Here is a 72,089-nt window from a genome sequence, read left to right as displayed (position 1 = left end):
AAGCATAGGAATTACCCTCACCGACAACCTCTTGCGTTCTCGTCTTAGTCTAGGGCAATTAAGGTATCTTAGGCACTTTGGGGTTGTTCCAACCAGTAAGGAACCACCTGATATCAATAAGTTCCTTAGAAAATGGAGAAACTCCATAAGACAGCTTCCAGACACGGGGCCGTGTCCAGGTCAGCACGCCCCCGTGCCCACCTAAAAGATTCTCTGCTGATTTTGTCAGAATACGGACAAAATGTGTCAGGATTTTAACTGCACACGGGGCCATGTCCAACCAACACGGGGTCGTGTCCAACGCGCTGTCGTTTTCTTTAAATGCAGCCTGATTCCTGCTCATTTTTTACCACTTCAAAAGACAGAGATTCCTGGGATCTTCACTCATACTATCCTAGGTAAGTTCTAAAAGAAGGTTCCAAAGAACCCTCTTGTCTTTTCCACTTTTATTCATTGCCTTCTCTTTCAATTTTTCATAACATCTCCTCCACTAAAGCTTGGAAGCTCCATGATTCCAACCTTTGGTGTGAAGTTTGTAAGGTTATTATCCAAGGGATCTTACTCAAAGTAAGTTGTATAACTTTGTTTTAAATTATCTGTGCTTAAAACTCGAATAAAAACCATAAAAATAATTTAAAACTCCAAGATTCCTTGATCTCAAAACCTGCAGACAACTGGGCACGGGGCCGTGCTCATCGAGCACGGGGCCGTGTCCGAGGTACTGTTTCGTAAGAATTGAGCCCTTTTCGGTCTATTTCCTCAGAAATGGCGAGCAGGACAAGTGGAACATCTTCATCAAGAAATAACCGACACGGGAGGAGATCATCAACGGCGGAAGACTCTCTTGTAAACTATGTTTACGCCCTAAAAGAGGCTATTGATGAAATGACGGGGGTGGAAGAAGCATTGGTCGACCGTATCAACCATCTAACGGTGGGACTGGAGGGATGTCTCCGAGAGGTAAACCTCTTGCACCAGAGGTTAAACCTCCTCGCCTCTCCTCCTTTGGTACCTATAATAACCCAAAGAGCATGGAACGTGGTCCCCGAAGTCATCATACCCGCCGAATGGTACACCATACACCCGGAGCCTCCGCAGGGGATAGTACAAGGAGTCCCGGTGGTTGTTCCCCCTCCTCCGCAAGATGTTGAGGAAAATGAAGTGTAACGCCCGGCTCTTTTGTACTTTCCATTTATAGAAAGTTTGTTCGTATTTCTATTTTTGGAAACTTTGTATTCTTGTAATCATTCCTTTCTTTGTAATCATTATCAAACCGAGACTTGGATCATTAATGAAGCTTGTATTATGTTACGTTTATGTTATACGCATTCTATGTATGCTCGTATGTTCGATTTGGTGAATCAATCGATGTTTAATCGTTATTCTTGGAAACTATGTGCGAGACTTGTAATTAATCTAAACTTATGCATTGAACGTGTTTTGAACGAGAACGATACTTGGTTATGACATTTATGCGCTTAATTATACTTTGGTTTTGATTATCATGCTTAACTACACCTTATACTATGCTTTTGTATCAAAACAAGTCCCTAAACTCTCAACTTTGCACCTAAAGGAACCAAATATAAACTTCAGGGGCCTAAGTGTAATAAAACGAAAGTCAGACGACCCCTACCCGCCGCGTGACGCGAGGGTCCTAGACGTCACGCGACGCCCTTGTTTCGGCAGAAGGTGTGTTTCTTGAGCTGTTGTGCACGAAATCCAACTCTCCAACCTCACCCAATCACCTTTAATCCACCTCTAATCACCTCCAATCATCTTCTAACTCCTCCATTATAAATACCCACCTTCTCCAACCCATTTGACACTTTCACAACTCTCTAATCTTCACAAATTCACTCTCAATCTGCAGTAAATCTGAGTTTTGGACAGATTCTTGTAACTTCACTAAAGTGAGTGTAACTTGCTTATTTGTTAACCAAATCACTTGGTTCTTCTTCCTATTGCTTTGTTATGTCCTTGGGTTTGAATCTTTGGTTTTTCCTTGGAAGAATCATGCTTGGATTTGCCCTAAAATGGACTAAAACTTTCTGTTTTGTTTATTATTAATCAACAACTTGTTAGTTCTTATCCAACTTGTGTCTAACACATCTCACACCAATGTCCTAATGCTTACAACCTCTCCTATGGTTGGGTAAGCTTAAAAACATGGTTGAGACACTTAAATCAGAGGTTAAAACCTCACAAACTTTCTGTTTTAATTAGGGTTTTACCCACAAGTAGTGTTCAAGTGTGAACCTTGATGTATGTGTGATGGTTGGTTTAGCCTAGGCTATCCTTCATAAGAATCCACTCATTACTTGATGTTTTTCTATAGATTAGTTGTTGTTATTACCTTAATACTTGTATGTTCATGACCCTCCTTGTTGTTTATAACAACAAGTGTAGTGGTGAACAATAGAGGTGCCTAAATGGAAGCTTGTTCTTCCTACCTCATGTATGAACTCTATGTCACAAAGAGGTACCTAAATGGAGACATTAATCTCCTACCTCATGCTTGAATCTTAAGACTTGTAACCTATACTATCTAAGTTAACCTATATGTATATGCCTAAGTAACTAAACTTGATGATAACTTAATAGTTACTTGTTAAGAATATGTTACATCATCTATGACCATGCCCTTGTTACGACTCTAATGGATCCTTGAATCCATGAAATCATACCAACTCTTTTGAGTTTAATAGTGTCAAGAACAAGAGTTATGTGTGCAAGATGATTATTTTCTCTTATGTTATTTTTATACCTATTAAACTCCGAATCTATAATCTTCCGATTTCCCCCAAACTCACACACCTTTGCTTTCCCGTGTAGAAGGACAAGGTGCTCCAAACTAATCCATCCACCAACTTGCTCTCGGAACTTCAAGTCACGACTTGTAAACCGTGAGTATACTCGCATTTTTCCCCTTTTTACTTTTACCACTTTTGGGGTGTAACATGTTTACCTATTGAAACTTACACATGAACTTTTGTCTAAACACATGAACATTCCTATAACATGCTTGTATATGTGATGGCTTGAGACTTTAAATTTGGGTGATTCTTATGTGTTGAACTTATCATTAACTTCGTACGAGCCAAACCGTGACATATGTAGCGCTATAGGATTAACGACCCGCCTCTACTGAAACTTTGGTTATGTCATGAGCAAGTTGCGTTTTCTTGGTTTGATATGTTAGACACATGCCATATTTAATGTTTATTCTTGAATCGCATGCTTGCTATGAGGAATTGTTCACACTTTTATCTTATGCTATGTATGTACCAAACTTGTATACTCGCCTTTGCTTTTGCATTGAATTGTATTTTAAACATGTTACAGGTTGATGATGATGAAATGAAAGAGGTAGCACGATGCCTAGATACACACTTTAGACGTTAGGTTTAATATGTTGTATCGAGTTTTGGTTATGTTGGTTTGTTATTTTGATTAAACTTGTTGTTATTTGGGATCTTGTATTGACGACTACTTGAAGTTTGGAAATGAAATTTGGATTATTAAATTATTGTCACCAATAGCGTTATGATGTCTCGAGCAATCTTCACACTTCGTCTCATCCCGATGTTTCCGCCATTGGTTGGGGTGTGACATGAAGCCACCTTCTTCCTTCCAAGGGAGATAGAAGAAATGGCTTTAACAACATCTAGGAAGAAAACCATCGGCCAAGAGTCCTACTACATCGGGAACCTATTCCCGAAATTTTCTTAACAAAAAGTAGAACTCTTTATGATAACTTTGTGTACCTCCTGACCTAATTAGTTAAGATTTTTCTTTATATTTCTTTTTACTTTTTCTTTAGGAACGTTATGTAAGATCTCTCTATGATTTTTAATAGAATGATGGTTTTAAAGTTTGAATGGTGTTATATGAAATAAAACACACTTGGGATGGTCAAGGATAACAAGGGAAACGAGAAACATAGCCCCATGCACGAAAACAGGGCCATCCGACAACAGTTTCTCCATTACAGTAAGCTCAGCACGGGCCGTGCCTAGCCAACACGGCCCCGTGCTGAACATCCTGCAGAAAATCGCCCAGTTCAGGTAACTGGACACAGGCCGTGTTCACCGAACACGCCCCCGTGTCCAGGCTTCTGTTTCTTTTCTTTAATTATTGTTACTGGCACTTGAACACGGGGCCGTGCCCGGTCACCACGGGGCCGTGTCCAGACTGCCAGTAACATAAAATTTTGCTTTTAACACCATTTTACACATTCAATCAACCTAAAAATTTATTTTTGGGACACATTGAGGACATTGTGTAATTTAAGTGTGGGGGGATGCTAAAACCTTGAATTTTGCAAGTCCTAATAACAAGCCTTACACAAAACTCTATTGGAACCGCTAATCACCCCAAATTTCTTCAAAAATTTTCATTTTTTTTTACTTGTCTAAGTTTAAGTTGGGAATTCTAAGTCTAACAAGGTTATATTTTTATAAGTTTACAACCGATATAGCGTCGTGATAAAAAGAACCAACATAAGAAAATTATGAAACGGCATGACAAGCTTAGTTAAAATTTGATTATATATACTTGATCACATAAAAACCCATTCCCACAAAAGTGAGTTTTGAGCCTTTATTGAGCATACAAATATACATCTTCACGTTAAATGCTCATTTTTCGTTTCTTGTGTGAATAGCCGTTTGGTTCTTACGACTCTAGAACTTGCCACGACAATACATTCCCGGTCCTTACCAACTTAAACCCAAGTAAGTAAATGATGGAGGCATTAGGACTAACCCTTTTTCTTTCAACACCGTTATTTTTAATTTTCTTTTTACCTACCCAAAATTCCCCCTAGTTAAGCCCTTTGAGCCTAAACCTTTTAATTTCTTAACCCAAAACCCTTTTTACCCACCAAAAACCCTTTTTATTTTCACCTTTTATTTTAGTAACAAGCTCGGTTTTCGTGTGACTAAAAAAAATATATATTTTACAATGAAGTTGGAAATAAACAAACAAAGCTCCTCAAACAAAAGCTTGTTTGAATAAATACTTCATTAAAAATAGAGAGTCACAAAAACAAAATATTTTACGAAAACCGACGCTTTTTACGTCTTTCGCCCTTTTCTACTAACCACTAACCCAACTACACACCTTTAGCCCAAGCCTAACCCTTCACCCAAAAAGTCCTCTTGATATTTACAAAGGTATAAAGTTAAAAAGAAGAAGGATTGATTGCTTGGCAAGCTTATGGTAGGAATAAGTTCCATGCCGCTCTCGAGTGATTCACTAAAAATACACCTTCGGCCGAGTGTGAGTGATTTCCCCCGTAAGGTATGTGAACTTGTATATAAATGAAATTTTAAAAAGGTATGTTATGCCTTAATAAATAATTTATCTTATGAAAAGTTTTTAATAAATCATGACGAATAGGATTGTAAATAAATAAAAATAAAACCTAAACAATCTTGGAAAATCCCGACACTCTATGACAAGCCCAAAACCTTCTCTTCTACCCATTCCATTTGGGAGTGTAAGCCACATATTAAAGAGCTTTGCTTGAGGACAAGCAAAGATTCAAGTGTGGGGATATTTGATGTGTGTAAAATGCAACATATAAATTACATCAAATGAGGCATAAAACTAACCCTTTTTAAGTACTAATGTTGGAAAAGTGTATTTTTGTCTTCCTTTTGTATTTTCAGGATTAAATGAGCTTAAATTAACAAAAGAAGTAAAAAGACAGCTAAATCTAACATAAATACAAGAAAAGGAACAAAAGTGGATTGCCCGACCCCTCGACAGCATCCTCCCAAGCAAAACAGAGAAGACAGAAGACTGAACACGCCCCGTGCTCAGCAAGCACGGGGCCGTGCCCAAGAAGCAGCAGAAAAGACAAACCTGTAGAAGCTTCTATTGTTCACCACGGGGTCGTGCCCAGTGAACACGGGGGCGTGCCCAAAGTACTGCAGGCGCATTAATTGTAATTGCGAATTACAATTAATGAGGAGAGATAGTGTCAGACGGGCACGGGGCCGTGCCCAGCGGACACGGGGCCGTGCCCAGCCTTCTGTTCAGCCTATAAATAGGAGTGCTTGGATCCATTGCAACTCATCCCTTGGCACACCACCTCTCTCACACTTCATCCACCACCCACCACCATCACAACACCATCATCCACCACCATCATCCATTGTCCATCATAGAGTGTGTGAGTCGTCTTGGGATCCAAGATTGATCGTAAGAGTTCTTGACAATCACGGCCATGTTTGCCTAAGTCTCTTACATCACTTGGTGAAGACAAGTGTTTAGTATAATACTTTTTATTTTTAACCTTTTGCACTTCTTAATTGGTTTTGTATTAATGACTTTAATAACCAGTTTTTTATGTTGAAGGTGATTCTTCCTTATCGTTTGTCCGTGGTGTCTTGGCATTATTTTACTGTCTATATAAAATAAAAGATTTTCACCATTCATATCTCCACGGTCTATATGGAGGTATGTTGGCTACCTGGTCGGGGGTTAAGGGAACGGTTTGGTAAGGGTCTTGCCCTTGTTCAGCGTTTAGAGGTCCTGCAAGGGACCTGGTCAAATTTAGTAGGACCTCCTTCAATACCCAAAGGTATTGGATGGCGGGGGTCCAAACTCTTTGATCCCCTCATAAGTTAACTACTATTAATATTATAACCCGGCTATTTAGGACTGTATCCCTGCTGACTCAGACTACTTAGTCGAGGGTAACGTCACCTCCAAAAGAGGGGCCTACCATAATTTGCATTAATAACTTAATTAATTATCTTTCAATAATCCGACCCTTTAGGATTGTATCCTTGCTGACTCAAACTACTGGGTTGAGGGTAACGTCGCCTTCAAAAGAGGGGCCTACTACAATAACTAAGATAATCTCTTAAACAAGTGCAAAAGTGCGAAAATAATCAAAGGTTATACTAACACACGAGTCGGATCGAAGTGATTCATCTTGTCTATCTGTTTTTATTTTTATTTTATTTTTCAGCATTTAGTTAGTTTTATTTTCTTAGTTTAAAAATCTTTTTCTAACATTTTGATTTGATTAGACGTTGAGGATAAACCGGTACTAAAGCTCTTGTGTCCTTGGACGACCTCGGTATCTTACCAACACTATACTACGTCCACGATGGGTGCACTTGCCCATATGTGTGTTTAGTGTTAGTAAATATCGTGTTTTATAAATTTAAAACTTGGCTAAAGTGTAAAAAGGGCTTAAAATATATACCTAAAAAAATATATACACTAACACGCATCAAGTTTTTGGCGCCGTTGCCGGGGACACAAGGATTTTAAGAAAGTTAGGAATCAACGGCCTAATCATTTGAGTGTTGAATACATCAAGTTCACGATCGCATAAAAGATGAAATTCACTATTATCGTCATCCTCATCAACTAGAGAATAACTATTTTCATTTCATACAATATTAAATAAGAACTTTTAGTTACGAATAATCATAATATATAAAAATTACGTAAGATAAGCAACATATATAATAAAAATAAGTAACAACCCAAACTAAAATAACCCTGGGCCGGCACCGGTATTACGTTTTAAACCGGTATAACGGATTTTACCGCCGGTACGAACCTTATGTCGTTTCACTTATTTACCGGGGTGTTTCATACCGGATTTACATCTGGTAACGGTAATACCGGTATAACCGGTCGGTATTTACCGGTTTTTAAACATTGCTTATAACGTAGTCTACGGGTTTACATAAAATAAATAAATAAATAAATAAATAATAGTTTGTTGACAACTAATTTAGCGCCAAAGGAATCAATCGTCGGCTCCGGAGAATCGTTACAAATTTCAAGTGACGACAAACGTTAGGAACAAGAAAAGAATGTTTGGACATGAGTTTTGCAGTGATCGCAAATCGAATTACATTCATTCTTTCTTGATCCTTACACCATCTGCCGACTTCAACACAACAACATTCTTTTTTTTATTATTTCTCTTAACCTCGGATTTATCAACACATGGATGCTACAATATGTCTTGTTCAATTATCACCACATTGTCGTTGCTTTCTCTCTCTCGATTACTCCAGAACACACACACACAAAAATCTCTCGATTACTCCTGAACACAAAAGAAAATAATTAAAGACTCTTAGCGGATGAACAATTGGGGAGTGTTGAATTCAGATAACGAAAAAGTTGAAAGAAAGAAAGAAGAATGCATCGTCGCGCACTTGAAGGTAAATGTTTTCGACTTATTTGTAAACGAGTGGAACCCGAGCCAAGTCAGGTTGGGATCCATGGGGTTTGGCTTTGGCTCGTAACGAGCTTAAATTTTGAGCTCAAACTCGGCTTGTAAAAAGCTAGAGCCACCTCATGGCTCATTAAGCAATTCGTTTATTTTTAAAATATTTAAAACTTTAGAGTTAAATGCCATTTTAGTTTCTGTGGTTTGAGCCATTTTTCCAGTTTAGTACAAAGGTTTGAAACGTTGCCATTTTAGTCCAAATAGTTTCAAGCATTGCCATTTTAGTCCACTGGGTTAACTCCGTCCATTTTTTATGTTAGCTAGAAGGGTAATTCGATCATTTTATATGATCGAATTGCCCTTCTAGTTAACAAAATTACATATAAAATGACCGAAATACCCTTCTAGTTAACAGAATAAAAGGATGGAGTTAACCCAGTGGATTAACGTTTAAAACTATTTGGACTAAAATAGCAACGTTTCAAATCTTTGGACTAAACTGGTAAAATAGCCCAAACTACAGGGACTAAAATAGCATTTAACTCTAAAACTTTTATATTTTTTACATGGTTATATAGATAAAAAAAAAATAACAATTTTAGCTTCCAAATTTGTAAGCTACATAATTATATATTTATATGTATCTGGAGCGCATAACGCGTCCATCATGTGATGCGATAATGAGATCGCATTGAACGATGTGATTGATTCAAGTGGTCTCTTATGGCGCCCACCATTATTTGAACATACCGGACGGTCAATTGCAATGGGTCTTAGCTTTTCGAATCTGTTTCCGAACAAATTAGACCATCGATTGAATAAATCGGACCAAATAAAATGAGAATATGTGTTTAAAAGTTAATAAGTTTATATATTATCTATAATTATTTTTTTAGTAGTTTGTTTTAATAACAAACGCCTCGCATACGTGGCACAACACAGTTTGTGTATCATACCACACGGTTTGAAAGCGAAGCTTATCGTCTGAAAAGATGTATCGTTGCTATTTATTAAGTGATTTTGTGAACTTAAACAATCATCCTGCTTGCCAAATTAGGGAGTTTCAAGGAAAATAACATTGTATATTAGGAACATCAATGAAAAAATATACATTTTTTATGTTTTTTTAATACTAATAATAATATTATAACTTTGTGAATGCAGCTGCTGCAACACCAGCACCATTGGTACTCAATCAAGAAAGCTCAAAGGATCATCACTCTACATCTTTCTTGTTGATCTTCCTGGTGGGGTTGATTGTGGTTCTGATTTTGTTGATTCTTGTATTTGTTTTTCTCAAGTTTGTCAAACTGGCACAATTGAAGAAGGCGGGAAAGCCTAAAAAGAGCGGAAAAGGTTATCATTTTTTGAGTATTTTGAATTTACTTATGAACGGGTCCATTCAGGTTAGGTTTTATCTCTAACGCGTCAAACATGTAAAGTAAAAAATATTTGGTAATGTTTGACTGGGTCAAAGTTCAAACGGGTCGAAGGTCACTCTCAAAGTGTACTTTTAATGCAAATCTCCTAAGTTATTAAATTTTTTGTACTCATTTTAGGTGCAATAATTATTTATAAATATTATTAGTTTAGACACAAAATGTTTCCGGCCAACCCAACTTGACCCGCACAAAATTATTTGATCTTATTATTTCCAATGTTAAATTGATGAAATCTTCATATTGTGTTGCAGACACGAAAGATTATTTTAGCGGGAATCTTCGAACAACAAACTATTATAGTTTTCAAGCACTAAAGAAGGCAACTAAAAATTTCAGTGAGACTAATCTTCTTGGTAAAGGTGGATTCGGGCCGGTCTATCTGGTATGTGTCCCACGAAACCTTCTTCTGTAAAATCCAAAATTTGTGTGCTAGATGATGTTTCCATAAGGTTGAAAGTTGTCCAAAGTGTATATTTTAATACATAAAACCTCCTAAGCCATAACGTTTAAAAAAAATATAATATTGTTATTGTGATAATAGAGTTTTTGCGATCATATGTAACACATTAATTATTTATAAAAGGTGGACTTGAACTTGTTTTGACCCGTTATCCAACCTGCCTAACGTGAACATTTTGCCACCTGTATTAAGATTTATAACTGCTAAGTGGTTACAATAGGGTAAATTAGATGATGGGCAGCTTGTTGCTGTAAAGAAATTGGCCCTTGAAAAGTCACAACAAGGAGAAGCCGAGTTTCTTTCGGAGGTGAAGATGATCACGAGCATACAACACAAGAATCTTGTCCGACTTCTCGGTTGCTGTTCCGAAGGGCCCCAGAGGCTACTTGTTTATGAGTACATGAAGAACAGAAGTTTGGACCTCATTATTTACGGTATGTAGCTCTACTTCCGTGGTTGATTTGGGATATGTTATTTCTCTAACGGGCTAAATGGGTAAAATAAAGAAATTTAGCTAAAAAGGAAATGTCAAAATGGGTTGGGTTGTAAGTCACCTTCATTGTTTATGCATGGCCTAAATATTTGATACTATTATAATACATATTTTGCAACCATGTTGGACCAAATATTATCTATAAAAAATGTTTGAAGGATTGGACAAAAAGTAGTTCGACTCAACCCGACCTGACTCATTCGAGCAGGTCGGGCTGGTTGGGTAACAAGTCAAAACATGTAGGTAGCTTTTTGTCTGGTTGAAACGGTTTCGAGGTTGACCCAAAACACTTTTTTGTCCAAAACTTTTAATAAATAGTTAGTATCGGGTATGATTACAAAAATAATATATTTTCAATAGTAATTTTTTTAAAAATGATTTACGAGATTGTGTACATTAAAAGTACACTTTGGGTGACTCATGACCCTATCGACACATTTCCGTTTGCTACTTAGTTATTACCCGTTTGACCCGTTAGAGATAAACATAACACAAATCAAAATTACCACCTCTATTCATTACTCTTTACCCTCCTTTGTGAACAGGCAAAACCGATCAGTATCTCGATTGGAACACTCGTTTCCAAATAATCTTGGGGATTGCTCGAGGGCTGCAGTACTTACATGAGGATTCACACATTCGGATTGTTCACAGAGATATAAAAGCTAGTAATATTCTTCTTGATGACAAGTTTCAACCAAGAATTGGAGACTTCGGGCTGGCCCGGTTCTTCCCAGAAGACCAAGCTTATCTTAGCACAACATTTGCTGGAACACTGTAAGTCTTCGTCCAATTAAAGGTGTCCACGTGGCAAAATGAGTGGGCCCGGTGGTTGGGTAATTGATGATATTAATATTCACTTAAATTGTTGAGATAATATTGTTTTATCGATATGGGTTTTTGTAGGGGGTGTCAATCGTGTTAGGTTGATGGGTTTCGGGTTAGCAGGTTGAATTGTTTAACCCGAACATGACCCACATATTTATTCATGTCAAAACATCCACCTTAACGCTACACACACGTATAATCGTACCTGAACACGACTTCTTTAACCTATCTATCTAAATGTGTCAACTGTCAAATGGGTTGACCGGTGGTTATCAAGTTGTAAATAATAGGTTAGCGGTTCGATCCATTTAATCAAATAGGTTGGCGGGTTGACCTTTTTAATTAAACGGGTTAAACAGGTCAACTGTGAAACACCCGTTTAATGAGCGAGTTAGACATGACAACCCAAAACCAGATATTGTTTGTGTTGTGTCAGAAACTCACCCCTAGGTTTTTGTAATCATATTAAATGCTATAATTATGCATAAAATTTAATAAAGTTGGAAACAAAAAATTACGTATGTTGGTTGATACACAATTATATATACAAAATTTCTTATGATACAATCTCGAATGTAATGTTTCATCATCATACTCAGTAAATCCCACCAATAGCAAAGCTAAGGTAGGGTATGAGGAGGGTAAGATGTAGACAGCCTTACCTCTTCCCCGTAGGAATAGAGAGGCTGCTTCCAGTGAGACCCCCGGCTCGATAGTAGTTTTGCAACAAGTCTTGGACATAAGACACATAACACTCAACAATTGAGACAACTGCCGATTAGTGCATGTACCCCTTGTCTTTCGGCTATCAACGCCACCACATGATTAACCATACCCCTCGTTTGACGTTATTTTCACGAAATTAGTAAAATAACGTTAAAATTAGTGCACTTTCACTTTTGCCCCCCGAGCGCCCACACATATACATTATATGCGCATACCGCAAGCGGGGCGTTCTCGAATGTAATGTTTGTTAACCTTTTTGTTGTTTTGTAGAGGCTATACGGCTCCTGAATACGCGATAAGAGGACAGTTATCGGAAAAGGCAGACATTTATAGTTTTGGAGTGCTTGTGCTGGAAATCATTAGCTGCAGGAAAAATACCAATCTTAATTTGCCACTAGAAATGCAGTACCTCCCTGAATATGTAAGTCATTTGCTCATCTACATCTTATTGCCAATATTCATATGTAAATGGGTCAAATATCCGTTACCTTGATGATTACCGAGTTTGTTAATTTTCGTGTTTATAGGCTTGGAAGCTATACGAGAGGTCAAAACTGATCGAACTTGTTGATCCAAGAATGCGAAACGCAGGTTTCATAGAAAAAGATGTTATGCAAACAATTCATGTGGCGTTATTGTGCCTTCAAGCTAAAGCAAACATAAGGCCACCCATGTCAGAAATTGTTGCAATGCTGACTTGGAAGGTCGAAATGGTCAAGTCGCCATCAAAACCGACCTTCTTGGATCGAAAAAACCGATGGAAAAATGAGAAACATTCTTGGGAGACTGTTTCTGCTGATTTTCCTTCAAATCTTGAAAGTGAATCACCTTGTTTAACACCACCTCCAAACTCGAGAGATTTTACTGCCAGCCAAAGCTTCTCAGGAACAATGGTGAATGTTTAGTACAAATATATGTTGTTTTTATATATATAGATATAATTTTTTTTGTTGGTCCTTTGTTTTTTTCTTTACTATAGAAGAATATGTGAAGTTACTTGTGTATAATAATTTTGGTCATGTCATAAAATAAGGGGAAAAGAGGAAACTCTGTATCCATAGATTGTTTCAACTCTTCTCCATGAGAATAAAGAACTGATCTTTCTAATATTGTTGGCCTTTATATAATATATAATATTCTTATTTCAATCACTCTATTATTCATCTCAACATGCAGCTTACAATTTATTAGACTTTTGTCATTTAAATAGTTAAAAGATCATTGTTGTGACTACTATATAGAAGACATCTTTTTTTTTGTTTGTGGTGAGAGTGTAGTAAGTTTTGTTTTTATAGAACAACTAACTCACACAGCCAGTATCCTACTCCTAGATATACACATTTTGTATACCACGAGACTTGAATCCTCAATCTCATGGAGAGTGTAGTAAGTTGATATGGATTTTTGATCAAAGCAAATAAATGCTAGATAAGACGATAACAACTTCGTGATTAATTAGGCTATGCGTTAAGACTAAAAGGGCGGAAAAGGAAAAAACACTTGTGAAGGGGTAAGGTCCCAAAGGCCTCGTAATAAATACTTGGGATCATACCACAACCTTATCTTTCAGACCTTGTGCGGCCGCGCACTGGTCCTACAAAGAAGGCTTAAGAAGCAGATAAGCAGACAAGCACTTGCGCGCCGGAAGGAAATCATAAATCCTTGCGCTTCCACCCATAAACAAGGGATGAAAATCCTAAGTTAAGCACTTCCGCTTAATAATACCCAGACTCGGGCATTATTTACTCGAGTGTCTGGACACGTGTCCTCATCTCAGGCCTCCCTGAAATCACAAAGATGGCATGGAATTGGAGGAAAACCTACACTTGTCCACTTTCCACGTGGCAATTCCCTAGCCGAAGATCAAAAGAGCGATCCGTGTGCATTCACGTCGGATCGAGAAGATTAACGGAAGGAAATGTAACCGCTCACGGGGTTAGCATCTTCCGTTAATATTTCATCAACGGGTTTTCCCGCCCAAACTCTCGGCTATAAATACGAGAACAATTCAGGTATGAAATTTAAGCTACACACACTTCGTCAATACCTCTTCTTCTTCATAAACACATATTTATTCTCACGCCGGAGTCGGGTCAAGGAGAGAACCCCTCTTCTCCCCTTGATGAGGCTAACAGTGTCTTGTTTTGCAGAGTTCACGGGAGAAGAAGACCCGTTGCAATCGAATCAAACAAGAGAGAACAACCCCCCTTTATGCAGATCCAAACCCCCTAGATAATTTGATTTCGGTCATTTATCTAGCGTTTCTTCATTGGCGCCCACCGTTTTTTCTCTGTTTCATCCATTTTCTCTCGTTTTTCGATTCACCCTGTTGATTCCATTTGCATATGGAAAAAACTTCGTCTCATCGGCAAATCGACCCTTGGCCAAATGTCGGTAACAACTTTCAGATTGAAGGAATTCCAGAGGATGCCTCGGATGACAACGAGGTGCAATCCAATCGTGTAAATGAACCTATCACCCCAGGGATACAACCAGAGATCTATGTTCACTCAATTCTGCCTCCAGGAGAAACTCCAATCTCCTGGTACGTCAGGTCTCAAGGGGCACTAAATGCAGTATACACACAGCTGTGTGCACAGACTGCTCCCCAAACTCAGTTGCGAAAGCCAGGCTCCCGTGCTCATGCTTCTCAATGTGAGGGCCCGTCTCACATCGAAGACACAGAGGTATACTCCAGATCTCCGTCGAGATATGAGCATACCTAATCTGAGAGCCGTCGACGAGAGCATCGAGACGAGTCACACTCCCACCGGAGAGCATCATTTCACACTAGGTTGGGTTCTCACCGAAACACCTACACCAGTGAAGACGATCCAACCTACCGTATAGGTGACAACGTCAGCGTGTTTAGTCGGTTGAACTATAACAAGTGTAAACCTCGTGCGGTTTACAATCTCGAGGCTGAACACAACTACGATTTGATTTACCCTCCTGCGGAACCAGCGAAAAATTCAAAGTTTATCATGGAAATAGCTCTGGCTCCACTAGAAAAAGCCAAGCTACCATCCAACGTGGGTAAATTCAACGGGCTGACAGACCCTGACGACCACTTGAGGGTTTTTACAAGCGCAGGATTAGTAGGTGGCTGGACCCTACCATTATGGTGCCATCTTTTCGTACAAACCCTTACCGGCGCTGCAAGAATCTGGTTCGATAATATGCCCATCGGGAAAATCACATCATGGAAAGATCTGCGCGAGAAATTTCTGACTCATTTCAGCCAGCAACCACGATCTATCCGAGACACATCAGATGTGATGAACATTTGGCGTCATGATGACGAAAGTCTGGAGGACTTTATCACCCGATATAACAAGGAAGTACTGGAGATCGGAGGAGTCCATGAGCAGCTGATTCGCGCGTAGTTCAAATATGCGGTCAGATGCGATGATATGATAAAGGTCCTGTCTGGGACAGAAGGCCTCCCAAAGAGCTGGGAGAAGGTGATGGCTGCGGCTAAGGTTTACGCCCAAACAGAAAAGAACCTTACCACTAATAGGCCGCCACCACCACATAACCGACCCTCCGACTTAGGCTCGAGTGGCGGAAGGAAATTCAAGAAAGGATGGCGTGACTCTGGCTCAGAAAACCATTCATCCGAAGATGCTTGGGCAACGATCAATAAACTTACCGCGCAAAGGGAAACCAAGCAAGAGAACAGGGAGAGACAATGGACTCCCTTAACTAAAACCCCCGCGGAAGTTTTAAGCACTGAAGATTATCAGTTCAAGCCGTCGATCCCCATGAAAAACAAACGTGGACAAGACCCAGCCCAGTATTGTGAATACCACAAGGACAGTGGTCATACCACCAACAATTGCATTTCCTTGCGCACGGAGATTGAAAAGGCCCTTAAAAGCGGCGAACTCACATATCTACTACAAAATGTGCGCAAGGAAATAAAACAGATAACTCAAGGCGAGGAAGGCCCGAGCAAGAGGGCGAAAAATTAAAGAGTAACTTTGTGGTCTCCGCGCAGAAAGACACGATTTATCAAGATAAAGCGGGAGAATAGAGTAAGTTAAGTCTCGTATATTTATTAAAAAACTTTGTAATGGCCTCTGTGCCCTATCCCGAAATAAACAGCAAAGTTTCTATTATTTTTGTGTTTTTCTTACAAAGTGCATGCAATTTCTTTTAGTAAGCGCAAAAACATTATGGTAAATATAAAATAAAGCCTCATGAACGGTCAGTGATTACGTCACAAACGAGCATACGTTCACACATGAGCTTTATACCAACTTCACTCGCCTTACTCAATCAAAGTAATTGTACTCATGCAAAATATTGTAAACTAAAAAAACACGACATACTATTCTCGGCGTACAAATACGTCTTAAAAACTATCAAACACGGCAGTGTTTTAGTTACTTACACAACAGCACATTAACAAAGAAAGGGATACACATCCCAAATATTACAGAAAATTGTTCAATACAATTTCAAAAGAAACCTACACTAAATCTTCACCTTCATCCGGAAAGATTTCCTTTAGCTGTGCTACGTAATCGTCAGATTGCAACGCAACATTTATAAGATCCATAACGGGAAGCTGCAAGTTGTTGAATTCTGTCTTCAAAGCTGTAAGCTCAGCACCAGTGAACGCCATAAGTCGCGGACCTGCTAGTATCCCAATCAACCTTCAAAGCGCTATTCACATGCTGAAAACACTCAGTGTAGCCTTGGATATACCCGTCATTTCGCGCGGCAATCACCAAGCGCGCAACCGTCTTATCAAGCTCTTCAGAATTCAACACTGATTCAGCAACCTATAGGAGAAGAAGGCAATATGAACGAACAGAAAGTGCGCAAAGCATTTTCACAAAAAAAAAATAAGAGGAGAAAAGAAGAAAGAAACTTACACAGGCAATTCCACGATCTTTCAGCCACGCCATGTCACTCTTTAAAGGTTCAAGCTCGCTTTCCATTGTGGCCTACGCCGTTTCAGAATATTCCAGTTTCTCTTTGGTTTCAGTCAAATGGCGGGAGGTTCCAGCCCTTTCGGAATGCGCAAGCTCCAGATCCTTTTTAAGTTGTTCCTGGTCAGAAAGCAAAGCAGTAAATTCTTCTAACTCTTTATCTCTAAAAGCAAGAGTGGCGCAAGCTTGTACCTCTCGTTGCTCGCTGCGCTCCCTATGAGAACGCGCCTCTTCTAGCGCAGCTTCCACATCAGCCTTCCCCTTTTTCAACTTTTCAACCTCCGCATCTTGTTTCTTCAATTTTTCAATCTCAGCCTTGAGATTATTGATAACATTGCGGAGATTCACCTTCTCAGCATTATCTTTTTCACAAATTTTCTTCCAGTTTTTACGTTCTTTGGAAAGGAGGGCAGCTTCGGCTTCCGCTTTCCTCTTCCAACCCGCAACAGACCACTCCTCGGTTTTCCGATCAGCCTCAAACCTGGCTTGATCAGCTTCCAACTTAGCTCTTAATTGAGCCAAGCAGTTTTCATCATCAGCAACCTTCTTCTTTGACACCCGGAAAGCCTCCCACTCTTTATGCATACTATGCCACTCACGCACTATGCGATGAGTGGTAGAAACGTGAGAAGCAGTCTCCTCTAGATAAGCATGATAAGTTTGATCATGAAGACGGCTTTCTTGAAACTTGATCTCGGCGGAAATATCCCCGGCAACCAATCCCGGCACACGCGCCAATCCGAGAAAGTATCACCCTTCTTCAGATTCCAAACAGGGGCATGAAGCTCGGAAGCATCTTTCTCGGAATAAGTTCTGTAATAGTAATCCCCCTGGGTTTCCTCTGGGCGGATTGGAGAATTCTTGTCAGTACCAGAAAATGAACCTTGCTCCTCAACAGTAACCTTCTCAACACGCTCAGGCATAACATCAGAAGGTTTCGGAGAAAAAGTTGAAGCAGGAATCTCCTCAGCGGTTTTCTCTTTCTCTAAGTCATGAGCAACAGCTTCAGGAGTTCGTGGATTACCAGCACCATCCGCAACCCCTGGACTAACAACCTTTTCGACTTCTGCAGTAACATCAACAGGCTTGTCAACCTCAACAATCTTCTCCACACCACCCTCAGGACCCTCAGTAGTCTTTAACTGATCAGCAATGGAAGCACGCGGAGGAGAGGGTGGGAGTTCTTCAGTAACCACAGGCGTCGACTCCATGGGAACAGGAGAAACAGAGACTTCTAAAAAAAACCACAAAGTCTGTAAATATCTATTGCGCATAAAGAAAAGAAGTAAAGATAACACTTACTAGGAGCAGACTTCGAAATAAACGCGTCCAGATTGCCTTTCCTAGTAATTTTCTTCCTCTGGATCTTCTTTGAGAGCTGACCTTCAGCTTCAGCATCAGTCTGTTTCCTTTTACCCGCTTTCTTTCGCAACAAGTGCTCAGGACTGGATTCCAAGTCAATAGGATCATCTGGGTTGGATGGAGGGATATCAGCAGTATCCCTCGGTTCAGGTTTCGGCCTCCTAACAGTAACTGCAGGCGCAAGACCCTCCAAAGAGTCAGAAACCACCACATAATCACACCACAAGTCAGAGGAACGGCGCGTACCTTTCTTCTCTCCCTCAACATTTTTGACCTTGGAGGAATGAGTTTTTTCAGCGTCACTCTTTTTAGGTGCAACATTACTGGTTGTCGCGTGTTTCTTCTTCTCAGGGCCTATGCCCAAATTTGACAACTCACCTACGAAAGCGCAAAGTACAATTTACTCAGACACACAACAGAAAGCAGACAACAAACAATATGCGCAAGCTTACCAGCACCAGCAGCAGGTTGTGCAGACAGATCTGCATCCTGCGAAAGAACAAAATTCTTCACAATTCGATGGTACCAAAGCTGTTCATCAGGCTTCTTCTGAATGGTGCCCATTTTTCCGCCTTCTCTCTTAAATGCAACAACATACAGCGACACAACTACAAGGGAATAAGAGCAAGTAAAAAAAAGAGAGAGAGAGAGAGAGAGAGAGAGAGAGAGAGAGAGAGAGAGAGAGAGAGAGAGAGAGAGAAAGAAAGGGGGAGAAGGAAGAGGGGGTAAAACCCCAATCTTACCTTTACCATCTTCCGTATACACCGGCTTGTCTTCCCGGTCCATCCTCCAAATCGAACTCATACTCGCACCAACAAGGGCTTTCTCCGGCAAGACAATGTTAGGAACGTCCTTCAGATCCTGATACCAATTCTCGTCAACAGGGGTTTGAATCGTTTCAATGGGGACATCTTCTTTCCCCCTTAGAACCATCCTCATCGGAATCACACCTGCCTTGATAAAAAAAAATTGTTTCCAATCGTGGAAAGATTTTGGAGGATGCTGCAAAATCTTCTTTGCAGACACTCTCTGGACAAACGAATAAAACCCTTGGGTACAATGCATTTGATGAAAAACCCCTAAATCGAGGAACTGTCGGTTCAATATGCATTGTCCGACACACAAACTCGAAATGCCGAACCCTAACCATGCCAATAGGGTGCAGTTGGGAAATATGAAGCTTATAATACCCAAGAATTTCAAGAAAAAATTTTGTTACGGACAAACGAAAGTTGCCTTCACAAAAGAAATCCCAAAAAAGAGTGATATACCCAGCCGGAGCATCTGCTGCTGTCTGACCCTCTTCTGGATACAGGGCACCCCAGCTCTCCGGAAATCTAAAGTTTTGAATCAAGTCATCGAAAGTTGCCCTAGGCCACTTTAACGGTGGAAGTTCAGCAGACATCTCTTCAGATAAGTCTTCGTGATGTTCGCCGGTTGACATAAGAGGAAGAACTAGTAAATTCGTTCTTAACGGAAAACGAAGATAGGAAGAGGAAAGATTTTCAACAACGTAATGATTAACACAAATAGGCAACCCAAACAAACTTATATACTCACCGCCATTAATAGCATTGGTAACTGCCACAACACCTTTTTCGGCTAACACAGTTACCCAAGCGACAGAGGCAAGTGAAAATCAACTCAAACGCGAGCTCACGTGCGCGTGTAAAGCACGATCAGTAAGGTACACCTGACAATGACAGCCTCTATAAATTGACCATGGTATTGACTCTTTGTCTGATATCACAATTTTTTAAACGCAAATAACTTTTATATAATTCATTATTTTTCAATAAAGATTCCATCATAAAACCGAGCTTTTTATCCTCTATAAATTGACCATGGTATTAATGTATGCTATTAAGATAAAAATAAATTTTGATATATTGTGTATATAATGTACATAATTGTATCTAAAACTATGCTTTATTATATCACCCCGACACTATTAATGGTGAGAACATGCAAACTATTAATGGTAAGGCCTTTGACCCCGTAAGACGATCGGGTCGGCCTCCGGTTCAGTTTTGAAAACATTGCTTACCAAGAAGTTGTATGATATAAATAACCCATTAGAAGGGGTCCTAGGCCGTAGCCTCGTGATCACCCTTCAACGTTTATGTCAATATTTAGTATAGTATAGATAAGCATATAACAGATTAACAGATAACAAGTATGTGTATGCAAACTTGATCAATATATAAGTATATAGAGTGTAGTAGAGTCTAGAAAGTGAGAAATCTTTGAAAAACCAAATGAAACCCCAAAGACAATAGACAATCTCATTAAGGCCTAAGCCCAAATATGAGGCATAATAAAGCTAGAGTTAATAGAAGAAATAAAATAAAAAGTCGGGTCCCCTTTTCATATTAGAGCTTGAATAGCTCAAAAGTATCTATGTAAGCTTGCTTTAGTTTATGACCAATAAAACTTAGTGGTGCTCATTATTCCGTTTCAAATCGAATAAATCGAAAACCAAACAAAATGTTAAATTGAATAACCTGAACCAAATAATCCAAAACCCCAACCGATAAACGCCTTGATAAAACTCCTAAAAGTTGATAAAATCCATGTAAAGCTTGAAGTAACTGCCTTTGACCTTCAAAGTGTATGTCATGGGTTCAAGTCTCAGCTGGAGTGAAATTGCTCTGGGTTAAGCCAAGGGTTTTACCACAGTAGGTCTTTGGGTGATGGGTTTCTTCTAGAATGGTGGGGGGCCGAGTCGCCAGTGCCATCAGCGTTCATGGGTGTAGGTGGCCTTTTGCCATTGCGTTTATTCGAGTGATCGGGCTTTTGCTGGTCGTTCATAAAACAGCTTGAACTAACTCGAGTTCAAATTCAAGTTTACCTTATTCTATATTTTGTCGATAGCCTCTTGACCTATTAGCATCATGTTATTATGGCTATCAAAATGGTGGAGATTCGAATCCGACAAAATGGGTATAATGTGTATTTTAGAAGTATATTTTAAAAGATGTAATCGTCATTGAACGATAAAGTGGGTATAACATGAATTTTAGAAGTAGATTTTAAAAGATATAATCATCATAAAAAAAATAATATATTCATTTTAAAGGGTAATTTGGTAAATACAAAATCAAAATATAATAAAACAGAAAAATCCTATATCTTCTTCCAATCTTCCCTGAGAAAAAGAACTAAGTTTGTGTCCACAGATATCAATCAAACCCTCTCTCCATCCATTTCCAATCCAAATTAAATTCCCATTTCTTGTTGATCAAGCAACCCAACCCAACCCAACCCTAATGGGCGCAATTGCAACACAAACAAGATGTTTGGAATCAACATCCATTTGTTGTTATTCTGCTGCTGATGATAAACCTTCTTCTTCCCCTGTTTTCCTCTCCACAAAGGTACCATTTTCGATTTATTTTTATTATTTTTTTTTTGCAATTCTAGTCGAAATTGGTGATGGGTTTTTGTATTTGTGGAAACAGAAATCGTTTTTGAGTGGCGGATTCCGAATAAACCAGTTTCTTAGATTAGATTATGCTCGGAGATTCAGAAAGCGTGCAGGTACACTTTAAATGTCAAAACTTTATATTATGAATGTGAAGAATTGTGAAAAATCTGTACCATATGATCTTAATATGATAATGATTAATATGACACAAAATTAACTTCCATTTTGCTCCCTGTAGTTTGGTCACTTTAACGGTTTTGCCTAAAAACGGCCATTTTCCTCCTTGATGTTTCGATCTTGTTGCCGGTTTGCTCCCCGGCTCTAACTCCATCCATATTGTATGTTAACTGAAAGGGTATTTTTGTAATTTCAAGTTAACATACAAAATCCAAGTAGTACTTGAAATTACCAAATACCCTTCCAGTTAACATACAATATGGATGGAGTTAGAGCCGAGGAGCAAACTGGCGACAAGATCGAAACATCAAGGAGGAAAATGGCCGTTTTTAAATAATTGGGGCAAAACGGTTAAATTGACCAAACTACAGGGAGCAAAACGGAAGTAAACTCTTATCATTTTTTTGCTTGAGTAATATTTTTAACGTACTTTATGGTAAAGGTATGGAAGTTCAAATATGTTAGCATGAATTTAATGTGTAAGTTGGTTGTTTAGGAATGAGACTGGTAATTTTGCGTGGACCTTCAAAAAGCTTGCAGATCGGCTTGTAGCTTGCTCGCAAAAAAGCTAGCTAAAAAAACTCGATTTGAAACGACCTTAGCCGAGCTGGCTCATTTTGTAACCGAGCCAAGCTCGGCTCCGCTCGTTGGCTCGTCCTTAGGATCAGTTAACTTCAAGCTCGAGCCGAGCCGAGCTGCCTTGTTTAATTTCGAGCTGGAGCTCGAGCCCACCTTGGCTCGACTCATTTACAGCCCTAGGGTGGTTTTTGGAACTTTGTGGTTCGCTTCCCTTGTAAGCAACCTTGGGAAGTCCCCTTAGGTGGCAAGTGAACTCCATGACTTTTTGTGTGTGTGTGTGCAAGTAAGTTGTTAAGGAACGAGACTGGTACTTCTGGGTGGTTTTTGGAACTTTGCGGTTTACTACCTTTCTAAGCGGACTCAGGAAGTTCGCTTGGGTGGCAAGCAATGTACTTTTTTTCACTAAACTCTATGGAGTTCGTTTGCCACCCAAGTGAACTGCCTAGAAGTTCTAGAAAACACATGTTAATACAAGTCTCGTTCGTAAACCACTTGCTAATGAAAAAAAAAATTGTATTGTGGGTTAAAAAAAAATTGATCCTGAACTTTGTATATCTTGTTAAGAAATAGAAATCATTCAAATCATGAAACAAACAAATTTTTTGGGTTGATTTTCTGGTTAAGAATCCTTTTGACCTTTTTAAGTCAAAAGGTTGACTTTTAAATCAACAAATGATGTGGATTGGTGAATTTCAATCCAAATTCAATACCATGCTTTCTCTTATGTATCTAACTATGAATCTTGATTTTCGGGTATGAGTATTTTCGACAAAAGCACAAATAATTAACACTTAATGCAAGTTTAAAGATTACTTGGTTTGACCTTTGTTTTCAACTGATATAACTTGAAGGTCTTGTGATATCACCAACCTGTGTTCTTCCACTGACCGAAGAAAATGTGGAGAAAGTCTTGGATGAGGTTAGGCCCGGACTTATGGCTGACGGTGGAAACGTCGCCTTACATGAAATTGATGGTCTTGTTGTTGTGTTAAAACTTCAAGGAGCGTGTGGGTCGTGTCCAAGTTCAACAATGACATTAAAAAATGGAATTGAGACTCGGCTCAGAGACAAAATTCCGGAAATTATGGACGTTGAACAAATCATGGACACTGAAACCGGGCTTGAGTTGAATGAGGAGAATGTTGAAAAGGTATAGACACAATCTTCATTTAGTCTTTTAATTTTAAGTAAACAAATTATTTTAGTGGAGAGTTCAAATGAGAAAAAAAATTTGTAAGAAGAAAAAAGAAAAAAGAAGAAATTTCACCCATGGCATTATAGCCTAGTGGTATCTTGGGGGTGGGATAAGACCTTAAGACCATTAGGTTATGGGTTCGATTCCTACAAAGGGGGTTTTCTCATATTTATTGAGTTTCCTCCTGAATTGGTGTATAGGCATTATTGCCTAGTGGAGATGGATATGATCGGGTGGTTCTGCCGGTGGCACGATGATACTCCATTGGTCCGTCAGTGATCCAAATTTGCCGTTCAAAAAAAAAAAAAATTCAACCAATAAGAGTGTTTTATTTTACTTCATTTAATATAAGTATTTAATGTTACTATAAGGGTACATTGGTAAATCTACATAGGTCATTAATTTGTAGTCTTCCTCTTTAATAGCTAACTACATTAAATTTTTTGTAACTTATCTTCAAAATATTTTTTTTTTCAAAAAAAAAAAAATAAAATGTATGATAAATTACGAGTTGTGTAGGATAAATTTCAAGGTGTAGGATAAATTTTGAAATATGTAAGAGAACTTTTGATGTGTGTAGGCAAAAAAAAAAAGTTAGTGTAGAGGATAATAGTCTTTATGACTAATTAATTAGTCAAAAATGATAAATGAGACAAAGGAAAAAAGTATTTAATGTTTTACAAAATTACCCTTTCTTCTTTTTATTCTCAATTAAATTTTCTTCTCAAATGAACCTTCCCAATTATTTTATCATTTAACTAGAGTCGTTCAATATGAACCGCGAGATCTGCATAAACAAAGGTCACATGAAAATCTCCATAGTATTCTATCATCTTGATGAGAAATGGAACATTTATATACTAGAAAATAGTTGATATACTATTTTAAGTATGGGTACAATATATTCATGTCAAATATGTACTATGTTGATCCAAAAAGTCAACCTTCAGTAAATTGACACTTTACACTGCAGCTTCTTGCAGAGATTAGGCCATACTTGGTTGGCACAGGTGGCGGCATTCTCGAGTTTGTTGAAATCAAGGACTGTGATGTTAAAGTGAGGCTCAGTGGCCCTGCAGCCAAGGTGATGACGGTTCGGGTTGCGTTGACACAAAAACTAAGGGAAAAAATACCCGTCATAACTTCCGTTCAGTTAATAGAATAAAAAACATTACATAAAAATGTCATTCTTTATTGTAATTTGACAAAAAGAGGTTTATAACGGATTTAAAGATTTTTATTTTGATTGTATAGTAAAAGTTTACTTATCGTTCGTTCGCTACGTTTTAGAAGTCAGGTCCATAATGTGAAATCATGACTGTTTGCTACATATGCAAAGTTGATGACGCGAAGAATACTTTGTGAAGTCTTAAAACGGCTTTGCCAAGTAAACATAGGATTGTTCACCAGTCGAACCAGCCAGTCTCAAGCTCAAATCTATTAGCCAGATCATCTCAGCTTGAAACCTTACTATCAAGCTAAACTTGAAGCTCCAGCTTAGACTCTTGGTTCTTAAAAACTAGAACCATCTCATGTCTTGATGAGCCTACTTATCAAAAACAACATTCTCATCTCCGACTACTAACCAGAACCCTCTTGTTCCTGGTGAATCAGGCGTACGAATCGAATCCACCACCACAGATGCCAAGAAATAACTAACTTTGGAATCTAAACTGGAAAGCTCGAAAAGTAATAAGATTGTCAAAAGTAATCATTTCGCTATTTGTTTGGTGGGATGTCAATTAAATTCTTTGGATAATAGCTTCAAGTTCAAAAGACACATTGTGATTTCAATTTGGTACAAAGTAATGCAATAAATAGCAACACAAACATTCAAACATCTAAAGGCTATGCATCATAACTTTTGGCACAATAAATTGAGCACGAGTCATTCTCAACAAAACTTGGTGTTTTCAAGTCCACAAACACGAAGACCACGCCGTATACGAGTTCAAATTTTCAGGTTTTCAACAGCTGCAAATTATTAGTTTTGTTAGTTTTTCGCATAAATAATCCAAATTAACGAGCATAAAAACAAAAATGAATTTTGTGTTTGTACCTTTGACTGGCGGTTCATCCTGTGGTTTCATGGCTGGGAAAAGTAAAACCTCCTGTTTGCAAAATAAAAAAATAGAATGAAATTAAATGCTCCAAAACGAGCACCAAAAAATAAAATTCGGTATAAATTCATAATAAAAAATAAAGATATAAGAGAAATGCAGAAACCTTGATGTTCTGTGAGTCAGTGAGAAGCATAGTAAGCCTATCAATACCCAATCCCCAACCGCCAGTTGGTGGTAAACCGTATTCAAGAGCCGTACAGAAAGTTTCATCCAAAGCCATTGCTTCATCATCCCCTGATTGTCGATCCTGAAATGTTTTACACACAATACGTAAATCTCAAAATAATATTTTTTAATATAACTGTCTAAAGAAACTAGTACTACCTTTAGCTGATCTGCAAATCGCTGACGTTGTACCACTGGATCATTAAGTTCAGTGTATGCATTGGCAAGCTGAGATAATAACAAGGAATTTAAATTAGCAGATAAATGAGCAATATTAAATTTAAGGCATACCTCATGCTTGTTGATAAACAATTCGAAACGTTCGGTCAAGCCTGGTTTGGATCGATGCCATTTTGCCAGTGGACTCATTATCTCAGGATGGTTAATTATAAAAGCAGGATTAACACATTGCTCCTCCAAAAAGTGTCCCACAAGCTGGCACATAACATTTAATATCAAAATTTGTGCATATGATTAATGATTGGATACACATATATATGTAACTCAAAAATGAAAATTAATTACTTTGTCCAGCAAACGTGCTGTTGTTTGAGGTGGGGGACATTTGATATCAAACTTGGTGCATGCATCAGCAAGATATTTATTGGCTTCTTCACCGGCAAGGTCTTTAGGTATGTTAAGATTTGCTATTTTCTCCAACTCTCCAATCATATCAATCCTTCTGAAAATACTTAAAATGTTAGTAAAATAACAAATAAAATAAAAGAGTTAAATGCTTGGTTGGTCCCTGTGGTTTGCAAAAATTGCAGACTTGGTCCTGGTGGTTTACTAATTACACGCGTGGTCCCAAAAGTTGTCAAAAATGCACTCGGTTGGTCCCCTGACCTAACCTCTGTTAAATTTCTCAGTTAACTATGTGTGAAATGACTATATTACCCCTGAAAGCCCAATCATCTTCTTCAACCTCTAACACCCACCCCCTCCTCTGTTGCAACTTTATGGAAAATCAACTGTCCCCTTTTAAATTGTTTTCTTCAAGTGACTTTGGATCAAAAATAAATTATTCGACTAAAGTTATTAAATGAGAAACAACAGCCCTTCTTCGAATTCTTTTCTAACTTTGATTTGGAAACAATCAAGAACATAAAATTTAGAAGAACAAGGATTTATAGGATATGAAACCAGAAACAACAGGGTTTCTTTTACTAATTGTGATCCGAATGAAAACAATCAACCTCGTTCAACTGGTTTCTCTCTTCAACACCAATGTTTCAAGAAAAAAATAAACCCGTATGCGAACACGAACAAAAACTTGGTCGCCGGTTTCAATTTATTCAACCAAAAAGTCCAGAACAAGATAATAGCCTTCTGCCTTTGACTTCTTGAATTCGCAATTGACCCTTTTGGAATTGTAACAACCCTTTGCCTTCTTAATTTTTCAAACTCTTGGTTCTAAATCGATCTAATTTTGAATCAACTTCTTTTCGTTTCTGATTCTTCGATTTCTTCAAGACTGGATCCATTTTCAAAAGGCCAGATGCTGGTGTTGACCAGATAATAAATCGATATAATTTCAAGACTTAATTTTTCGAACTCTTGTTTCTATCGACCAGAGAAAATGTGATACAGGTGTCGTGGAAAAGGGTAGGGCTGCCGGTGGTCTGCGGCGGTTATTCAGAGTGGTGAAGGTGTGTGAAAGGTGGTGCAGGTGACAGCCGGCGGTTGAAGACGATGGCCGGTGTCGATGAGGGCTTCAGGTTGGAGTCGGAGATGGCTGAGGGCGGTGGTGGTCGGAAGAGATGGGCGGCGAAGAAGGGAAATCTGAACCGGCGACGTGGATGAGTCCGGCGGTTGATGTGTGGAAGAAGGATTAGAGATGGAGGCTGAGAAGATGGAACAGAGGAGGGGGTGGGTGTTAGAGGTTGAAGAAGATGATTGGGCTTTCAGGGGTAATATAGTCATTTCACACATAATTAACTGAGAAATTTAACAGAGGTTAGGTCAGGGGACCAACCGAGTGCATTTTTGACAACTTTTGGGACCACGCGTGTAATTAGTAAACCACCAGGACCAAGTCTGCAATTTTTGCAAACCACAGGGACCAACCAAGCATTTAACTCAAAATAAAATCAAAATTCGTATACTTAGTAAGTAAATGACCTGAAAGGAGGAGTGAAGTCGATCTCAATAGGGTCATTATCCAACCCATTTGCATGATATTTAATTTTGTATCCGCCTGTAAGCTCCTTCACCATACCTGGTTCATTTCGAGTTATTATCACTAATTAGTCAAACACGTAAAATCAAACCTCTTAAATCATTTTATTGAAACCAGCTTTAGATAATTATAAATAAGATACATAAACTAGTATTTTGACCCACCGCGCGTTGCAGCAACGTCGAAACTTAAAGTAACTCAAATTGATACCGTCGAGTATTTGACCCGACTCGTTTCCGAACAAAATTTACGTCACAACAAAGAGCAACTGAAAACGCACATAGAAATAAGCACGAAAACGTATTTTATTTGATTTGACTTATTACCGAGAAAAATTTACGTCAAACAATCAACCTGGATTTATACCAAAACGTACTTAAAAGTAAGCATGTAAAAAATAGTGTTTTTAAGTTAAAAAATGGTGTGTGTTGCAACGGCGTCAAAACATAAAGTAACTGAATTTATACCGCCTACTCGCCTAGTGAATGAAAACATATTATATTTGACCCGACTCGTTTCAGAACAAAACTTATGTAAAAACGTAGACCAACCGAAAACGAAAATAAAGCATGGCGGTATATTCGAAAGTTACGGAAAAACTATTGGTTTAGTTCATTACGGCATCAACACTAACCTGCTTATGACGGTACATATATAAAAACATCACGCTGAGAAAAAACTAAAAAATACCGACAAAAAAGAAAGTGTAAATGAAAACTATATACTAAAGAAAAAAAAAACATACTTGGATGGCATTCTTGTAAATTTTGCAAAAAAAAAAAAACATTTGAAAAGGAGGTGTCTTAGTTACTATTACTAAGTCACCCTCTTTTGTTATGATAATTTTGTAACTAATTACTAAAAAAATTTTAAAAAAAAGTTCCAGTTCAACCCAACTCAACCCATTACAGCTAACATTCAGTACTTACCACTTAACATTTTCTCAGTTAGGTCCATCAAGTCGTTGTAATCTGCAAAAGCCATATAAAATTCACACGTCGTGAATTCAGGATTATGTGTCAAATCGATTCCCTCGTTCCTAAACTGTTTTCCAATCTCATATACACGTTCAAGTCCACCAACCACAAGTTCCTTCAGATAAAGCTCAGGTGCAATTCGCATGTATAGTGTCATGTTTAAATCATTGTGGTGAGTTACAAATGGACGTGCCGCTGCTCCACCAGCAATCATGTTCATCATGGGAGTTTCAACCTTTAATAGAAATAATTAGCAGCAGAAAATGATTTACAAAGGGTTACTGAAAAACTAAGTTTTTAGTTTACCTCCAAAAAATCACGATTGTCGAGAAAACGTCTTATATAGGATACAACTTTTGCACGGGTCTTGAATATATGTCTGACTTCTGAGTTTACCATCAGATCCAGATATCTTTGACGGTATCGTGTTTCCTACCATAAAAATATGCATCAGCTGGATTAGGAAGTGTACATATAAATGAAAAATGGGTGACATTAATGGGCAAAAACAGAATAATTTTGTAAGGGTTTAAACTGGACATGTACAAGAAAACTGGTTCGGAAAAAAAAAAGATGTGGTTTGAAAAGAAGGGATTTTGAGAAACCTGTTTCAACCCGACTCAGCCCGACAGTTTGGAAACCAGTTCGTCTTCTCGATCTTTGAAACCGGTTTATAACCCGAACCGAATAATTTTAATTGGTTTGGGGTTTGATCCTTGGAAACCGGTTTGGAAAAAACAGTTTATTTATCACTTAAAAACCGGTTCAATTTGTAAAAAAAAAAAAAAACGATTTGTATACCTCTAGTTGAAATGGGTCAAGTTGGTGAATTTTCTTATAATGACTAGCACATATAATAAAAATTATATTATATCAAATATAATAAAAACTATATTATATCAAATATAATTCAGAACTTCTGAACAAGTTAAATCAAGATTTTTTTTTGCATTTAAAATACACTTTAGTTTTTCAACCCATTTGACACTTTTGACTTGTTTCCTTCTTAGCCAACTCTTTTGATATTAATTACCCTTTCGCCACCTGCAGGTAATAGAGAGACAACATACAAAGGTTGCTAAAATTAAATACCTGATCTTTTAAAACATATGCATCGGGATTTCTACCACTTCCAGGAGTCCAAGCATCAATCTTCTGCAGATTAATAATGCAACTTCATGTCATTTAAGATACCAAACATATTTACATAGGTAGGGTAAAGTTCTTGTACAAATAATCTTAACATACTAAACATACAAATTGAAGGAAAACTCAAAAAGACAAGGTGGCATTTTTGTAATTATCAATAAGTATCAAAGTTACTCTACAAATATACCTAAAAAAACCTAACCACTCCCCCACCCCCAAAAAAAACCTAAACCCCCCACCCCCCCCCACCCCCCCCCACCCCCCAAAAACCTAAAAAACCTAACCCCCCCCCCCCACCCCCCAAAAACCTAAAAAAACCTAACCCCCCCCACCCCCAAAAACCTAAAAAAAAACCTAACCCCCCCCCCACCCCCAAAAACCTAAAAAAAAACCTAACCCCCCCCCCCCCCCACCACCCAAGCTAAAATGCTAAAAACTAAACCCCCCAAAAAACCTAAAAAAATCTAAAAAAATAAAAAAAAAACACACAAATTATTTTATTTTTTTTTTAACATTTTTTATTAAAAAATCGCTACTTTTGGTAGCAGCCAAAAAAAAAAATTTTTTTTTTTTTTTTGCTAACGAAATGTAGCGATTTTTTAATAAAAAATGTTAAAAAAAATTTGTGTTTTTTTAGGTATTTTTGGTTGTAACTTTGATAGTTGGTGGTAATTACAAAAATGCCACCTTGTCTTTTTGGGTTTTCCTTCAATTTGTATGTTTAGTATGTTAAGATTATTTGTATTTGATCTTTTGCCTACATAGGTAAATATAATAAGTTTATTACCTTTGCATTGGCATTATCTGCAGCAGCTGCAACCTTTTGCCTTGGCATCATATGTAGACAATGTGATAGAACTGTGAACGATTTTGGGAAAATACTCAGCTCTCCTCTTTTGCTTTTTCCTGCCATAAAGAAAAAAAACGGATGAAACAAATGCGCAACTAAAAAGAAATGAATTAGCTAAAAAACAATTCAAATGGGTCGAAAGTCGTCCAAAGTGTACCAATAAGGCATACAATCTCCTGAGTGAGTTGATAATAAAATGTGATAATTTTCAAAATAATATAGTTTTGCAAACATATAAAATAGAATAACTGTTTACAAAAGTTCAGAACCAAAACAAGAAAAAATGCTTTGATTAAAAGCAGCATGACCCATTTCGACCCAAACATCATGCAGGATGCTTATAAGATAAAACCACAATCGTGAACAAAGTAAGGTACCAATAGAAAGATTTTACTCCAAATAAATGCAAACAGTCTGATATAAACAGAAAAAGCAAAACATATCCTATACCTGAATAACAGTACTTTATCGCACACTCTAACTCTAGACCATTAGTAAAATAAACAAAGCAAGATTGCAAGTTATAATTACAAACCTGGAAACCCGACGATACCAACAATATCTCCACGTTTCACACCAGAATGGTACTTAGAGAATTCAGCTTCATCCAATTCAGATCTCCTGCATAGTTAAAGAAGTGTATAGTTTCAGCAGTTATAAATCGTAAAAACTACCTCATCAGAAAACTTCTAGAAGAACTATAAATGTATATGCATAGTTACGATATAATTATGGAGTTTGGGGTTTTTTCGGAGGGGGGTATTTACTTTGCATCAGCCATAATTTGAACTTTTCCACCAGAACCATGTAAATCATAAAAGAAGAGCTTTGATGAAGAAGCGCGTTTGCTCATCAGTCTCCCTGGCAATAACACATTTATCATCGGTTATTATAATAATATTAAAATCATGTAAAAGGTCAATGTTATAGAATTCTGCTAACCAGCCAAAGAAACTTGAACATCTTCCAGGTGGTCCCCACTATTTAAGGTTTCATACTTCTCAATATATTCAAGAATGGACATCGAGACATGGAACTTGTGAGGATAGGGATTCAATCCAGCTGCCTTTTGGGCATCAAGTGTTTTCAGCCGATTCTCAAAATATTGCTGCATCCACACAAAAAGTTTAGGCATGCTTGGAATTTTACTGGGTACGATTGTTTGTTTCAACAAAAAAAAGTTTTAAGATAATGAAGTATAGTTTTAAACATGTTTATATATACTTAAGTGTCGATTCTGAAAAGGTTTAGTGATCCCCATATCACTAAGAAAGTAAGCATAATTGTGTGCTAGATGATATTCTAGAGCTTCTAGTGATGACAAAAAGCTTAAAAGTCATTGCTTCCTTATTAACATACTTCACTGATGAACCATCAATTTATCAATATAAACAAATCTTTTCAAAGTAGTTGAATGAATGAATGTATGCATTTAGGTTTCAATAAATGAACATCCAAAAAACAACGGTGGTGCTTAAATTTATGTTAGGCACTATTTTAACTTTTAAGTTATTAGTGGTTTTACCCAAAAAGAAGAATAATTCTGTCAATAAAATATATTTTTTTCTACTCAATGCATAAAGGATTTGACTGACAGATATTTAAACACAGGTCTGACCATCTAAAATAAACCAAGAGAAGAATTATACCGTTGGATCCATGTCTTCGTCATCTGCTGCAGAAGGCTTCTGGGCCCCTGATTTTGGCATGGCAGCAGCCTGAAAAAAAAAAGGCGTAGATGATACTTAACTCTTAAAATGAGAAGCAATCACAATACCTAGCATTCTAATTCTACTGATAAAAAGTTGTTTGGCCTTTTTTTGTTATAGGTTTAGATTAAAACCAATACAGTTAGTATCTCATGGCAATAACAAAGCACAGCCCGTTGTGGTTTATTGAAACTGCAGTTTCAAAAACCGCCAACACAGAGGATGTTATTCACCTAGCTGAACCTAACAGCCAGTTTACACCTTAAATATATTAGCTGACTTCTATGGTACAAAAGTTGAAGTCCTTTTCTCCAATCATACATTGCCTTAATAACATAAAAACCACACAAATTGCAATGATCCAGATAAAAATAAGCACAAAAAATGACATAGTGCACACCACATTTCATCAGGCTAAACAACAAAAATCTCATTTCAAAGTCTAAATTCATTCATTTATCCACAATATCAAACTATCAGGCTATCTTCTAACAGTCAATTCAAACTCCATAAATCCCTATTTCCACAATCCATAACTCAAAATCACTCAAAACAACAATCCAGATTGCAAAACAAGCCTCATAATCCAAACACAAACAATAACTAACACAAAATCTCAAACTCAAACAAACTTAATCACCTTTTTCTCCTTCTCCTCTTCCTTACGACGCCTCTCTTCCTCCTTCTGCTTGTTCTTCAGCTCCTTCTTTCGAGCACTTCATCAAAACAAAACAAAACAAAACGAATCAAACTTCACAATCTCTTAAACATGTAACCGTAAATAATTGCAGTCAAATTGAAAATGTAAATGTAAAAGAAAACTCAAACTCACTTTTTGCTGATAGTTTCTGCTTCCGCCGGAGCGGGAGAAGCGGAGTTGTCGATGATGACATTTTCCGACGAGTCCGCCATTGATTCCGGTGAAGAAGAACCGCCGGTACCGGAGTTAGGGTTTATGAAAACGGCGGCTGATGAGGGAGTGTGTTTGTATTGTCAAAAGTGTTGGATTAGGGTAGTTGTATGAAAGTATAATGATAGAACTGATAATATATTGGGTGGGTAGGGGTATAATCGTCAACTTTCCGTGATGCACAAGAAAACTCCTACTCCTAGTCAAGTCAAGTTATTATAATTAATAAACTAGAAAAAAAGGTATTTCATTATTCAAAGATCATAAGAGCATTCTCATCTAAACCACCAAAATCTGTGTGGTGGTTTTTTAAAATATAAGAAGTATAAAAAGTGGTTGTGAGTGGAGGAGAGAGAAAATGTTACTGTTCATCTGTATATTTGGGGGGACACTGTTCACCCTCTATACTTTTTTAATATATATTGAAAGTGGTTGTGAGTGGAGGAGCGAGAAAATGTAATATATATTGAAAATGAGAGAGAAAAAATATTTGTTTTTAGTGGAAATATATTGATATAGGAGTTGTTTTTTAGTGGAATGTATGTATATTTTTAGTGGATTGGATGTGAAATCGAGACATTTTTTAATAACGAACAAATAAATCCGAGTATTATTGGGGTATCCACAGAATACTTTGAGAGTAATTCGAGTCGTCCACCACCACTTCCGGGCAAAACTCGGTAACCCACCTGTCCGTAGACACGACGGTGAAATTACCGGTAAAATCCGTTTGGCTCAAGGATCAAACCCAAGTTTTCATGGGTCTCCTATCATTGCCTACCAGTGCTTCACTCCTTTTTTGCACCAAATGAGTCTTCACAAAAGAACTCAATTTCTCCTACCACTTGAACTGGAGGTCATTAGCATAATCGAGACATATTATTAAACTACTAGTGGTGTTTTCCAGTTCTCAAGTCTTACGGTGGAAATTTGATCGGTATAGATTTGGTTTAGTTTGTTATGGTATCAGTATGGTAATGAGTTAATGATACTATGTGTAGCAACCAACAGAGAAAACGTTAAAAAATTGTCATATGTGTAGAACGATATACATACGTGTTTTACATTGAACGAAAGCAAATAAAACAAAAAGATACGGATACTAGTTTCGATAATACCAATAACAGTATCGATGTTGGTATTAGATTGCTTTATCAAGTTATTATATAGGATGGTCAAGCCACTTCTGTTGTGATGCACAAGGAAACACGTAGTCAAATTATCATAAATTAAAAAACATAATAAGTTTATAAAACGTATTATGTTAGTATATAATTTGGGATTTAGCCTAAAGTTAGGGTTAGTTTTAGTGGAGTTTGTGAACATGTTTAGTTTATGTATGAGTCTAACCTGATGGCTTGAAAATTTAGATGTTTTTTTATGGAAAAAGTTATTTTTTATCTGGTATTTTATGTAAAAAAATTGAAAAAAGAGATCAATTATATAACATAATTTGTTATAAATATACAACTAGGTTATTTCTCGCGTGAACATGCGGTTTCAAAAATAAAAATAATTTTCATTTCTTGAAATTTTAAATCTTTTTAAAAAACAAATACATTAATTCAAATTTCAGTAAAATATTCCTTGTAGACCACTTTGGTTGTTTTCTTTGTTTGTTTTTATCTGCCATAAGTAATTTGACACAAACTCGGTTTTCTACTCCTGACAATGCGACATATAGTTGACCATGTCAGAAATGAGATATTTGAGATACATTACTATTGACTTTTTAAAAATAAGAATTTGCCTCTTTTGAAACAAGGAAACGATGCCTCTTTTGAAGAATTTGCCTTTTATATGGCGCCCTCGTGCGGGAATACAAGAGTCAAAACCTTGAGTTCTTTAAAAAGGAGAAAAACTACATTTTGATTTCAGTCCATTAGTTTAAAAATTGCGATTTCAGTCCCTGTGATTTCAGTTTCGTAACCATTTCAGTCTCTGTGGTTTCACTTTCGTAATCATATCAATCCATTTATTCTGTTAGTACAGGGACTGAAATGGTTACGAGGTGGACTGAAATGGTTACGAAAGTGAAACCACAGGGACTGAAATCGTAATTTTTAAACTAATGGACTGAAATAGTGATTTTTGACAAACCAGAGGGACGAAAACAGTAATTAACTCGAGGTATTAACCTTTTATTTTGTAACAAGCTAAGGTACTAATACTAACCTTTATTTATTTATAACTGGCTTTGAGGGATATGCCTTTGATATCCATGAGTCTCCATGCAATTGCATTTTTATGTTTTTCAAAAGTTTTATTAATTTTTCTTTTTTCAAAAAGTGTTGGTTTAGAAGAAATGATGACAGGGAACTTACCAAGTTCGTCTAAAAATGCGTATTCTAGACCTTTAGGTAGTTCCTTTAAGTTCAAGTGGTGGTGGGTCTTTAATAGACCGCTTATTTTCTTCTTTATTAAGGTCGATAGCCGAAAAGGTTTGCTCGATGGCAATTTCCTCTTGGACGAATTCTTCTTCTTCCGTATCAGGTGGTTCCGCTTCATCTTCGATTAAGGGGTCGTCATCATGAATGGGATATTTCATTGATTGGTCAAGATCGATGTACCTTTTGTCGGCCCCTAATCGAAGTGGTAGGTTGTTTTGCTTCCGTTGGGTCAAGGTTTGATGAGATTTTAAAAATGGTTGTCCCAACACGAGGGGCGCATCATCTAAGATGACAAAATCGATTGGGACTACCTCTTGGCTTGTTTGAATTAAGACATTTTAGTATTAATCGTTTTGCGATTTGAGAGAAAAATATGAATTTTAAGAGGAGAAAAATCACTTGTACCTAATTTTTCGAAAATATAGTTAGGCATTATGTTAACGCAAAGATCTTTATCAATTAGGACATTACTAACAAAGACGTTTTGAAAAAAACATGGTGCCGGTTTTATGTTTATTTCATAATATTCATCTTTTATTAGTGAGGTTTGATCATTTGTTAACGTGACGCTTACTAATTCTTCGATTTTAGTAGAAGTGTTCAACTCTTTTAAAAACTTAGCATGTGAATAAACCAAACTATGATTTTCGAAAAAAGATTGTAAAATGTGAATTTCCGAAGTAGTTTGATCAATTTTAGAATCGTTAGTTTTAGAATTACCTTCTTGTTGAGTTGGTTCAGGCGTGAGTTTTTCATTTTGTTCTTCTTTTTTACCTCTTCGATTATTACCTCTTTAGTGCAAATAGCATCTTCTTTTTCTCTACATTTCTTAAGTAACAGTTCTAGATTTTCATACTTTCTATGAGTCTTGCGGCTTCAGGGATGATTGTTGGTGGAGTGCCGTAATCTTCAAACCGATTGGTATCCCAAAAGCTTGACTTTGGGAGCTCAAACATTGGTTCTTCATAAGTAGTGTATGAAGAACTTGGTGTGGTGTATGAGGTTGATGGTCTAAAAAGGTCGCAATATTGTACCGAATGGGATTTTCCGCAAATGGTACAATAAGGTTCCTCATAATCATCCTCCATATAATAGGTGTAGTCTTCTGAGTAGTAATCCATTGTATTGGAAGATACCCAGAAGAACAACGAGTCTCGGGATCAAAAACATAATTTAAAAATTTAACAGAAGGTTGAGCACGGCCCCGTGCTGAATTGGCACGGCCCCGTGTTCAGTTCTGTATCTGGACGTTTTAAAAAGGTTTTAGAAATTTTTGCAGCACGGGGGGCGTGTCCCAGCAGCACGGCCCCGTGTTAACCTACTGTAAACAGAAAAAAATTAAAAAAACGAGCGCGCAGTTTTGAAAAAATGTTAGAATTTGATTAGGCCACCGATTTTAAGCTTCTTTAAAATCCTTGCATCTCCGGCAACGGCCTAAAAAACTTGACGTGCGTGCAGGTGTCTATATTTTTAGTTATATTTTTAGCTCTTTTTACTCGCCGATTTCAAGTTTTAAATTTATAAAACATGATATTCTACTACCACTCTACACACACGCTAGGGCAAGTATACCCATCGCGGACGTAGTATAGTGATGGCAAGATACCGATGTCGTCCAAGGACACAAGAGCTTTTAGTACCGGCTTATCGTCAACGTCTAATCGAACCAACTTTTGAGAAAAGATTTTAAAACTAATTAAAAGATAAAAACAAAAAATACAACAACAACAACAACCATACCCAGTAAATCCCACAAATAGCAGAGCTACTTATAAGGTATGGGGAGGGTGGGATGTAGACAGGCCTTGCCTCTATCCCTAGGGATAGAGAGGCTAGATAAAAACAAAAAATAAAAAAATAAAATAAAAATGATAGACAAGAAAGAATCACTTGGATCCGCACTTTGGTCATTTTAAGAGATTATCTTAGTTATAGTAGTAGGCCCCTCTTTTGGAGGCGACGTTACCCTCAACCTAGTGGTTTGAGTCAGCAAGGATACAATCCCACTAGGTCGGAATATTGAAAGATAATTAAGTAAGTTATTAATGCAATATGTGGTGGAACCCCCCCCCCCCTTACGAGGCGGCGGTCACCCTTAACCCGTTGGTCTGAGTTAGTGGGGATACAATCCTCGCGAGGTTGGTTTAAAGTTTTAATAGTAGTTTAAGAATAAGGGATTCAAGCTTCTTGCACCTCTCCCGTGGTGGGTAATGCTTGCTCCGACTCGTGAGGTGTTACTAGGCTTGAACCAGGTTCTCGCAGGATCTATACATTGAACGAGACATAGAATTACCCAAACCACCCTTCTAATCGCCCTTTCGGGTTAATTAACATGCTTTATATAGACCGTAAAGACATGAACATGTTGAGTAAACAAACATATGAAGAATGTTTGAATAAAGTCGCCTTCAATATAAAAAAAACTAATCATTAAAGTCATTAATACATACCCAATTAAAAAGTAGCCAAATGTTGGAAATCATAAAAGAAATACATAAAAGATATGTCTTCACCAAGTGATGTAAGAATTTAGCCAAGCATGACCTTTGTTTGACAAAGATTCTTACGATCAATCTTGGATCCCGAGACTACACACACACTCTAAAGATGGAAAATGGATGATGGTGATGATGGTGTTGTAGTGGTGGCAAGTGAGAGAGAAGTGGTTTGCCAAGGGATGAGTTGAAGTGGAACCAAGCACTTCTATTTATAGTTGTCTTCAAAAGCTTCAGCACGGCCCGTGCCCGACTGGCATGGCCCCGTGCCCATCTCTCTCTCTCTTCCTCATTAACTACTTATCGGATGTTGTACTAACACGGCCCCGTGTGTCAACGGTACGGCTCGTGGCCAAAGTACTTGTTGTACTATCACAAATTCTGAAAATCTTTGAGTTAACCACACCCCGTGTTGGCTGCCATTTTTGTCTTTTGTAGTTGTCTTTTTCTTCTGCCCAGTATCCATCTTCGGACACGGCCCGTGTCTGGTGGACTCGGCCCCGTGTCAGCTTTCTGATCTTGTTATTTTGAGGTTTGGATGTGAATTGGGGTTTGGCGATATTCGGCAATTCCTTCTTCTTTACATTTATGTTGGATTTTGCTGTCTTTTTGCTCCATTTGCAAATTTAAGCTCTTTTATCCCTGAAAATATAAAAGGAACGAAAACATGAGGTTTTTCTAACATTAGTACTAAAAAAGGGTTGCTTTTACGTCGTATTTGACATGATTTATATGTTGTATTTTAATCACATCACTAATTTACCTATCTTTGTGCCCTAGTGGAATATCCATATTTCTGACACTACCAAGAGTAGTGAGGTTTGCCATGAAATGTTGAGGAACATGGCCACTCCTGCTGAGAAAGATGCCTTGTCGAAGTTGTCGGATGAAGATTCCGCCTATTGGGTCATTACCGAAGCTGCTCGCCTGGTTACTTCCCTTCCCAATTGCATTGAGCGTTGAGCTGCCTCTGCTAGCAAGAATGATGAGGTCACTGCCGCTTTGCAAAAGAAAGAAGCAGAACTTAAGACTTCCCAAGAAGATTTGGTAGCCTTTCAAGTGAAAGTGAATGAGCTTGAAGGTCAATTGCTCTCTTCCCAGGCCAAGATGAATGAGGAAATGAGAAAGGTTGAAGTCTATGACCGGCAGCTGTCTGACTTCAACAATCAGCTTGCTAAGGAAAGAGCAGAGTTTGGGATTGAAAGGGCCAAGTTTCGGCAGGAGCGTGTTGCCGATGAAGTAGTTACTAAAGAGCTGAGGCAGTGAGTGAAACAGTTGGAGGAGGATAGGAAGTGGTTGATTGGATCCGGGATTCGTCGTTTTGTGACTCATCTTCTTCATAACAAGGAGTTTAGTCTTCATCTTGCATGTTTATATTCTAAGGCAATAGCTCATGGTCGCCATGCAGGCCTTATTGCAGGGTTTGATGCTGCTTCTAGGGGAAGCTATAGAGAAGCTCTCTGCTTTCAAGCCAGACTCTCTTCCTGACTTTGTGGGTGCTGTGAAGAAGATGGAAGCTCTTTCTTACCCTTATGTGGAGGCTTTGTCCTGGATGGTTGATTGTCCCATAGCCGAATTGGAAGCTCTGGAGCTAGCAGGTCTAAATAAGGAGCTATGCGAGCAGTTGCTTTCGGTGGCTTCCGTTAAGCGGGCCTTTTTTGGCTTTCTTTTTTATATATTTCAGTTACACACCTAATACTATAAATATTATACGCTTTTATCCAATATTTTATTTTTTTTCTTATAACTTCCGTTCGTTAGTTTTTTTATTTTATAAAAACTAAATACGCAATTGCGTTAAATTGTTTTCTCGACATTCCGATATATTTTTTTTAAACAGAGATGTATTCGAAATAATGTTACCGTGACAAACTAAGTCGGTACTGACAAAGAACATTAGTACCGGTATCAATGTTATCAGAACCGGTATCAGTATAGATTTTTATAGTATTTGATTGATTAAACTACGATTTTATTTTTTGAGTTACATAATACAACTTTTGTATAATAAAACCACTGTAAATATTAATACACCGACTCGGTTCGTCATTGTACCATTATACATTTTAGCAAGGGATGAATAATGTTTTTTTGTCCTATAATGACTTTATTACACTTGCATCCCATGTACCTTTACGTTTCTACCCTGAACTTGAATAGAGTTATAAAGTTTCTTAAGTTTAATAATTCTTTTTTTAGCCAATATATGCTTCTTACCCCTGAACTTTAATAGAGTTGTGATATGATCAATGTAAAATACGTGTTGATATCTTTTTAAGAGTAACTTTTTCGTTTGTTATATTGAGTGTCGGTACCATACCATACGAAACCGATACAGATCGAAAGCCCGCGATGGAGCGCGAGTAATCCCGCTAGTATGATACAATTACCAACATGGGTGAATAGTGACTTGGGGGTTATTTTTTCTTTTGTACCTTTTATACTTTTATCCCTTAACTTTTAATGACTTTATAATCGAGTTTTACGTGTTTATTTTTATGCACACGTGGGTATAATTCAAGTTGATTTATGTTTCGACGTAGAATTTTTCCCGGAAATTAGTCGGGTCAAATATAATATGTTCTTATGCTTATTATTATATACATTTTCGGTTGGTCTACGTTTTGACGTAAACTTTAGTTTTTTCCGGAAATGTGTCGGGGTCAAATATAACACGTTTTCATGCTTTTTTTGTACACTTTTAGTTGATGTATGTTTTGACGTAGATTTTTTTCGAAACACCACGGCACAGGACAATTTACTATTTATATATAAATGTAGATTGTGTTTAGAATGTTTTCATAGACCACAAATTATATCCCACTATGTACAATTTGCCCCAAAAATATGACTTCCAACCTAAAATGTGAAATAAAATATAGCTTTCATTGCATAACTTAAAGTATATAACATTATTATTGTTCTTGTATCACAATTCACAAGTGATCCATCCCAACAACAAATCTCCCATTTAAAGTGTACATAAACCTTGGTGGTTCTCATCAAGAACACATAAATTACAAAAATTTACATGAATATTTCGATCTAAAAATGGAAATTGCCTATCGACCGATAACTATACAAAAAAAAATGAACCGGAAACATAGCACCCTTCATCCTCTTATATTTCTTGAAGCCTTTTTTCCTGTAGATAACACTAATAAATACATTTACGAGAATGATCAAGTAACAGAAAGATAAACGAGAAGAAGTTTGACTTTTGAGGTCAAAGAGAGTACTAACCAACTTAAATCAGTATGAAGTTTTTAGATTATAAAGCAAATTGATAGGTACATCATTAGTAAAGATAACTAACTAACTAATACAATTAGAGAACTTTTATGTTAAAATCTGTAATTTTCATTAGTTGTTGAAATTGAAGCTCCTATTCTAAAAAAAAATAACAATATAAAACAGGACCTCTTTGTTTAAAAGATTTATTATCTTTCGGTAAATTACAAAAATCGTCCTTTATGTATGTCACTTATTGCAAATTGTGTTCTTTGTCTTCAATAATTACTGAAAACGTACCCGATGTTTGCAAACCCTTGCAAGTCATGTCCTTTAGCCCTAACTCAGTTAGTTTTTGTGGTTATATCTGATCATATGGACCCCACATGAGGGTATTTTTGTGGTTAAATCTGAACAAATAGACCTCACATGAGAGTAAAATGACCAAAATACCCTCATGTGTGGTCCATTTGATCAGATTTAACCACAAAAAATTAACTGAGTTAGGGCTTAAGGACATAACTTGCAAGGGTTTGCAAACATCGAGTAAGTTTTCTGTAATTATTGAAGACAAAGGACACAATTTGCAATAAGTGACATACATAAAGAACGATTTTTGTAATTTACTCTAAAAGAAATTATAAGATTTTCCAATCTGAAGTGTAAATCAATCTCTAATTGATAAGGTTTTTGAAGACTCAACTAGTAAGTTTTTGAACACATCAAAAGTTGCCAAAGTGCACTTTTCATGATACATAAATCATTCAAACTCATTTTATACAAAAATTTCTGTTACTAAAACAATATAGTTTTTTTTTAATCATTTTTTACACACAATTTTTTTTTAAATGTATCTATATCTAAAAAATGGACATAAAGTGCTTCGAGTCAACCCAACCCGAACAAAAAAGTTACCCGTTTGACCGAAAACAAAAGTACCTTCAATGAGGTTCAGCACTTCAGCATCTGCTATCTTGAATAAACACAACATAAGCCCTTCATTCCAAGGGTGACATCAGCAACGGGCGCACGAACAACAAAAGATCTATCGGTTTATTTTACGTTGGTCACAAAACAACGCTTGACCGAGCGTGAGAAGCAAGCGTTCGCAGATTCTGCTCATCAAAAGAACTATCGGTTTTTCTAATATTCCCCACAAACTCTAACGCTTCCTGATACTTCTTAGCTCTACAATAACCGTCCACAATCGTCTTATAAGTCAACATATTCGGCTTGCAGCTATGCTCAATCATGTAACTAATCACATCATTAACTTCCGAAAACAACCCCTGAGCCGCAAACCCCGCAACAAACGTGTTGTAAGTAACAATACACGGCCGAATCCCGTTATTTGTCATTTCCGAAAGTACCCTTCTAGCTTCCTCCATCAAACCCTGTCTACAAAACCCTTTAATAACGGTATTATACGACACAAGATCCGGTTGTCTACCTAACTTCTGTATGTTTTTAAGGATTTCTTCAGCTTCCCAACACTCGCCCGTTCTTGCATACATATCCATTAACGTGTTGAACGTGACAAGATCCGGCTGCAACCCGCTGTTGTAGATTAAATTTAGCATCTTGCGGGCCTCGTCGTAAATCCTGTTTCGTGCGTAAATCGAGAGCATAGAGTTGAATATAACGAGATCGGGTTTATACCCGTGTTTTGATAGTTCGTGAAACGCTTTTTCCATCCCCGTAAGCGATCGACACTTAAAATTTGCGAGAATTAGCGTTCTAAGAAGCATCCAACTTGGAAAGATTCGACCTTCGTATATTTCTTTTGCCATTAAATCTAACCCTTTTAGATTTTGCCCTTTTGAGTAACAGTTAAGCATCAACGAATACGATGTTTCACTCGGCTTAAACCCTTTACTTTTCATGTCTAGAATAACCGATTCGGCTGCTTTCCAATCTCCTTTACGAGCCAAAGCATTCAAAAGCGCGTTGTAAGTTGTAACACACGGATTAAAACCGACTTTTATCATTTCTTGATAAACTTCGTTAGCATCGACTTCCAACCCACATCTCCCGTACGCGCTTATTAACGTATTGAAAGTGTCTCTATCCGGCTCAAAACCGCAGCTTTTCATCTCTCGTAAAACCCAATTTACGTGAAGATGCATACCCTTATTACCGCACATAGCAAGCATCGTGTTCCACGTGACACGGTTAGGTGAAACGCGATTCGTTTTCATATCGAGAAGAATCTCCATCATCTCATCGGACCTTGATCTTCTACCTAACATTCCAAGAATCGAGTTATACGTACAAACATTAGGTACACAACCGGATTTCTTCATTAGATTAAACAATTTCAACGCCTTTTCTGCATTTCCACATTTCCCATACGCATCTATAACCGTTGTGTACGTGATTGCATTTGGTTTCACGCCCTTTTGGATCATTGTGTCTATCACATTAGCCCCTTCTTCATTGAATCCCGCTCGCACATAAGCGGCTACAAGCTCGTTATAAGTAACTAAATCCAACGGGCAATTGTTTTCCTCCATTTCTTTTACGATATTTAACGCTTCTAAGTACATACCCACTTTCCCAAACACTTGGAGTAAAGAATTGTAAGTAACGGTTCCCGGTTTATAGTTTTGCGCTTTTAAATTTGCGAAAAAGCTCTTCGCTTCTTCTAACAATCCTTCTCTACCACATGCGGATATCACCGTACTACACGTGAACTCATCGAATTCAAGCCCTTCGGCTTTCATTTCAACTAAAAGATCCAATATTTTATCCCACGAACGACCCATTTTCCCGTAAACATCCAACATCACATTGTACGTAACCAAATTCGGCGAAAGTCCGTGTTCCTTCATCCGCTTAAACATATGAATCGCCTTATGGTACTTCCGGCTACACGAATGCGCATGGAGTATCGTAGTGAGAGCCCGAACATCAAGCGAACAATCCACAACATCAAAGACATCAAACTCATCAAACAAGTTCGAAATCGTTCTATGTTGTGACTCCCTACCCAATATCTTCACCATCAATTCAACAACTTGATTATCAAGATTCAAACTTTGACCACTTTGACTACTTTGACCACTCTTTGAACACTCAACCATCCATTCAAACAAACAAAGGGCTTTTTCCCAATTGCCTAAAAGATCCAAACCCTTAATCACACTAACCAAATCAACCTCAACCAGCTTAAACTTAACAGAATACAAAAACACATTCAAACCAGATAAAGACTGTTCCAAAATACAATCCAACACAAACTTACCCTCTTTTGAAAGAAAAGCAAGAGACTTTTCAACATTTTCAACATCATCAACATCCAAAGATTCAATCTTTGGATCTTCAAGGGTAAGAACTGAACTTGTACAACTTTTCTTGAAATGGGTATTCTTGAATCCATGTTTTCTTGACAAATTACTTGTTTTTAGCACATGGGTATTGCTTGTTTTCACAGATTGGATAGGCTTCTGATTGTGGGTGGTGGCGGGAGGCGGCGGAGATGAGAGGTGGATGAGGTGTTGCAACAGTGGGTCAATGGCGAAAGATTTTGGTGATGGTGGTTGTGGCGGGAGAGTTGTGGGGTTGAACCCATGTCTTTGTTGTGGGTTTGATTGTGTGGGTTTGGTTAGTTGTAGAGGGAGAGCTGGTCTGTTTGGGAGGAAGGTGCCCTCCATTGTTGGGTGAAAAGGTTCAAGATTTGGGGGAGATTGAAGGGTTTTGTGAATTGGGTGGATGAGATGTTGAAGGGGGGGTCATGGATGATGATTGATGTTTCTTTGGATTGTGACCATATGTGTTCTAATTTGGATGAGATGCTGGAATCGAGTGTTTGTGTGTGAGCAAGTGTTGGTGAGTGGTAAGGTTTTGGTTCGAGTATATATATTTTTGTTTCATTTTGGGTTTTTCTTTTCCAAAATAGGAATTAAATAATATATATATTTTTTTGGAACGACCAACAGAATTAATCTCGAGCACTCTCGATGTATCCACTGAACCAAAAGGAGTACTCTGAGAGTAACCCAAGTCCACCCGCCTGTAGACACGACGGTTAAATTATCAGTAAAACCGGTTTGGCTCAAGAATCGAACTCAGGTTTCCCTGGGTCTCATATTATTACCAACCCATGACTCACTCTGCACCAAGTGGGAGTTGAACTTGCATCTTCCAAGAGAAATGCATGCGTTCCACCACTTGATCTAGAGGTCATTGACACTATATTTACAATCTACACCGCTCTCTTGAACCTAGGGGTCGCGATTCTTGACACGACCCAAAAGCCAATACGAAAAAACAGATTAAAAAACGGTTCGGGTTCGGGTTGGCCCGCATAAAAACAAGTTGACCCGTTAATCCGTTTAAGTATTTAGAAAATAAAACTTTTGTATACTTGTTTTTGTTTTTTCTGTTTTCTATTTACATGGTTCCTTATAATAATGTTAGATTTTACACACCATATAATAAAACTTTTGTATACTTGTTTTTTGTTTTTTCCGTTTTTTCCGTTTTCTATCCGACTCTCTCAAGAGATCCACTTATAACTTGTCACCATGTATGACTCATTAAAAAAATGGGTTAAACGGGTAGTGTTCGGGTTGACCTGAAATTATATGTGTGCAAGTCAGGGTTGAAATATTTGACAAGAAAAATAATATAGATCGAGGTTCATGTGACAACTCGGACTTTAGACTTGCTTTGATGTAACGTTACGTGCTTACGAGAACTGAATTATATGATTTAATGAATGTTTTGGTTTTATGTGTATCATGTGTGCATGTATGTATTGAACCGCACAACACTTGGAAACCCGAATCGCACAACACCCTTGGACCGCACAAGCCTATTGGGCTTTACACTTGCTCGCGGACCATTAGAAGTAGCCGAGTGGGCTCGGCCCACTCCCCTTATGCGCAAACAAACAAAACACCCCTTAGGGACTTGTTTTCTCATTAGTTGCAAAACACACACACAAGTCACAAAACCCTAGAAGCTCTTATCCTCTCTCTCGTTTCTCTTGAAGCCGACGGCACCCAAAGGCTCACGAGTTTGGAATTGTTCTTGCATCCTTCACCTTTCGGTTAGTGTTTGGTTATTAAATTGGTCGATGTTATGTGGTTTCACATGTTTTAGAATTGCATGACGATAAACTAGGGCTAATCCGGTTAGTGTTTGATGTTAAGTGCTTGCTAAATGATGCTTCGATTATGGGTTATTGAATGTTTGTAATCGGCTATAATAAGAATCGGTTTGATTAGGTTGCATGATAGTTTATGATTTTTGTAAATCACATGATCCGATTTGATGCTTGATTAAGTGCGAATTCTGCATTCTTGATGATGATGCTATGAACGTGTATGAATGTGTTTGATTTTGGAATGAAACTGTTGTTTGATCTGATTTCCGAAACTGCCTTAGATGTTTGCTAGAATCACGGATAAATCATTGCATGAATTATGGAAATCAGTTACACACTTGGTTGCGACCCAGATTGCGAGTCGGGAACCCACAGTCTCGACTCGAGACCACATCAGCATGAACCGAAACCACGGTTGCGAGTCCTGTTGCGACTCGTAACCAGACCATGACAAGCCGAGATCACCATTGCGACTCGTAACCTCCTGTTGTGACTCGTAATCTCCTGCTGTGACTCGTAATTCCCTGTTGCGACTCGAGATCGCCGGTTGCGACTCGAGACCAAGTATGCACGTGCACTGTTTTGGGCCTACACTGTCACGGGCCCAATCATTCTGGACCAAACCCTTTTGGACTTATGCAATTGACTGTCATGCGTTATGTATTTGGGCCGTGTATACCATTGGACCTCTATTGGGCCGATATGTATTTGGTAGTATGTAATTGGGCTGATTGTCTTTTGGGCTTAGACATTGGATCACACAAGTTTAATATATTGGGCCGGGTTATGTTGGGCCGAGATTAGAACGCACAAGTTATGCTCTTGACTGCTAAGTGTTACCATGTTCTATAAGTGCTCGAAACATGTTAACTTGTATGTTTTATACGTGCAATACGTGAAGTCAAAACCTGACTTGTATACAAACCGTGATAGGACGTGGTTGACCATTTACTAGCTTATCTATACTCTTTGTGTATCTGCCGAGCAAACCAAGGTGAGTCCACACAGCCAAGGCATGGGATTCCCGGGTTGGGAATTGGGTTGGAATGTTGATATGATATGATTTCTCGTACTTACGCAATCACTAGACTATAGACCATCGTCCTCAGGATAGTCAGGACACGTTACGTAAATCCTGCGTAACCCAGTAATTTCCATTTGTCTCCCGGGTCGGGAGGACACGTTACGTAAAGCCTACGTAACCCAATACCATCTACTGTCTTCCGGGTCGGAAGGACACGCTGCGTAAAGCCTACGTAGCCCCCCACGCGTACCACTGTCCTCGGGGAAGGGCACGTCACGTAAAGCCTACGTGACCCAGTACGTATTCCTGTTCTCGGTTTAAGAAGAACACATGGTTGCACTAGTCTAGTAAGTACCATAATGGGAATCCCCCATTGTTAAGGATAATTGTGAGAATCCCTCACCAATAGTATATACATGCATGGGAAGCCCCCACTAGATGAACTTACGCATTTCTGTTACGAACTTACTTTCTGTGGACTCGCTCAACTAGTTTGTTGATTATTTGCTGCATGCCTTGCAGGGCCTTAGGTACATTATGGAGCTTGCACAGGGAGGAGCAGGTCGTTGTGGGATATGGATCATGAACGATATTTGAACTTATAACTATTTTGGAGTTTACACCTATGCTTCCGCTACTTAAACAATGTTTGGTTTTGAAACATCAATCATGCCATGATGAAATACATTAATTACTTTTATTATTAAATGCTATGTTTGATATGATTGATGGCTTGATCCTGGTCATGTCACGCCTCCAATCGGTGGTACTCCGCGTGTGGATTTTGGGGGTGTGACAGATTGATATCAGAGCCATTGGTTATAGAGAACTTGGTTTTAATATGGGAAAACGTTTTTATTAAAACCAGACTATAACCAGAACAGTGCTCTCAACGATCCGCAACGACGCTTCGCTCCACGTGCAAGACTCGACATCCTAGGTAATAAGGTTTATGTTTATTGCCTGTTTGCTAGAACTGCTTAGAACTTTGCTCGCATTACGTTTAGATACACATGATACTATAGCATGAGAATCCTTACGTGCTTACGCTTTTCTGTCATCGCCCTACTCGCGAACCACTCTCATTTACGTTACTTTTACTATGAAGATCATGTCTGGACGAATCAACATGACTCAAGCCCAGCTAGAGGCTCTCGTTCAAACTCAAGTTGCTGCGGCACTTGCAGCTGCTCAAGCAGGTAGTATACCCTGCAGTATAGATTCCTACTAGGATCCTTAGATCCTGCATTAACTCTCGTATTTAATCTCGTCCTATTCGTACACAATAGGTCAACACGCGCAGCAAGTTTGCACCTTTAAGAACTTCATGGACTGTCGTCCAAGTACCTTCAGCGGCACAGAGGGGGCAGTGGGACTCCTCCACTGGTTTGAAAAGCTAGAGTCAGTATTCGAAATGTGCGAGTGCCCTGAGGCTCGCAAGGTTAAGTATGCAACTGGCACCTTGGAAGGAATCGCGCTAACCTGGTGGAATGCGCAGGTGCAAATTCTGGGGTTGGCAGCTGCTAACGCCACACCCTGGAACGATTTTAAGGAACTTATCAAGAGGGAGTGTTGTACACGTGAAGATATTCACAAGTTGGAAGACGAGCTGTATAATTTGAAAATGGTTGGATCAGAGATCGAAGCGTATACTAAACGGTCGAATGAGCTGGCCGTACTGTGCCCAACCATGGTGGACCCTCCATACAAGCGCATTGAGATGTATCTCAAGGGATTGGCGCCAGAGATTCAGAGCCATGTTACCTCGGCTAATCTCGACAACATCCAGGATATTCAGCGTCTCGCTCATCGTATCACCGACCAGGCAGTGGATCAGAATAAACTGCCTAAGCGTGTCAACGCTACTGCTACAGTCACTCCTTCAGCTACTCCTGCTACTACTAGCGACAGCAAAAGAAAATGGGATGGAGATTCTAGTAAAGGTTCAGCATCCGTTCAGTCTCAAGCTCAGCAACAGAAGACTGACCACTACCAGAGTCCCAGTCAGCAATCCTCTGGTGGTCATAGACGGGGAAGATATCAGGGATTTCACCCCAAGTGTCACAATTGCAACAGGCACCATAGCGGCCCATGCAGCAAGGGTCGTTGTCAAAGGTGTCTTAAGATGGGTCACGAGGCTAAAGACTGTAGGAGCCCACGGCCTGCAAACCAGAACCAGCAACCGCAACAACCAGCTCCACAGAACCCACAGCAGCAGCAGCCACAACGTGGAAACCGGGGATGTTTCCAGTGTGGGGCTGAAGGCCATTTCAAACGCGACTGCCCTCAGTTGAACCAGAATCGCAACAACAATAACCAGGGCAACGGGAACAACAACGGTGGGAACAACAACAATAATGGCAACGAGGCTAGGGGACGCGCTTTTGTGCTAGGTCGAGGTGACGCAGTGAACGATCCCAACGTAGGTATGGGTAAGTTTCTCCTCGACAATATTTACATTACTGTTTTGTTTGATTCGGGTGCGGATACAAGCTATATGTCTGTGAAAATGTGTCAACTGCTAAAACGTGCACCAACACTTTTACCCACCAAACATGTAGTAGAGTTAGCTAACGGTAAAAGTCTAGAAGCCACGCACGTAGTTCAGGGTTGTAATCTTATCCTAGTTGGTCAAGTTTTCTCTATCGATCTCATTCCCATAGTTTTGGGTAGCTTCAACGTCGTGATTGGGATGGATTGGCTATCCCAACACCAGGCGGAAATTCTATGCAGCGAGAAGATAATTCGCATTCCTCGTTCGGGTCAAGAACCTCTCGAAGTCCAAGGCGACAAGAGTGGTGCTGTGGTTGGCATCATTTCTTTCTTGAAGGCTCAGAAGTGTCTGCGAAAGGGTCACACCGCCATCTTGGCACTTGTTTCAGATGCATCAGTGAAAGAGAAGAAATTGGAGGATATTCCAATTGTACGTGACTACCCTCAGGTGTTTCCTGAAGACTTACCTGGCTTACCGCCTCATCGACAGGTCGAATTTCAAATCGAGCTCGCTCCGGGAGCAGCACCCATAGCTCGCGCACCATATCGTCTAGCTCCATCAGAATTAGAAGAACTGTCAAAACAACTGCAAGAACTCTTGGAAAAGGGTTTCATTCGTCCAAGCTCTTCGCCTTGGGGAGCTCCAGTACTGTTTGTGAAAAAGAAAGACGGTACGTTCAGAATGTGCATAGACTACCGTGAACTCAACAAGGTGACGGTGAAGAACCGTTATCCTCTTCCACGCATAGACGACTTATTCGACCAGTTGCAAGGGTCGTGTTACTATTCGAAAATAGACTTGAGGTCTGGTTATCATCAGCTGAGAGTCCGGGATGAGGACGTCTCCAAAACCGCATTCAGAACTCGTTATGGCCACTACGAGTTTCTTGTCATACCGTTCGGGTTAACGAACGCGCCTGCCGTATTTATGGATCTTATGAACAGGGTGTGCAAACCCTATCTTGACAGGTTCGTCATAGTATTCATCGACGACATTCTGATCTACTCCAAGAGTCAGGAGGAACACGAACAGCATCTACGCCTTATTTTGGAACTCCTTCGGAAGGAACAGCTATACGCTAAGTTTTCGAAATGCGACTTCTGGCTTCGTGAAGTCCATTTCTTAGGCCACGTAGTAAACAAGGATGGGATCCATGTCGATCCATCCAAGGTAGACTCGATCAGGAACTGGCCTGCACCGCGTATGCCAACGGAAATACGCCAATTCTTGGGTTTGGCAGGTTACTACAGACGGTTTATCAAGGATTTCTTGAAGATTGCGCAGCCGCTTACGCTACTGACACAGAAGGGTGTCACCTACCGTTGGGGCAACACGCAGGAAACTGCTTTCCAGTACTTAAAGGATAGACTTTGCAGTGCACCTATCCTCTCTTTGCCAGAGGGCACAGACGATTTCGTAGTATATTGTGACGCATCAATACAGGGTCTGGGTTGCGTATTGATGCAGCGGGATAAAGTTATTGCCTACGCCTCTCGTCAACTTAAGATTCATGAACGAAACTACACGACGCACGATTTAGAGCTGGGAGCCGTTGTTTTCGCGCTTAAGATATGGCGACACTACCTGTACGGTACCAGATGCACGATATACACCGATCACAGGAGTCTCGAGCATATCCTTAAGCAGAAGGATTTGAACATGCGTCAACGACGATGGGTTGAACTGCTTAACGATTACGAATGCGCTATCAAGTACCATCCAGGCAAAGCCAATGTGGTGGCTGACGCTCTTAGTCGAAAGGACACCTTACCGAAGCGCGTGCGAGCGCTCCAGCTTACGATTCAGTCTAGTCTTCCTGCTCAGATACGAGCTGCTCAGATAGAAGCACTGAAGCCCGAAAACGTCAAGGCTGAAGCCTTACGCGGCTCACGACAGCAAATGGAACAGAAGGCAGACGGCGCCTACTATGTAACGGGGCGTATTTGGGTCCCACTTTATGGCGGCCTACGCGAACTTGTAATGGATGAAGCTCACAAGTCTCGCTACTCGGTACATCCAGGGTCGGACAAAATGTACCACGACATTAGCACTACATATTGGTGGCCTAGCATGAAGGCCCACATTGCTACGTACGTTGGAAAATGCTTGACCTGTGCGAGAGTCAAGGTTGAATATCAGAAACCAGCTGGCCTACTGCAGCAGCCTAAGATACCTCAGTGGAAATGGGAAGAGATTTCCAAGGATTTTGTTACAGGCCTACCTAGATCCCAGCGTGGGAATGATACCATATGGGTGATCGTGGATCGACTCACCAAGTCTGCACACTTCCTACCCATAAAGGAAACAGATAAGTTCTCCACTCTAACAGACGTTTATCTTAAAGAAGTTGTTTCGAGGCACGGGGTGCCCACATCCATTATTTCGGATCGCGATGCACGATTCACGTCAGAACTATGGCAAGCGATGCACAAATCTTTCGGCTCACGATTAGACATGAGCACAGCATACCACCCTCAGACGGATGGGCAGTCTGAGTGAACAATCCAAACTCTCGAAGACATGCTTCGGGCATGCGTTATCGATTTCGGCAACGGCTGGGAAAAACATCTCCCTTTGGTGGAGTTCTCGTATAATAATAGTTATCACACCAGCATCCAAGCCGCTCCATTTGAGGCATTGTACGGGCGTAAATGCCGGTCACCTCTCTGTTGGGCAGAGGTGGGGGATAGTCAGATCACGGGTCCAGAGATTGTAGTGGACGCCACAGAAAAGATTGCACAGATACGACAACGCATGGCGGCAGCACGCGACCGTCAGAAAGCCTACGCGGACAAGCGTAGAAAGCCTTTGGAATTTCAGGTCGGGGACCGGGTTTTATTAAAAGTTTCACCCTGGAAGGGTGTAGTACGTTTTGGCAAACGGGGCAAACTAAATCCGCGGTACGTCGGACCATTCGAAATCATAGAAAAGATTGGCAAAGTAGCATACAAGCTAAACCTACCAGCTGAACTCGGGGCAGTTCACAATGTCTTTCATGTATCGAACTTAAAGAAGTGCCTATCAGATGAAACCCTCATCATTCCTTTTAAAGAACTCACTATCGACGAGCGGTTGCAGTTCGTCGAGGAACCAGTAGAAATCACGGACCGGGATGTGAAGGTCCTCAAAAGCAAGAGAATCCCTCTTGTTCGAGAACGTTGGAACTCCAAACGTGGCCCAGAGTACACCTGGGAACGCGAAGACAGGATGACAGAAAAGTACCCCCAGTTATTCGAAACCAATACAACCACTACTGAGGCTGAAGCTACTACTTCGGAATTTCAGGACGAAATTCCAGATCAACGGGGGGAGGATGTGACACCCCAGGAAAATCAGTGAACGATTGAACTTACCTAGCTTCCTCAGTGAGTGCATACCAAATTTCGGGACGAAATTTCCAATTAGTTGGGGATAATGTGACAACTCGGACTTTAGACTTGCTTTGATGTAACGTTACGTGCTTACGAGAACTGAATTATATGATTTAATGAATGTTTTGGTTTTATGTGTATCATGTGTGCATGTATGTATTGAACCGCACAACACTTGGAAACCCGAATCGCACAACACCCTTGGACCGCACAAGCCTATTGGGCTTTACACTTGCTCGCGGACCATTAGAAGTAGCCGAGTGGGCTCGGCCCACTCCCCTTATGCGCAAACAAACAAAACACCCCTTAGGGACTTGTTTTCTCATTAGTTGCAAAACACACACACAAGTCACAAAACCCTAGAAGCTCTTATCCTCTCTCTCGTTTCTCTTGAAGCCGACGGCACCCAAAGGCTCACGAGTTTGGAATTGTTCTTGCATCCTTCACCTTTCGGTTAGTGTTTGGTTATTAAATTGGTTGATGTTATGTGGTTTCACATGTTTTAGAATTGCATGACGATAAACTAGGGCTAATCCGGTTAGTGTTTGATGTTAAGTGCTTGCTAAATGATGCTTCGATTATGGGTTATTGAATGTTTGTAATCGGCTATAATAAGAATCGGTTTGATTAGGTTGCATGATAGTTTATGATTTTTGTAAATCACATGATCCGATTTGATGCTTGATTAAGTGCGAATTCTGCATTCTTGATGATGATGCTATGAACGTGTATGAATGTGTTTGATTTTGGAATGAAACTGTTGTTTGATCTGATTTCCGAAACTGCCTTAGATGTTTGCTAGAATCACGGATAAATCATTGCATGAATTATGGAAATCAGTTACACACTTGGTTGCGACCCAGATTGCGAGTCGGGAACCCACAGTCTCGACTCGAGACCACATCAGCATGAACCGAAACCACGGTTGCGAGTCCTGTTGCGACTCGTAACCAGACCATGACAAGCCGAGATCACCATTGCGACTCGTAACCTCCTGTTGTGACTCGTAATCTCCTGCTGTGACTCGTAATTCCCTGTTGCGACTCGAGATCGCCGGTTGCGACTCGAGACCAAGTATGCACGTGCACTGTTTTGGGCCTACACTGTCACGGGCCCAATCATTCTGGACCAAACCCTTTTGGACTTATGCAATTGACTGTCATGCGTTATGTATTTGGGCCGTGTATACCATTGGACCTCTATTGGGCCGATATGTATTTGGTAGTATGTAATTGGGCTGATTGTCTTTTGGGCTTAGACATTGGATCACACAAGTTTAATATATTGGGCCGGGTTATGTTGGGCCGAGATTAGAACGCACAAGTTATGCTCTTGACTGCTAAGTGTTACCATGTTCTATAAGTGCTCGAAACATGTTAACTTGTATGTTTTATACGTGCAATACGTGAAGTCAAAACCTGACTTGTATACAAACCGTGATAGGACGTGGTTGACCATTTACTAGCTTATCTATACTCTTTGTGTATCTGCCGAGCAAACCAAGGTGAGTCCACACAGCCAAGGCATGGGATTCCCGGGTTGGGAATTGGGTTGGAATGTTGATATGATATGATTTCTCGTACTTACGCAATCACTAGACTATAGACCATCGTCCTCAGGATAGTCAGGACACGTTACGTAAATCCTGCGTAACCCAGTAATTTCCATTTGTCTCCCGGGTCGGGAGGACACGTTACGTAAAGCCTACGTAACCCAATACCATCTACTGTCTTCCGGGTCGGAAGGACACGCTGCGTAAAGCCTACGTAGCCCCCCACGCGTACCACTGTCCTCGGGGAAGGGCACGTCACGTAAAGCCTACGTGACCCAGTACGTATTCCTGTTCTCGGTTTAAGAAGAACACATGGTTGCACTAGTCTAGTAAGTACCATAATGGGAATCCCCCATTGTTAAGGATAATTGTGAGAATCCCTCACCAATAGTATATACATGCATGGGAAGCCCCCACTAGATGAACTTACGCATTTCTGTTACGGACTTACTTTCTGTGGACTCGCTCAACTAGTTTGTTGATTATTTGCTGCATGCCTTGCAGGGCCTTAGGTACATTATGGAGCTTGCACAGGGAGGAGCAGATCGTTGTGGGATATGGATCATGAACGATATTTGAACTTATAACTATTTTGGAGTTTACACCTATGCTTCCGCTACTTAAACAATGTTTGGTTTTGAAACATCAATCATGCCATGATGAAATACATTAATTACTTTTATTATTAAATGCTATGTTTGATATGATTGATGGCTTGATCCTGGTCATGTCACGCCTCCAAGCGGTGGTACTCCGCGTGTGGATTTTGGGGGTGTGACAGTTCAGGTTGCATATTTCAACCCGTCAACTCGCCAACCCACTAACCCCCAACCCGATACGTTGATACCCCTACTGGAACCCTTGAATCCTTGATTTTATGGGGACCGACACATTATTACACACCCGAATACAGCTACGCCAAAGACGTTTGGTAATTATTTATTTATATAATTTAAAATTTTAAGTTTATTCCTTTTGGTGTTCTAGTTATGTTTAGAAAATCATATTAGAAATTTAGAGTTTCAAGGAACCAAAATCCAAAACTAGAGTTTTATAACAATAGTAACTTCTAAAGCTACACTATTTGTTTATTGTGGGACTCAAACCTTCGATCTTATAGGAAAAACATTTTACACATTTTCGTAAACTCAGACCATATATCTTTTGGTTTTTACGATCTATTAGATTGCAAAATGGATCGAGTCATAAGGTTTGCATATGGGTGCATATGAGTTTAGATGAAATCAATGATCGTAAGTGTATGTTAGGTTTAAAGCCGAGAAAAAAAATAAATTAATTGAATGGTTATTTGAATAATTAGGAGAATCAGATTGAATTAACCGATTCAAACAAATAATCATTGGTTTGGTTAAGCTATTTCGTAAAAACAAAGATCATGGTTCAATTACGATATTAGCATGTAACATAACGAATTAACCATAACAGAATTAAGTTGTAAATCAATTGAGAGGCACTAGCACAAAGGTTTTCTAGTTATTCTTTCTTCAATTTGCATATTGAACGAGTTGATGTTAGATACATGGTCCTCATGGAATTGAAAGTATAGATATTAACGTTTTTCAGTTTCTTTTACAACTAACATTTTTTATAGGAAAAATTACAAGTTTTGTGATTTATCTATATATATCACTTTTCAGGCTGTGTCATTTTCAACGAATTTTGACAGGTTTTGCCCTTTATAGAGACTTTTGTTGCAAGTTACGTCCTTTGAGCCTAACCCAGTTAAATTTTTCTGTTAAATCTTATTACACATGGGTAATTTAGTGTTTTTATTTATTTAAAGGACAAAACTTGTAATTTATTCTGTTAAATCTTATTACACCTGCAACTAATATAATTTAGAGTAAACTGCCATTTTGATCCCTGAGATTTGGGCAGTTTTGCCACTTTAGTCCAAAACTTCATTTTGGTCCCTGTGGTTTCAGTTTTGTGCCATTTTGGTCTAAAAACAAAATCAACTCAGATTTTTCAAAAAAACCTGCTATTTTGTCATTTTTCTCAGGGGCAAAATGGCCATTTGCTACCTTCTCTATAAACTCTGCTCTTTCTCTCTTTATAAACTCTGCACTCTCTCCCCTTCTCACCACCGCCACCTCCCCCCCCTCCATTAACACCACCACTGTACCACCACCATCCCCACCGCACCACCACCATCCCCCACCGCACCCCCTTTTTCTCTCTCTAAAACCTAAAGCCCTAGCTTTTACCCTCTCTTTCTCTCTCTAAACTCATTCTAGGGTTTGTGAAAGAAGGTAGGTGATGGCGGTCATCTGCAGATGAGAGAGATGAAAGAGAGAGAGAGATAGGCGGTGGCGTCCGGCGGAGGAACGATGAGCGGTGGGTGAACTATGTGTTTAGGTTTGTTTTAGCCATCCTTGTTTGATTTGGGGAATTTGTGAAGATGGTGGTGGTGGTGGTGGTCATCTGCAGATGAGAGAGATAGGGGGTTGAGGATGACGATGCCGAAACCTCAGGGTTAATTTCATCATAATACAATACAATTTTCGAATTAGCAACAAACCGAGCGTCCCAGATACCTGAAACTAACGAATTTGAAGAAACGTTGAAGTTAGTTAGGGTTAGGGTTTTGACGCGAAATTGGGGGATTTGGGGACGAAGAACGAGTCACATGATGAAGATGATGACGCCGGTGATGAGGATGATGCCGATGAGGAAGGTGAAGAAGCGATGGTCGAAGGTTGTGGCACGTGGTGGTGGAGCGTAGGGGTTGTAGTAAGGGTTATTGGTGACGTGGAAGTAAGGGTTTTGTGGGGGTGGGGTGACGTAAGGGTAGGCGGTGGCGGTGGTGGTTGGGTGGCCGGTGGTGGTTGTTTGGGGAAGTAAGTTGGGGAATGATTGTCATGAATGTCTGTCACTTTAATTGGAATCTTGAAGTTTCCAGATGCATAATGCAAGATTTTTAAATAAGTTGGGGAAGATGCCGCTTTTATGTATTATAATAATTGTATAATAATTCCAAATGACCAAAATGCCCCTGAGAAAAAGGACAAAAAACCAGGATTTTCTTTTAGAAATCTGACCTGATTTCACTTTTGGACCAAAATGGCAATAAAATGAAACCACATAGACCCAGATGCAAAAGGTTTAAGATTTGGACTAAAGTGGCAAAACTGGCCAAACCTCAGGGACCAAAATGGCAGTTTACTCTATAACTTATCTAGTATATACAAGATCATAACAAAAAATCCAAAACAATATATTATAATCCAATACATTTATTAGTTATTCGGTTAACACCAATCCTAACACAAGCACTTGAATCAGCTGTATATACAAAGTCTTGCACATTTCAACAGAAAATTCCCTTTAGCAATGTGAAGACGGCCACTATCTTCAAGTTGTTGTGCCTGAAGCCTTCATGCCAACAGAGAATCCTCATTTTTACCACCTCTTTGATCAAATTCATCACCACCCTCCTCCTCCCGCCTCAACGCAACCCTCGTATTCTCCAGAAATTCTTCACAAAGTCTCTTCCGCTTCTCTGCCGCAGTCTCCTTTTCCTCCAATTCAAAACTTCACTTAATTTTGTGCCGCTTTAGAGTTAGCAGCTTATTATTGTTCAACTTTTTAAGATTCATCATCATGAACGAAATCTTATCATTCATGAATCTCAAAACGGGTTTTGTTAATCAGTTGGAAATATCAATAGAATTAAACAACTATAACTATCATTCAAAGTTCTAACAAGTATATAGATCTATTGATGATTTTACAATTTGTATTTTAAAACAGCACACAACCACTTTTGGAGGACTAAACCAGTTTTGATTTTGAAAACATAATTTTATTTATTTAAAAAATTGGTTCAGGTCATCATCGTCCCAAATAAAAACCCTAAATCACTTCAATCCAGAAAATCGCTTAAACGGTTGCAGAATTATCTTTGATATGTTAGGGCTTTTGAACGGAATGCTAAGATAAGTAGGATAATATGTTAATTACTTCACGTGATCGTTTCTAAATCTGCAATTTGATCTGACGGTTGTTAATATGAATACTAAAAACAAAGAAACTTTTAGGGACACCTGCGTGACAGGTGTTTTACACAGGCTTGCTCTGCTTTTTTCTTGATCTATTTACACTTGTCTTTTGCTACAACTATTTTAGTATTTAGAGCATGTTTGGCTAAGCTTTTCAAAACAACTTATTGGCTTATTGACTTATCAAAAAGCCAATAAGTTGTTTTTGTGTTTGGCTAAGCCAAAAGTCCTTTTAGAAATGGCTTTTTGCAAAGAAGAAAAAGGAGGTTTCAAGAAGTCACAATATTGTGACTTTTTGGCCAGCTTTTAACTTTTCAAACTACAAATTACCAATATACCCCTTCTTTACCCCCTTATATCTAAAAGAATGCATATTTTAGTCATTTTACATCAATAAGCTAATCCAAACACTTTTTTTAAAAACTCCTTTTTAAAAAATCCTTTTCCCAAAAGTCCTTTTCCAAAAGTCCTTTTTAACTATAATAAGCTTAGCCAAACATACACTTCCAAGTTTCTTATTCTAATCTACACATCTTTAACCCCATATTTTCACCCATGATGCTTTTTCTCCCTGGTTAGCACCATGTAAACACCATCGTACCTCACTTACTTTTTTTTTCCAGATCTTAGTTATGAACAAGGTAAAGGTTGCATACGAGTGAGAGAGAGATGGTGTCAGTTCAGGCAATGTGTGGTAGTTAGATGATGGCGGTTGTGGTGGGTTTTGACGAGGAGAGAGGGGCGAGTTAGGGTGGTGGTTCTGTGTAGATCAGTTATCGATGAAGAATGAGGTGGTGGCGGATGGTTGTGGTGGTGGGAGATGGTGGTAGATGAAGGCAGGGAGAGAGAGAGAGTATTGTGTGAGTTTACTAAAAGAGAAAGAGAGATTTTTTAGTTTTAAAAAAATGTTATTAGCTTTTTAAAATTTCTTTTGTTTTATTTATTAAAAAGATTTATAGATAAATGGACACAAAGACTAAAAACCCATGTTTGACTAGATTTAACAAAAAAAACTAGCTGGGTTAGGGTTAAAGGACGTAACGTGTAATAAAATTCCTTATAAAGGGTAAAACTTGTCAAAATTGGTTGAAAATGACATCGCCTGCAAAATGGTGTTAAAATAAAGGACAACACCTATATTTTTCCTTGAGTAAACTGCTAAAATCGTCCCTGTGGTTTGACTCATATTGCTAGATTAGTCCAAAATCAACTTTTTTTTTTGCTAAAACAGTCCCTGAGCCTAGTTTCTGTTGCTATTTCAGTCCAATAAATTAACACCGTTAGAACCTCCGTTAATGAATGGGTAAAACTGCTAAATTCGTCCCTGAGGTTTGATTCAAGTTGCTAGATCAGTCCAAAATCAAGTTTTTTGAATTTGTTAATTATAAACTTATTTAGGTATATAATTTTTCTAGACTTGCATTAATTTTTTGAATTTGTTAATTATAAACTTATTTAGATTATAAACTTATTTAGGTATATTTTTCCTAGACTTGCATTAATTTTTTGAATTTGTTAATTATAAACTTATTTAGATTATAAACTTATTTAGGTATATAAATCATTAATATCACAAGAGAAAAAAATCCTTTTGTTAGTTATTTTGAAAAATTATTTGTCAGTTATTTTGATTATTATTATTATTATTATTATTATTATTATTATTATTATTATTATTATTATCATTAAATGTTTACTAATTATATACTTAAGTATTTAAATAAGATAATACTTAATTTAATTTAAATAAAATTAGTTTTAAAAATATAAATGTAGCTTTTTTGAAGAGCGTAATTTAACCGGCCCAACCTTAAATACTGATTTTATTTTGATGATGTTGTTGTTGTTGTTAGCATGTAAATATTTAGTATTTATTTAAGGATTTAAATAAGACAACAGTTAATTTAAACAATATTTAGTTATGAAAAATACAAACATTATATGTAAATTTAAATATTAAGAAATTAACATATTTTTTATTTGTTTTTATTTAATTCGTAATATTTAATGTTTAATATTTATCAATTATTTTAATTTAATATTTGTATTATAAAGTTCTTTTATTCATTTTTTCTACTTAATTAAGTGGTTTCTTATTTAATAATACTTATCATTCAGGTGAGGTCGGACAACATGTCGTGCCAGAACAAGTCTCATAAAAAGGATTATTTTAGTTTGAGTCAAAACGGGTCCGGGTCAAACCAGTGTTTAAGACAGGTCAAATAAAATTGCGCTCTCTAAAAGAGCTACATTCTGTTTATATTTTTATAACTAAACACAAATTTAAATTATATATTTAGGGTAGACTTGTAATTTATCTTAAATTTTAAGACATTTAAGAAAATATATAATGCATTTGGTACAAGTATTGATGCATTAAGAACCTGTCATTTACCATTTTTTTCTCTTGTGATATTAATGATTTATTCAACGAACATAAATATAACTGGACCCGCCTTAAATAAGTTTATAATCTTGTGATATTAATGATTTATATACCTAAATAAGTTTATAATCTACATAAGTTTATAATTAACAAATTCAAAAAATTAATGCAAGTCTAGAAAAATTATATACCTAAATAAGTTTATAATCTACATAAGTTTATAATTAACAAATTCAAAAAATTAATGCAAGTCTAGAAAAATTATATACCTAAATAAGTTTATAATTAACAAATTCAAAAAACTTGATTTTGGACTGATCTAGCAACTTGAATCAAACCTCAGGGACGAATTTAGCAGTTTTACCCATTCATTAACGGAGGTTCTAACGGTGTTAATTTATTGGACTGAAATAGCAACAGAAACTAGGCTCAGGGACCGTTTTAGCAAAAAAAGTTGATTTTGGACTGATCTAGCAATTTGAGTCAAACCTCAGGGATGATTTTAGCACTTTACTCTTTTTCCTTTTTATATTGATATTTGAACACATAAATAATTAGTATGCATATGACGATCTTATTATGTTACGTGAGATAAATTAATTTACAATCCTCTAGAGTGCTAGGATTCATTTTAATGAGCTAAAAGGAAAATAAAATAAATCTAGGGGTTGTATTTCAAGATAAAAATAATCAATCTAGTAAACTATACTTAGCGTACCTGTGTTATGGTCTATGCAAGATTAAAATAATCAATCTAGTAAACTGTACTTACCGTACATATGTTATGGTCTATGGGGTGAGATCACTGTTCAACTGTCACACGCCAATCGATGGCGGAAACATCGGAGTGAGATGAAATAGATTGCTCATCACACAACACTATTTGCGACAATAATTAATTCAAAACCGATTTCATTTCATAACAAAATTTGTCAAGTACAACATAGTAAATTCAAATCACAATATTGAAAAGACAAATACGACAAGTTCAACAAAATAAAATAATCAAATCTAGTATTTCAAAGTGTGTTTCTAAGTCGTCCCTACTAGATTCATCATGATCATCATCAACCTGCAACATGTTTAAAAGTACAGTTCAACACAAAAGCATTGGCGAGTACACAAGTTTTATATACATAGGATAAGTACAAAATAATTTCTCAAATCCAACATGACAAGTTATATACAAGATTGAACAGCATGCATAACTATAAGTCAAACCCTAGTGTCCACAAGAATAATGTGCATCCCTCTCCACAAAGTGAACGAGACCGTTATGTATAATATCTTAACAATATCCCGATGGGCAGAATGCTACTCCTATAGCGCTATATTTGTTAAGGTGGGCTAGCTAAGTTAATGACAAATAAAGTGCATGTATGTATTCTAGCATAACAACTTAAGCATATCAAATAGCATGTTTGGTGGATTGAGTGATTGAATAAGTTTGTGTGAGTTGTGTATTTGATAAGTAAAACATGTTATACCCAAAAGTGCGTTAAAGCGTAAAAGGGTCAAGTGTACTCACGGTTTTGCAAAGCTTCCTTTGAAATCCCGTGAAGAGTTTTGTTAGTTGGATGATGGAACACCAAATTCACCCTACATGGGGTAAACGAAGGTGTGTAAGTAATGGAATTTAAACGGGAGATTCGGATTGGAATTTAAAGTACAAAAAGTATGTATACAAATGTATTATCTAGTTCTAAGTACTCGTTTATGACACTAAATTATGTGTGGTTTCATGGGTCCTAATTTGCCCATTAGAATCAATAATGAGAGCCTTAGATGCGTAGATATGATAGCCTAAGTTTATGACGAATAATCATGGTCCGATTATCATCACAAATTCATCCATGTTTATATAGATATATACATTTATATAGTTATAATATTATCCTAAAACTGAGTCCATCATAGATATCATAGATTATCATGTAAGTCAAGCGTGGAGGTTTAACCTCATTGTATGATTCACCACTACACAAATCATCACAAGGATGATGTAACACCCCGTGTTTTCAGAAGTCAAAGTCAAAGTCAACATTGAAATCAAAGGAAGAAAAGATTGCTAATTGCGATCTGTCACTCCTTGCTCAATTACTGTTTTGACTTCTTTGACTCATAGGTAGCCTATTTATGCTTTTACGTTAGTTGTATTATGTGGAGTACTTGTTAATAATCAAGGTTTAATTGATGTTTATCGCTTTATCGCTTATCGCAATCGCATTCGCAGCTTGAATTATGCGTTCTGGATATTGTTTTACGTGTGTGTGCTACTTATATGTTACTTGTGCATGTTTATTTATGTTTATGTTGTGGTGATTAATCGAAACGCAAATGCAAATCAATCGCAATCGAATCGCAAACGCTAAACGCAAGTTAATTATGATGATTGTATGTTAGATATAGTAGTTGGGATTAAAAGTAATATAAAAAGGGAAACTCTATCGCATCGCAACGCTCAACACGCGAATCGAAACAGCAAAACTCATCGCGCCGAATACCTGAATCGAGTGGCCAACCGATCGAGTTGCCACCCGATCGGATTGCCATCCGATCGGGTTGACATCCGATCGAGTTGCCACCCGATCGGATTGCCATCCGATCGGGTTGACATCCGATCGAGTTGCCACCCGATCGACCAGCCACTTTCCCCACTTTCCTTTTTGGGAAACCCTATAAATACCCCTCATATGTCACATCACTTGATTTGACAGCTGTCACTCGACCCAGCCCACTTTTCGTCCGATTTCTCGCGATTCCTATAAGTTTTCAACCTAAATCTTGTACTTTCTTGATCTACACGCACTCCTACACCTTTCTATCTTTTGAATCTTTACTTTTAACCATGAAATCACTAGATTTGAGGTGTTCTAGGATGATGTCATCATGGAGTTCTTATGAACTTCATGTTTTGCCTTCAATCCACCAAGAACAACTTAGATCTGAACGATTTCCACATAAATAAACAAAGATCTTGCATAGATCTGAACATATTCATGGTGAAAAGGATTGAAAGATGGTTTTCCAACTTTCTTTCAACTCTTTTACACTCAATGCACTCAAAACCGATAGAATCGAGCCTTGTAATGACCTTCTACTCTTTCTTGTGGATGCGTTGGTTCAAGATCTGAGTTCTACCCAAGAGACTACCGATTTCGGGTTAAACATGAAACACCGTCTCGGACCGTCAAACTAGTCGGACTAGGGTGACTCCTACCCGATCGGGTTACTTGAGCCATGACGAGGTTCTGTTGTTTAGCACGTTATCACATTGCCTCGAATATAACGCAAACTATCAAAACAACCAAGTGTAAAGACGATCAGGTCGACTGGGATGGATTGTCATCCGATCGGATTGCCACCCGATCGGACAGCCACCCGATCGGCTTGCACCTTGGTCCCATACTTAACTTTTATTTCAACTTTTGAGGTTTTAAACATCGAACAGACTGCCGTCCGATCGGATTGCCATCCGATCGGATTACCATTCGACCATGTGATGTTTGGACTTCAACACTTAAACAATTTTCAACATGTTCAATGCATTACTAGTTCCAACAGATTGCCACCCGATCGGTAGACTACCCGATCGAGTGACAACGCTGCTGTGAACTTGTTCTCTGAGAAATACCTCGCCGAACGGATCGTCGCCCGATCGGACCGCCGTTCGATCAATCGACCTGAAGGGTAGAGACACTTCTCTATTTTCAAAATGCTACAACGAAAACTTCAAAAGGCAAACCATCACACACAAACACATCCTCACCAAACGAGATGACAATCCAATCGAATGGCCATCCGATCGGATGACCATCCGAACGGATTGTCATCCGATCGACTGGCCATCCGATCGGGTTACCATCCGACACTATACACTTTGCACCGTTTTACGCGCCGCTTATCATTTATGCTATCATTCTGATCAGGCTAAAACTCACTCTAGCGCTCCCTTCAATCCATCATCGCTGTGAGTATACTCGAACCCTTTTTGCTTTACGCACTTTTGGGTGTTACATACATTACTTATTCTAAATCACATCGAACACACTACGAAATACTTTAACGCTAACCATTACCGCATGTATACATGACTCAATGATTGCTTGTTTGTTATGTTTACACATGGATTGCTGTCTACCTACCTTAGTAACGATAGTACTATAGTTTGGACTCAACACCTGTTCACTCAGGGGTTGTTAAGGACAATTAATCACATGATTCACAGTGGTGAATATGTATTACGAACTGCCTTGCGTAGTCAACCCTGTCACACCCTCACTTTTGCGGAAGCGTGGTTATTTTGGTGTGACTTTTTAATACCATAGCAACAATCACAACAATGCTATATGATAAAAATGCGAGATGTTCATCCATTAATTATAGTGAGAAAATACCACAACACCATTGTTTGAAAACATCGACACTTAATATAAGTTACAAATCATGACATGTTTAACTGAGTTCACAAGGACTCAACAAAAGTACGTAAATAAAAACTCGAGTTTAGAATTATGTATCCCGTCCAGGAAAGGGATACACCTCCTAAACTCAACAACCCCGGATGACATCTTTATTTCACTACGCAGCTTGACGACACATTGCATACCTTGCCAGATCCATTTAGTTCCCTGAAATACATGTAGTTTGAAAAATCAACAAAAGTTGAGCGAGTTCATGTGTAAGTGAGTATGTATAAACCTTTGTAAACAATGTATGTCCCGGTATGAAAGCAAGCAAGGAAAAGATCACCAATGGTTTGCAAGGCCACTGATATGTGTGACGGTGTAGGAAGACTCAAACCTAGCAAAGTTGTACTGGGCTCCCGGCTGGAAGACATAGTCACCACAATGGGCCACCCTGGCCACAGGGGTGTGGGCTCGGTACACCCAAATAGATCTATCACTCATGCCCCTCGGTCCTACAACGAGGATTGATGGTCCCAAGTATCCGCCTACCCTATCACATGATCTATGGTTCTTTCCTAGGCTAATCATACCAATAGTATTGTAAGTATCCCTTTATAACATGTATTTCACCCCCGAAGTAAGTAAGCAAAACAATTTAAGGAAAAAGGGGACATGAACTCACTGTAGTGCATCTCGTACCGGCAACTCAAGCTCTGTCAGCTACACGACAACCTACAACGTACTAATGTCCATTAGACAAACGGGTCATGCCTTGGTTTAGAGTTTAATGCTTTGAGTTGCGTTTCTTATGTCTCCGAATATTATTCCAAGTTAATTATTTGTTAAAATAATAATTATTTTAACTTTAAATTATATTAAATTTTGGAATAATTGTGTAAAAAATATTCTTGTATTAATACTTCACAAGTATTTTAATTTTCGTATTTCCTTCCCAAGGATGGGGTATTTATACATGTATATTCATATTCGAAATAATATATTTTTAAGTCCCACTTAGAAAATATATTTAACTTATTTGTCAAAAATATTGTATTCCCAAGAAAATATATATTCTTCCCAAAAATTATATATCTTCTAAATATACTAGGAAAATATATATTTTAACTCCCAAAAAATAATATATTTTCACTTCTTGTATCCAAAACAATATTTACCAAAATATATTTGTAAAAGTATTTCTGGAATATTTCATAAGTTACGTTTTAGCGTTTGGTTTCACAATATCAAGTGTGTAACTTCAATATTTATTCCGTGTGATTTTTGGTATTATTTTGGAGTTGTAATTTCATGGTATTTGTTAAGTTATATTATTTTACCCTAAAATAATATAACTAGTTCACCAAGTAAACAAATATTCACACAAGGGTCTTATTAATAAATATATATTCTAAATATATATTTGTCCATTTTTATTTATAAAAACCAACCTCCGATACTTTGTATTTTGTAACAAAAATTATGGCGAGATTTATATTTGAAAAAAAAACAAAGTTAAAAACATACTTGTAAAGACTTGTTAGAAAATATTTACTAAGTGTTGGAATTTTTAGAAAATTTCGCCGTAGTTTCCTTTGTAAATGGAGGTGTCCATGCTATCTAGCATATCATTTTCTTTTCAAAAATTCATCCAAACAATCATCAACAAATCACTAAACAATATTACACTTACCAAGTGCAAAACTATCCCTATTTAATATACAACATGAACTTGATGTTTTATAAAAACGCGTAGTAACTTAGTGGGGTGTTTAGTGGGTTTAGTTACCCTCCAAAGTGTGTTTACTTTTGTTAAAATCTCATTCTCGAAATCTTTAGATGTTCACAACTTGTGAACACATTTTACAAAAATATTTATTTACCACATCTTCTTGTTTTACTGGCATCCATATACTTATTTTATTTCCAAAAAGAATGTAAGTGCGAGAAAAGTTATGATCTTTCGAAATCATCTTTTAACTTGGTTTTTCTTGGAAAATCATACACAAGTCTTGGGTTCACAAGTTTACTAGTTCATTTGGTTTGTTACTTTGTAAGAAAATCATTTTTACTTTCAAGTTCATGTTTAGTCTAGAAGATGATTATTTCATGAGAGCACATAATCATCTCTAACTTGTTAAACCATGTTTTTTAATCATACTCTAACAAGTTCCATATGCTGATCAATCATCATATTACTAGTAATCATCAAGCAAACATCATACATTCACTAAACAACATCATACTAGCATTATTTCATCATGTTTCATCTTATTTAAGCTTATGTTTCATGATTCAAGATTCAAGTCTTTTAGTGTTCACATGATTTCATCAAACAACAACCTTTAACCACTAAAATATGAAGTAAACAAGGGTGTTCAAGAAGCTTACAACTAGCTTAAAGCTAGGGAAGATCACAAGTGAAAATGGAGTGGTTAATAGCACGTAAGAGAGGTCCTTCAAGATCCGAGCTTGTTGATGCATGGAATGTCTGTTGACTACGTCTGCATTACGTCTTAGGTCAAGATAGGTCATCAGGAGCTTAAAAGTCAAATTTAGGTTATTATGTAATAGTTTCGCTTTTATGAACATGTATTGTAGAGGTTCCGCTTATGTGTCAGTTAGGAGGTTTCGCTCATGTGGTTAGTGGTAGTTTCGCTTATGTGACATGCCATATAAGCGAAAGCACAGGGACTATATATAGCAGGTATGAGCGAAACCTAATCATTCATTCATGTATGTTGGAGCGGAACTGTTTCATGCTTGTGGTAGCAAAACTCTGTCAAATTGTAATCAGAAAGCAATAAAAGAGAAGGAATTGAATAGGAAAAGCTGTGTAACTTCATTTACGTTGATTCCGCCTTCGTACGTGAAGATGAACGTTCTCAACTGACTGTTTAGGGTCGGAACACGGTCCAACAAGTGGTATCAGAGCTCAGGACGAGGAGTTCATACTACTACAGCTTGATTCTACCAAATTCTCTGATTTCTACTCACTTTCTCTCATACTTTTTCGATTTGAACTGGTTCCTACAGTTGAAATGGCCTGAAAATCGAGTATAACGTGTGAAACATACAATTAACAAACCCCAGAAAGTTTCAGGTTAAAACACGGCTTAAAAATAGTAAAAATCAGTTAAAAACCTAGTTCCGCTTATCCGGACATCGAAGGTTTCGCTCGTAATACATTGGTTTTACTCAAAACCAACCAGTGGTTTCGCTTATACGGACTATAGTTGTTTCGTTTTTACAGACAGTTCCGCTCGAACGAACATTGAGGTTTCGCTCAAACGGACAATTGACTTTCGCTTGAACGAACATTGAGGTTTCGCTCGAACGAACAACTGACTTTCGCTCATACAGACTTGAGAGTTTCGCTCATACGAACAAGTCCTAGTTTCGCTTATTTGGACACTACTGGTTTCGCTTATCTGTCACAATAGTTGATAGTTTCGCTCAGTTGATAGTTGGCTGATTTTGCAGGTATACTCAAGATGGATGATATATTCTTGAATCCGTTCAGCGACATGTACGCGTTCACGGGAAATTCCGGAAACAATGATACTTCATCAAGCAAAGAAAATGAGAATCCGCCGAAAGGGAAGAAAAAGGAAGCTTGGGAATCGGAAAGTGCTTTTGGAACTTTCAATAAACCTCCAAAGCTAATGGCTATCGAGGAATACAGTCGGTGGTCAAGAAAGTTTGAAGATTGGTTGATGGCATTTGCATTTCCCAGCTGGAAAAGTTTGAAAAACGGTTATGAAAATGGAAACAAAAATGGTGAAACGTTAAGATCAGCTGAAGAGATTGATGCATTTGTAGCTGAGCAAAAATGTGTGGCATTGTTATTTCAATCCGTTTGGGAAGACATAATCTCATTGATCAATTATTCAAATGCAAAAGATCTCTGGAATAAGCTAGAAACAAAATGTCTAGGAAGTGCTGAAATTGTAAAAAGTAAAAAGAAACTTCTTAAGAAAGAGTTTGATATGTTTGGTTGTCTAAAGAATGAGTCAGTCTGTAAAATGATAGAAAGGTTTGGTCATCTGAAGCTGGAATTAGCAAGACATGATATCAGATTTCCTGATGAAGAGCTTGTCGACAAACTGTTCGATTCATTACCAGACGAGATGGATTGGAGATATTATGCGCTTATGCTGAAAAACACTATCGAGCCTGCAAAGTTGACTGTGGATTTGGTGATTGAGAGACTTGAAAGTCACGAGTTGGAACTGAAGAAGACATACAAAGTCAATTACTCATCTTACCAGCAGAATTTGGAGTTGTATTATCCAAAAAGCATGATGCCAAAAGCAACTTCTCCCAAAACTGCTTTTTCTCCTGAGAATGTGTCTACATCAAGCAAAGATAGTCAAAGTGGTCAAAGCAGTGGAAATCACAGTGGTTATCACAGTGGATCTTCATCATCTGCAAGTCATTCTGATGCAAAGAATCGTTTTCAATGCAACATTGCAATAGACTTGAAGAATGCTCAGAATTTTGATGAGGAGTCGGCCAAACAGCAGATGATCTTCCTAGCATCGGCGTTGGAATCGTATGAAGGGTTAGTAGCTGGGAAGATCGGCAACACCAACCTAACGAAAGAGGACTATGATCAAATAGATCCTGAAGAAATGGAGTTAATCGATATTCGTTGGGCTATGGAAAGTGCTGTTCGTCGAGCACAGCGTTTTATGGAAATTACCGGCAGGAAGACAATTGGTGGTCCATCTACCAAGCTGGGGTTCGATAAATCCAAAGTGACGTGTTTCAAGTGTAAGCAGAAAGGTCACTTCAAGCGTGAATGCAGAAACGCATATGCTGATGAATCCGAGAACCCTTTCAGAGATGATTATTACAAGAAGGCAATTTATCATCAGAATAAATCCGAGCCTCCTAGATTGAAGCAGGTTGAAGACAACAAAGAGAAATCTAGAGCTCTTGTGGTGATTTATGATGATGAGGGGTATGATTGGAGTCAAGAGGTTCTACCAGAAGAAGATGCGATTGGTTATGCATTCATGGCGAAAAACGACGAACCTATTCCTTGGAAAGATAACCGAACTGAAGAGCAGAAGTATAGATACAGAAAAATGATTGCTGAGAACAGAATCATTAGAATTTCTGGTATCTATCTGGAAGCGAGGAGAGCGAGAAGATGGGATCCGGACAGGGAGTGTTATCTTGACCCATATGGAAACATTGCGATCGATGACAAAACGCTTGATATCGAAGCCATAATCAAGGAGTTAAAAGAAGAAGATGAGTATTGGCAGAATAAATGGTGGGGAACTGGAGACGAGAAAGAGAAAGAAGAGAAAGAGAGAAAGGAGAAATGGAAAAATCAAAGAAGGTTGATACTGGGGTTATTGATACAACGCAGGAGTTGACTGCTGAGAACTTGGGAAAAATGGTTGACAAAGTGCTGGCTGCTAAGGCACTTGAGGTAGACTCTAACTCCGTGTCTGAGTCAAAAAGCCAGGTCAGTTCAAACGTGTCAACAAATGCGTCAGGTAAGAAAATTGATGGAAATGTTGATTGCAAAAATTGCAACAAAGAGTGCAAATTTTGTAATACTGTCACGTATCTCAACGAAAAGAAAGTTGATGATCTGACAGCAAAGGTCAGAAGCGTTGAGAATCAAATTCTCGATCGTGACAAAACAGTTAAAGCTTCAACTGAACGAATAAGAGAATTAACTAGCC

General features: G+C 38.3%; 4 protein-coding genes across 4 annotated transcripts; 2 read left to right on the top strand and 2 right to left on the bottom strand.

The window, feature by feature from the left end:
* Window positions 1–7,852: 7,852 nt before the first annotated feature.
* Window positions 7,853–13,268, top strand: LOC110868904 (cold-responsive protein kinase 1). Its single transcript, XM_022118168.2, has 7 exons — window positions 7,853–8,204; window positions 9,377–9,568; window positions 9,906–10,036; window positions 10,335–10,548; window positions 11,153–11,384; window positions 12,432–12,582; window positions 12,689–13,268. The coding sequence occupies exons 1-7, from the start codon at window positions 8,183–8,185 to the stop codon at window positions 13,064–13,066; spliced, it is 1,320 nt and encodes a 439-aa protein (XP_021973860.1). The 5' UTR covers window positions 7,853–8,182; the 3' UTR covers window positions 13,067–13,268.
* An 8,340-nt stretch (window positions 13,269–21,608) lies between these two features.
* LOC110868905 (nifU-like protein 3, chloroplastic) lies at window positions 21,609–25,118 on the top strand. The gene is made up of 4 exons (XM_022118169.2): window positions 21,609–21,840; window positions 21,925–22,003; window positions 23,498–23,796; window positions 24,815–25,118. The coding sequence occupies exons 1-4, from the start codon at window positions 21,733–21,735 to the stop codon at window positions 25,004–25,006; spliced, it is 678 nt and encodes a 225-aa protein (XP_021973861.1). The 5' UTR covers window positions 21,609–21,732; the 3' UTR covers window positions 25,007–25,118.
* Window positions 25,119–25,539: 421 nt separating this feature from the next.
* On the bottom strand, window positions 25,540–34,016 carry LOC110868906 (lysine--tRNA ligase, cytoplasmic). The gene is made up of 17 exons (XM_022118170.2): window positions 33,826–34,016; window positions 33,634–33,709; window positions 32,934–33,002; window positions 32,227–32,392; window positions 32,052–32,145; window positions 31,820–31,905; window positions 31,222–31,340; window positions 30,378–30,440; window positions 29,592–29,717; window positions 29,238–29,520; window positions 28,251–28,347; window positions 26,655–26,811; window positions 26,421–26,564; window positions 26,289–26,357; window positions 26,068–26,211; window positions 25,901–25,952; window positions 25,540–25,815 (listed from the first exon to the last, which is right to left on the bottom strand). The coding sequence occupies exons 1-17, from the start codon at window positions 33,903–33,905 to the stop codon at window positions 25,793–25,795; spliced, it is 1,848 nt and encodes a 615-aa protein (XP_021973862.1). The 5' UTR covers window positions 33,906–34,016; the 3' UTR covers window positions 25,540–25,792.
* A 7,637-nt stretch (window positions 34,017–41,653) lies between these two features.
* Window positions 41,654–45,844, bottom strand: LOC110868907 (pentatricopeptide repeat-containing protein At2g18940, chloroplastic). Its single transcript, XM_022118171.2, has 2 exons — window positions 42,959–45,844; window positions 41,654–41,933 (listed from the first exon to the last, which is right to left on the bottom strand). The coding sequence occupies exon 1, from the start codon at window positions 45,670–45,672 to the stop codon at window positions 43,087–43,089; it is 2,586 nt and encodes an 861-aa protein (XP_021973863.2). The 5' UTR covers window positions 45,673–45,844; the 3' UTR covers window positions 41,654–41,933; window positions 42,959–43,086.
* Window positions 45,845–72,089: the final 26,245 nt, after the last annotated feature.

The sequence above is a fragment of the Helianthus annuus genome, chromosome 3, assembly GCF_002127325.2.
Source record: "Helianthus annuus cultivar XRQ/B chromosome 3, HanXRQr2.0-SUNRISE, whole genome shotgun sequence".
Lineage (NCBI taxonomy): Eukaryota > Viridiplantae > Streptophyta > Magnoliopsida > Asterales > Asteraceae > Helianthus > Helianthus annuus.
This window is presented reverse-complemented; position numbering and strand designations above follow the sequence as displayed.

Bases quoted from the DNA above. Each gene is read 5' to 3' on its own strand.
- LOC110868906 (XM_022118170.2), bottom strand. From the start codon at position 33,905: ATGGCGGACTCGTCGGAAAATGTCATCATCGACAACTCCGCTTCTCCC. The intron at 32,146-32,226 runs GTTAGCAGAATT...TGTTATTGCCAG, and splicing joins TGTTCAAGTTTCTTTGGCTG to GGAGACTGATGAGCAAACGC. The intron at 26,812-28,250 runs GTCATTTACTTA...AAGTATTTTCAG, and splicing joins GACTTCACTCCTCCTTTCAG to AAGGATTGATATGATTGGAG.
- LOC110868907 (XM_022118171.2), bottom strand. From the start codon at position 45,672: ATGGAGGGCACCTTCCTCCCAAACAGACCAGCTCTCCCTCTACAACTA.
- LOC110868905 (XM_022118169.2), top strand. From the start codon at position 21,733: ATGGGCGCAATTGCAACACAAACAAGATGTTTGGAATCAACATCCATT. The intron at 21,841-21,924 runs GTACCATTTTCG...TTGTGGAAACAG, and splicing joins CTGTTTTCCTCTCCACAAAG to AAATCGTTTTTGAGTGGCGG. The intron at 23,797-24,814 runs GTATAGACACAA...TTTACACTGCAG, and splicing joins ATGAGGAGAATGTTGAAAAG to CTTCTTGCAGAGATTAGGCC.
- LOC110868904 (XM_022118168.2), top strand. From the start codon at position 8,183: ATGCATCGTCGCGCACTTGAAG. The intron at 9,569-9,905 runs GTTATCATTTTT...ATTGTGTTGCAG, and splicing joins GCCTAAAAAGAGCGGAAAAG to ACACGAAAGATTATTTTAGC. The intron at 10,549-11,152 runs GTATGTAGCTCT...CTTTGTGAACAG, and splicing joins TTTGGACCTCATTATTTACG to GCAAAACCGATCAGTATCTC.